We start from the raw sequence: 64,640 nt of genomic DNA, 5'->3' as shown, positions 1-64,640 counted from the left end.
ATTATACAAGCATGTGAATACATGTATTTGTCTAAACGGCATGCAGTTGAGTTTTAGCTCTGTTTTTCAACAGTGTCCATATATTTTTAACTTCATTTCACTCATACACTGAATTCCTAATATTTTCATAACTATTCATTTAATCAGTTTCCTATCTCCCTCTCAGTCTCTCCCCTTTGCCTTCCTCTTTCCCTCTACCAATGCCCTGAACACACACACACAAACACACACACACATGATCAAATACTTCACACTATTCTTTCTAGACTACCTATAAAATATGATTGATTTTAATATCTGATTTTTTGCTAAATCCAAGTTATATATGAAATTTAAAAAAATCTTGTAATACTATCCTCCCATTAAATATAATTTTATTTGTTTTACTTCCTTTTCATCAGTAGAGGGTATTTAGAAATGTAAACATTTCATTCTAAGTTACATTGCATAATCTCGTATTAAGATGATTGAGTTCTTTATTATATTGGGGCTTCCCATGAAGAACCACGGTTTCTCTCTGCATTTATTTAGATATGCTTTTAAGTTCTTCATTTTCTTTCACTATTTCTTCCACATTTAAAAAATGGTACAGTTTATTTGCATAATCAGGTCCAGCTGTCATAAAACATTTCCCTTCATATTCTCAAATATAGTATTTATAGGGACCAGCCCCATGGCCGAGTGGTTAATTTCACGCACTTGCTTCAGGTGGCCTGGGGTTTCACCAGTTCGAATCCTGGGCGCGGACACAGCCCCGCTAGTCAGGCCACGCTGAGGTGGCGTCCCACATGCCACAACTAGAAGGACTCACAACTAAAATATACAACTGTGTACTGGGGCGATTTGGGGAGAAAAATCAGGAAAAAAAAGAAGATTGGCAACAGTTGTTAGCTCAGGTGCCAATCTTAAAAAAATATATATAGTATTTATAGAGAGAAAATCTGTAAAGTGTTGATTTTTAAAATTTCCATTTGTGTATCTTCTAAACCCTTATTAATATAAATAAAAATTAATTTCATTGTAGAGTAGCATTTATGCAACTACATTACCTCAGAGTATCAACACTATGATTTCATGAATGCCCATAAATACATCTGGGATTATATTGTCATTTTGATTGACTATGCCAGAACTTTATTTGCTAAAATGGTGGTCTCCAACACTGTGGTTTGCTGTGGTTTCTGAACAATTTTAAAGTACAAAAGATTTAACAAAAACAAAAAAAGGAAAGAAAAGAAACAAAAACTAAAAGTCAGTAATTTCTTTAGGAAATATATGTTGCAAATTAGGTAGTATCCCCTTTATCTACTGCATCTTTACTCATTACTGAAATCAGAGAGTGAGAGAGCAGATGCTTCTCCTGAACTGTAGACATCTCTTGCTCGCCTGCATGTGGTTTCAACTATAATATTTGTAACTCTAAGTATGGGGGATATTTCAGACAACAATCCAGATCTGATGACCTGGTAACACAAGTGAAAAAATGGTCAGACGTTGGGAACAACAACTGCTTCGGTGGGTCTGACCTTCTCCAGATCACAGCGCTGCCTGCCGGGTGGACTGCACGCCTTTGACTTAGGTCTTCTGATAATGAATGCATTTCAATTGTTATCCTGTCTTAGGAAAGGAATGAGGAAGACAGTAATATTATGAGACTTCATTGTAATACTTTCTGAAATTGTCATGTTAAGTGTTACAAAATAAGATATTTTGTTAATTTAGAGATTAAAAGAATATTGTTGTAGAAGAGAACAAACTGTCAACATTTGGTAATTATTAATATAAGAACCTTTTTTAAAGTTATTATGGAATTTACCAAGCATCTGCAACATTGAAAAAGATAATATAATGAATCACGTGAACCCAGCACACAGCTTCAATAGCACCACCCCCAGCAAAAGTGATTTCATGTATAATCTTACCCAATTTCAACAGAAGTTCAACAACTTTTCTTGTTAAAATAAATCCCCTACACCAATCACTGCATCCCTAAATGCGTCAGTATCTTTGAAAGACAAGGATATTTTCACTTAGCTTTATGGTATATTCATCAAAGGTAAATGCAAACAATCATTCCTTAATAGTATAACATTTCTAAGAGTTTACTAAATATTTAGAGAGGTTTGCTTGTATCAGCATGACTTAGATTTACAATTTACGTAAGATTAAAGATACAAAAAGTAAAGATACGTAGGTAGGTTGGTGGGTGGATGGATGGATGGATGAATGGATGGATGGATAGATGATTACAGATACAGGAATAGATCAGTCCACAAGGGCGCTGAGATCCTTGGAGAATAGAAAGAGAGTCAGACTAGTATGTGAATGAGATCAACAAGGCCTTTAAAAAGTTTAAACGCTGGGTACATTCCAGGGTAATGTGTATTTTGCAACTATGAACAATCCTGATTACTCCTTTATTCCATAACCCCCCAAAAGGGGGATATATGATACTTTCATTGGTCTAAATGAAAGAAGTAGTTAACAGTTTTCTACCGATAATTGAAATTTATAAACACATTATTAAAAACTCCATTTAACACAACATGTCCCCAGCCCAAAACAAAACAAAAACACAACACTGTGCACACACACATCACTATCACATAAAGCCCAGGTGTCTACTCAGTGTGGGAGCTCACCTTCTCTATTTTAAAATTCACTGCATCCTGTGTGCTGAAGTCTTTAGAGGGTAGGCTGTGAGGGTGAGTGTGTTCAGTGAGGGGCAAGTGGGAGAATTTCAGAGTATAACTGAGAGGAGACAGAGATGATAGGCAGATCCCCGAAAGAGATGGACCAGGGTGACGATGTGCCTCTGGTTCCTTCAGCAAATGTCTTTCCTGTTTGTATGTGCTTATGTCTGTCTGTCTGTCTGTCTGTCTATCTATCTATGTCATCTGTGTACATCTACCTATCTATTAAGCATTTACATAAACCAGGAAGCCTCAGGATCTCGGCATTGCTGGAGTTATGGATCACTCCATCCTCTCAAGTCCTGCAGTGATTCACAGGCAATAATGACTCATAATTTCCCCTGATATAGAGGTCCTGTGGAAATACGGGAAGTAGCTCTGCTCTCAGAGAGTGGGGGTTGTATAGTCTATCTAAGGTTTTTGTGCTCTAACCTCAGAAAGCCAGTTTTTAAAAAGAATGGTTAATACTAGATTTCCTGATCCATGCTTTCTAAGAACCTGAAACTTACCTGAAAAGAAGAGCTCTTTACCAAGTTTGGCTGTGCTCCCAGGACAGGGACTGCTGTGGCAGCACCTGTGCAAGTGTCTAAACAGGACAGATGAACCTGAGATAAAGGTTTGGGTTCCATGATCTCACCTCCCTGCTGGGGAGTGATCATCATTTCACCTGTAAGTGCAGTGACAGTGTCTGCATGGGGACTGGGGATTATCTCTGAAAAACATTTGTGAATCGTGCAAACCGCTGAAAGCAAATTACTAAAAATGATTCACAAAGCTATCCAACTGGGGTGGGAGAACGATGTGGGAGAGTTTACTTTTGAAATAAACAAATAATCCCAGTGGAATGTGAGGAGAGGATCCCGAGATCTAATTAACGGAGAGGAGGAAGCTAAATCAAATGGCTTTCCAGGATTCTTAGTCAGTTCGAAGGCTTTGTTCCAAAATATAATTCCTTCCCCTTCATGAGAGCGCTGAGGGTAGTGAAATTGAAGGAAAAGACAGTGAATGAGTAGAGTTAGAATGTGTATCAAGAGTTGGGAAAAGGAACAGGAAAGCTGTGTTGTCATAATTGTATACATATTTATTGTGTACTTTATTTGTATTAGGCACGCTTCTAAGCACATGGAAATATCAGAGCACAAAACATAAAAGAAACTTGCCCTCATGAATGTACAGTGTAGTTGATGAAAAAAGACAATAAGCAACGCGTCTGAGGTGCATAGTATGATAGAAGATGATGGTCCCATGCAAATAAGAAAATAAGAACAGTGTCAAGTGATGAACAGTTCAGAGGTCTGTGATGGGTTAAAGCGGTAAATTGGGTTCCATGTTTGGACTCAGTTTAGACGACATTTGAGGCAACACCTTAGGTGGTGCAGGAGAGCAGCTTTGTGTCTTCATTTCGAATTATTATGTATTCATTATCTTGCCTTATTGCATGAAATAGGACCTCCAACATAATACTGAATAAGAGTGCAGAGAGTAGCTATCCTCCTTTATTTTTAATCGCATAGGTATATTAAAAATTTTTTATACAACAATTTATTGAGGTGAAATTCACATCACATAAAATCAACCATTTTAAAGTGAACAATTCAATGGCGTTTAGTAATTTCACACTTGTTCCAAAACATGTCCATCATTCCAAAGTAAAGCTCTGTACCCATCAAACAGTTTCTCCCCATTTCCCCCTCCCCCCAGGCCCTGGCAGCGACCGTTCTGCCTCCTGTCTCTGCAGGTTCATCTACTCGGAGCCATCAGACTAAAAAATAATTTTACTGAAGTACAACTGACAAATAAAATTGTATATATTAAAGTGGACAGCGTGATGATTTAATATACATATACATAGTGAAATAATTACCAAAATCAAATTAACACATCATAGACATATTTTAACAATGGATCATGAGGCATGGTCCTTGCGATAGGAGTTTTTTTTTTAAAGATTTTATTTTTTTTTCCCTTCTTCTCCCCAAAGCCCCCCAGTACATAGTTGTATATTCTTCGTCGTGGGTCCTTCTAGTTGTGGCATGTGGGACGCTGCCTCAGCGTGGTTTGATGAGCAGTGCCGTGTCCGCACCCAGGATTCGAACCAACGGAACACTGGGCCGCCTGCAGCGGAGCGCACGAACTTAACCACTAGGTCACGGGGCCCGCCCCGATAGGATTTTTTTAAAGTTATTTATAAGATTAAGGAAAATCCCTTCTATCCTTCATTTAATCTCTCAAAAAATATATATACTTTTTTGAACACCTTAAGTGTAAGTTGTGAACATTATATCCCTTGACGAGTGAATATGCTAGTATTTTCTAAATAAATGGACATCTTACATAATCTGACTACAACAATCAAAGTCAGGAAATTTAATAATGGTACAGTAAAAGTATGAAATTCACATACCATTTTCAGTTGTCCTATTAATGTACTCGATGACTAATTTTCCCAGTCCAAAACCAAATCCAATATCAAGAATTGCATTTGTTTTTCATTTGTCTTTATTTTCCATTGATTTGAAACAGTTTCTCACTCTTCCTTTGAGTACCATTTTCTTACTATTTTTTAAAAATGCTCGCTAATTGTTTTGTGACATTACCTTCAGTTGATGAGGAGTGGGTTTCCTCATGATTATTAAGTTTATGCATTTTGGTGGCATGGATACCACAGAAGTGTTTCTTCGTTCTTCTCAGTGCATCTTATCAGGGGGCACATGATGTCTGCGTCTCAATATTGGTGATGACAACTTGGTTCACTTTGCTACAGTGATTTCATCTGGTCTCTTTTCATAAAAGTTACCATTTTTTCCTTTATAATTATATATTAGAAGAGCCTCTGAAAGTATGAAAAAATAGTGTTCTTCATCAGTCTTTCACTAAATTCACGATTTTCTAACTCCATCAAACTGTGTACATTTTACTTAGCTTTCTACAGTAAAGTGTACATATTCCTTCTCCCTGCTTTATTAATTCATTCATTTATTTCTCTGTGGACAAATCATTTATGTCTTTAAACAGATTTAATGAGGTATAGTTTACACACAATAAAATTCACCATTTTAGGTGCACACTTTGATGAGTGTACAAATGTGTAGTATCATCATGTACCCAACATGACAATCATGATGGAAAAGACTTCCATCAGCCCATAAATTTCCTGTGCCCTTTGCAGTCCATCCCTTCCTCCCAGCTTCAACCTGAGCAACCACTGATATGCATTGGCAGTATATTTTGGCCATTTCAAGCTTTTCTTACGAATTGAATCATACCACATAGTCATCTGTCTCTGCTTTCACTTAGCAGAATGTTTTTAATAAGCAACCATGTTTTTGTTTGTGTCAGTAGTTTATTCTTTTATATTAATCAATCATATTCCATTTTATGAATCTACCACAAATTATTACCCATTCACAAGTAGACGAGCATTGATATTTCCTCCCCCTAAGGATCCTGGCCATTATGAAAAAAGCTGTTGTTGTTCCGAATATTTGTATAGAGGTATTTCTGCAACTCATGTTTTAATTTTTCTTAAAAATAAATCTACAAGCAAGGTGGTTGTGTCACATGACTTTTATTTTATTTTTTATTGTATATATATATTTGTATATGCTTATCAGTATTAGAAACTACAACATTTCAATTTCTCAAATAAGAAATTTTTGTGTCCACTGGCTGCATCAAAGAACTAGAATCGGCAATGGCACAGGAATCTGTGAAGAAGTGTAATTAGGGTTGTGTTGGCCAGGGCATCCTCCAAAGCTAAGATAACTGCCTGGAGTTAGGCCACTTGTGCTGACCCTTGGGTCTCAGCCTTTGTCAGGGATGGGGTCCTTTTCAGAGGAAGAAAGGCAGCAGCCGTCCAGAGAACTCCATCATTTGTACTCGCGGCATTACTGTCAAGAAAGTATGTTTTCTCCCTTTGCTGTTCACTTAGTTGATCCCAAGGGTATCCCCAGGTAGTTAAGGGTCCAGGAGAGGGCTACCCTCCTTCAGGACCGTGGCATCAGGAAAGAGATGGAGGCCAAGGGAGGCTACCTCTTCCTTCAGGTGGGATACATCAGAGTCCAGATTTGGCCCCCTCCTGTATCAAGGCCTTGGTGGTCATGCTGAGCTCATGGGGTGTTGCTTTCATGACCCAGGAAATAATGAGTACCTGGGTGCAGAGTGTCACAGATTCAGGTCCTGGGAGAGCCTCCATTTCCAAGAGGGCTCAGCCTGCAGCCATTGGTTGTTGATCTAAGGGCATGTAACGCGGAGTCAAAAAAGGCAGCTTTTTGCACCAGAAGCCCCTGGGTAACTTATTGCCATCGTGGGTGGTCCAGAGACTCTAGGAAGCATAGGAGGTGGTCATCAGAGTTTCCACCATGGAGTCGCCAGGAGGCACTAAAAGAAGTGCTTGTTGTATAGCCGTCTAAACTGAATCTAGGGCTTTCTGTTGTAGAGGTCCCAAAGTGGGCCAATTAGTGGCTGAGTGCATAAATAAGCCTTAGCAGTATTTGTAGCTGGAGAACATGTTGCCTCTAGAAGCCAAAAAGACCCAATAGGTTTGGCCTGCTTGAGATTGATTGAAGCTGACAAAACTGGAAATTGCCTTTTAACTATATCAGGAATAGAGTGGTCCTTAGGCACGCTAGGTGAACCTAAGAATTTCACTGAGGTGGCATGACCCTGAAGCTTAGGTGGGAAATAGCCCACCTGCTCTAAGTGCAATGATGAGTGTTTCCATGTCCTGTGTGAGTGTCTAGTGAATCCCCTCGCAGGAGGATGTCATCACTGTAGTGCCATATTTGGGTGCCTGGGGACAGCTGGATCCAACTAAGGTCTTGCCAGTAGAGGTTGTGTGTCATGGCTGAACTTTTGGGGTATCCCATGGACAACTGAGTGAAGGTGTATTGTGTTTCTTCGAAGGTGAATAACTGAATTCACCTTTGAAGGTGAAAATGATTGAGAGGCTGTTGAAATAGGCACTGAAGAGAGCATTTACAACAGCAAAGTATTTGCCAGTGAAGATTGAATGGCCTTGTTTATCTCAATGATGTGAGGTATGGGAGCCTTAATAGATGGCATCATGGTAGCAGTAATCTACCATGAGATGCTATGCCCCGTGGGATTCTTAAATATCTATTGTGGTGTCTCAGATGTAAATGAAATTGGCTGCTTCTCATTTCAAGTCAATGCATCTAGCTAACTTGTATGTTAAATCTATTTTTTGATACATCTTCAAAATTATTTCTGGCCCTTTTTCATTTTATTTTCTCTTAATTGTTTAAATTGTTATTTTGCCTACTAGGACTTCTGCCAAAAAATTCCTTTTGCTTTTATTTCATATTGAAATTTACTTGGAAATTTTCCTTCAAATACATATGAGGATAAATTTAACACCAACGCTTGCAACCCCTGCTGGATGCCTGCGGACAGCTGTGCAATTCAGCTGGTGAGATGTGCTCTTTGAGATCCAGCCCTGAATTTGTGGCAGGGAGACAGTCTGTGGCTATTTTCTGAATTATTGCCAATTTTACAGAATATCTTTTATGTTTTCAATGAAATTTCTGGTTGCAGGTGTATAAGTGTGTACCAAAACATCAAAATGTACATCTGAAATCTGTCCAGTTTATATGTTAAATCAGTTATACCTCCATTAAATAAATACTCAAAACTTGTCATTCATAATCCTTTTACTTTGTTTTATTATCATTTATGTTCTCAAGGTTATTTGCAGCTATAGAAGCAGTATGGTGGAAATAAAACTGTGTGCTTCTGGCAACTCTTCCCAACTCCATGTTCAGTAATATCATGTTGGCAGTTAGAAAACAGCCATGGTGGGAGTATTTACACCGGGGAAATTGGCAAACAATACAAACCAGGATTTAATTAATTCTATTCTTGAAAGTCTAGACTTTAGAATATGTGAATTTTTCAGATTAAACTTAAAAGTGTATGATATATGTGGTCATTACATTGTGCCTAGCACAAATAAAATTGAGAAACAAAAATGAGCTGTTTATTTGTTAAAAGGGAAAGAGCCACAATTCATATAAAAGAAAACAGGCAAAAGATATGAACACATATTTTACCAAAAAAGATGTACAGATGGCAAATAAACACATGAAAAAAATACTCAAATCATGAATCCTTATGGAAAGGCAATTAAAACTACTGCTTGCTTATTAAAAGGGTAAATTCAAATAACTGACCATAACAAGAATTACCAAGGATGTGGAAGAACTGGAACTCTCACACACTCCTCGTGGGTACGCAAAAGTGAAGAACCATTTTAGATCACAGTTCAGAAGTTTCTTAATAACCTGAACATTCACCTATCCTATGACTCAAGCATTGTACTTTGAGTTACTAACACAAGAGAGGTGAAACATACATACATACATACATACATAAAGAGTATCATACACAAATGTTCCAGCAGCTCCATTTTCAATAGCCAAAACTGGAAGTTATCCAAATGCCCATAGACATGCGATTGGATAAACAAATGGTATCTCTGTAGAAAAGATACTACTCAAAACAAAAAGAATGAACTAGTCATATAAACATCATTGAAGAATCTCAAAATACATAAAACCATGAGTGGAACCAGAAAAAAATAAATATTTTATGAATCAAATCACATAAAATTCTAGAAAACACAAACTAATCTATTACAAATGAAGGTAAATCAATGATTGCCTAGAGGTCTGCAGAGGAGAAGGACAGTTTATAAAATGGCATGAGGTTAAATTAGGGGTGATGGAAATGTTCATTATCATGATTAGGAAGAGGTTTCATGGGCTTATATATGTATGTCAAAATTAAACAAATTGTACACTTCAAATAGGTGCAGTATATTGCATGTCAACTATACCTGAAAAAAGCTTTATAAAATGGTTCAAAAGAAAAATCTAGATCTCATACTCTTTTCAGAAAATCAGGTTTGGCAATCCTATATTGACTCTCTTTCCTAATGCCTTGGAGGAGCAGCCTTGTCTTAGTGGTAGCAAATATTGATGAGCAATGAAGTTTGTTTCCACCTGGGTCAACAGGAATGCTGGCTAGGTCACAGAGCCACATCACTGGACTAAGGGATCTCACTTCAATCTATGGCCTGTGTAGCAATGGCCTTTTGGTGAATACCCCAGAAAGTCTAAGAGAATCCACAAAACCAATAGCTTTATTTTCTTTGACAATTATCTCAATTACAAAACATACATATGCTTGGAGGTCCTGAGAACTTCTGTGAACACTGTTCCTTCACAGTCACAGTCACTGGAGTATTTTTTGAACAACTTTAGGAGGGGCACATTCCATTTACTGCAGTCTCCTCCACTCCAGTGTTACTGTACCAATTATGGTTCCCCCAGGGCCCTGTAGTCTTACAGTGACCCTAGCCTAGCGAATTTGGAGCATCAGGACACATGGCTCCTTTGTAGGACCTGGGGTAGACAGTCCCCTCAACATTGCTGAGTATTATATAATACCCAGTGTGAACAAGAAAATAATTCATGTTGTTCCCAGAAGCACTGGAGGTTGTCACAACTTCCTGCTCTTCAGGTTGTTCTCTGAGCTCACAAAAAATCCTGACACCCAGTCCACAAATTAGGACCCCAAAACCCTACAGTTTTTCCTAGGAGATCTTGAGAAACAATGTAAATTAGGCCAAAATTGAAAAGAGAGATATATTCTTCCATCATACTGCTCTCTCTCAGACACACAAAGCATTGGAGCCCCACAAAAGCTGTTCACTCCTTAATGCTGGCGGAGCCCAACTGTTTCCAAATCACCTCATGCAGTGAACAGAACCCCAAGATCAAAGGTGGCTTAAACAATAATGCCTTTATTATTGCAAAAACCAAGCAACACAAGGCAGGCAGCTCCCAGGTTGTCCACTTGGGGGCTGGGAAAATCCAAGATAAGTGTCACATGAAACAGACATGTTGTCCTTGAAAATGTGGTCCTTATTGACAAGCAGCAGAATTCAAGATTTCCTCCAGCAAGTGGGGAGGAGATAGAGGTCAGCTTCCCTAAGCCCACTGGGGTGATAACCGATGCACACTGTGTGGACCCGGCAGGTGGCAAAAGTGCAATGAAGTCTTCCACAGAAACTGGCAGTGACATAAACCTGACAAGGGCCCTGGGCAGGTTAGAAAGTGTAACACAGCTCCTTAAAGATTCCCACATAACTGGAACTTAAGGAGAATCTCTCCACTGTGGATTGTTTAAGCATTGGCTTTAATTCAGGAAGATGGCTCCCTCACAAGTTCTCTCTTCCAGTGTAATTATATTAGGAAATTGTACATCCTCTGTACATGGAAGGCTTTTCTCCAGTGTGAAGTCTCTGGTGTTGAATGAGGTCAGATTTGCAGCTAAAGGATTTCCTACATTCACAGCACTGAATAGGTCTTTCTCCAGTGTGAACTCTCCAGTTCTGAGGTTAGAGCTATGGCTAAAGGATTTGCCACATTCTCCACACTCATAATGCCTTTCTCCTGTATGGACTTTCTGATGTGAACTGAAGCTAGAGCTCTGCTTAAAGGATTTCCCACGTTTACTGCACTCATAAGGTCTTTCTCCAGTATGTAGTCTCCTGTGGTGAATGAGGCTGGAGCTTTGACTAAAGGATTTCCCACATTCACTACACTCATAAGGCCTTTCCCCAGTGTGAATTCTCTGATGTATAATGAAGCTGGAGTAGTAAGTAAAGAATTTTCCACATTCACTGCACTCATACGGTCTTTCCCCACTGTGAACTTTCTGGTGCTGAATGAGGTTACATCTTCGGGTACAGGCTTTTCCACATTTGCCACACTCATAAAGCCCGTCTCCAGCAAGGACTCTCTGGTCCTGAACAAGTGTGTCCGTGCAGCTGAAGGCTGTCTTGCATTCTCCCCAGTTGTGATGACTTTTTCCACTGCGAAACACAGCCTCACACTCACTACTGTTTGGCTTCTCCCCAGTGTGAGTGAGATACTGACGGATAAATTCCATGCTGGCTAAAAAGTCCTTCCCAATCTCCTCACATGTAAGGGACTTCCCTGATGCAGGGACTGTGCAGTCCTTCATAAACGAGGCTCTGTCCACATAACTTCTGAAGGGTTTCTCTATAATGTGCTGCCCCTGTTGAAGGTTGGCAGTGAGATAGAATTGTTTCTGACATGTGTATGTTTCCTGCCCAAGATATGTTCCCTGGTGCTCAGCCAAGGGCAAAACTTCTCTGAAGATCAGGCCACCCATCTCAAAGGGTTGGGACTTCCGGGGAGATGAGCCTGCCCTAAGAGTCCCGACCTGTGACTCTCCTTGTACAGAAAGGCTCTGTTCAGAAGGTGCATCTCCATCTTCCACTACACAACAACCTGAAAGCAAAGAAGTGACAGTGAAGTACACATTGAATTTATTGGGAGGGGGCAAAACCATCACAAATGCACATGTGATACATTCAGGAACCAGTCCATGGGACTGCTTTCAGTAAAAGGGAGCTGGGGTCTGACTGAGGAAGCAGCTGTTATGCACTACTAGGGCCCCTAAGGTCACAGGACTGGACAGGCCTATCAGGCACAGGACACAAGGCAAGGGCAAGGCCCAGAGTGAAAGGCACATTATTCTTCTGTCAATGGCTTTTAGCAGCATTACGTGTACTGGTGTCATGTGATGCTGTGCAGAAGTCTATGTCCAGCCCCAGGAAAACCTGACTGGCACAAAGTAACTGGTGTTCAAGGATTATTAAAACACACGGGCACAATTCAGGACACAACACTGTTGGAAAGTACTGTGGAGGGAGCAGTGTGAGAGTGAGATAAGCAGTCCAGACAATGCGGATTACCCTGAGCTGGAGTCTGAATAAAAATGACTAGTAGAAAGGACAAGTTGGCACAGTGTCAAGAATGGAGAGGGAAGGTAGAAGTGAGATGTGGCCACTGGCAATGGCATCAAAACACAAGCAGGACAAGTTCGTGGGATGATGTGAACACAGCCCTGACATAACATCTTCCCCTAATTGCCATTCACCTGGGTCACGCCCCCTGTGAGCCCATCTTGTTGAGACTGGAGTCATGTCCATCCTGTGAAGCACAGAGGACTCTTCTCCTAGCCACAGCTGACCAGTACATTGCGCCTGGAAGGCCCAAATCATAAGGGAGGGACAGGACAGGTCAGTGGCCAGTACTGGACAAGAACAACTCAGCACACAACAGGTGACAGGAAAGATATTTAAATAGTATATGAAGTACCTCCAACCATAGACAGGATATTGAGGTAGGTAGATAGGGAAAATGGGCAGTGAGGAGGGGGTCCAGGCATGTTGGTCTTCAGCTGTGATGAGCTCAAGGTATCGCGTTGTTCCATTCTTTTCTAAGCTGTGATGGATATCTCCTAGGTGTGTTTCCCGCGTGTGGTCAGCCTGTTCCCAGAGAGAAACTCATAGAACAAAGTTTTAATTTATCAAGCTATCAGGGAGTAAATACATAAGCAGAGCCGATAAATCAGGAAAGCATGTGAATTTTTTCAGAGTACTTGCAGAGCACTGAGCAGTCACACAGAGGGAGGGGCTGGGGCCATGTAGCATTAACAAGGTGGCCTCGCTTATGTTCACTTACACAAGCTTTGTTGTTACAAATGAAATAGATTTGTGGTTCTGAAAGGGCTGTTCTTCATATTCATTTGTTACCCCTGTTCTTTGTTCCTAGTTTTTGTCTTCCATGCTTTTTCTACCTTTTGCGGTTTTAACTGAGCATTTTATATGATACCATTTTCTCTCCTTTCTTAGCATATCAGTTATACTTAATTTTTTTTTTTTTATTTCTTACTTTTTAAGTCATTGCACTGGAGTTTGCAATCAACATTGACAACTAATCCAAGTCCACTTTCAAATAACACTACACCACTTCCCAGGTACTGTGAGTACCTTCTACTAACAAAACAAGCCCACTTTTTCCCTCCAGTCCTTTCTATCATTGAGGTCATTGGTTCCACTTATATAGAAGCATAATAAGCATATATATATACACACATACAAATAAGATACGCAGATAGAATACATTGTTGGTATTACTATTTTGAACAAATGGTTCTCTGTCAATCAATTCAGAATAAGAAAAAAAAAACACTTTTTATTTTACCTTCGCTTATTCCTTCTTCGACACTCTTCTTTCTCTATATGGATCCGAGTATCTGACCAAGATCATTCTCCTTGTCTCTAAAGAAGTGCTGTTACATTTCTTGGAAGGCAGGCGCTATGGTCTGAACGTTTGTGTCCCCACAAATTCATGTTGAAATCCTAACCCCTGAAGATGATAGTGTTGGAGCCGGGCCCTTGGGAGGTGCTCAGGGCACCAGGTTGGGGCCCGCGTGAACGGGACCAGTGCCCTTAGGAAGAGCCTCAGAGACCCCCAGCTCCTCCCCCTACGTGAGGACGCAGCAAGAAGGGGTGACTCCGCACCGGGAGGAGGGTCCTCACCGCAGAACTCGCCCAGGCTGGCGCCTTGACCCGGGCTGCCCAGCCTCCAGCGCTGGGAGAAACAAACGCTGACTCTCACACGCCACCCGGCCTGGGGCATTTCGGCACAGCGCCCCGAACGGACCGAGCTGGCAGGTTTACGGGCCACCAAGCCCTCACTTTTTGCTTGGCTGACGGAGGCTCCGTCTCCCTGCACCGATGGAGGGTAATTTTGTGGGCACGCAGCTCTAGGAAGGTCAGTTTGCTCTCAACACTGCCCGGGCTTCGTTCCTCTCCTCGCTCGCGGCGTCTGAGGAGACGGCGGCGGTCGCTCTCGGTCCCCTAGAGAGGAGGGGTTTCCCCTCGGGCTTCTTTCACGAAGGTCCCCTGACTTCGATCTCCCGTCGTTTGCAAACGACATGCTACCCGGGGGTCTCGGCATCTTCCCTGCTGAGCGGTCTCTGGGCGTCTGCGTCTGGGGCTCGCCGGCTGACGGCCGTCTCTCCCTCGACGACAGACCTCGGACGCCGAGTCGCCGAGTCGAGCGCCGACGTCCCCGCGCCGCCAGGGGGCGCCCGAGCGGCGGGACCGGAGGCTCCGCGCGTCCCGGGCCGCGGGGCGGAGGGCGGGGCGCTGCCGGGCGGGCGGGAGCGGGGTCGGCGCCGGGCCGCGGCCTCAGGGGCCTCCCGGGCAGCAGCGCAGGGAGCCGTGGGCGGGCGTCCCCTCGGGTCCCACGCGGCCCGGGTCTCGAAGCGGTGGCGCCGCGGAGGAAAGGCCTGCCCAGGGTCCCGGGGGCGCGGGGGCCGCCGCCCCAGCGGGAAGGCGGGAGTCCTCCCGGAGTCGGGGCGACGGGAGAAGCGGCCCACAGCGCGGGGAACGCCCGGCAGGGGACCCCGCTGGGAGACCACCAGGCAGTGAGGACGGAGGGAAGGGGGCCAATGGCGAGACGGACAGCGGTCCGAGGGGACCCGTTCACAAGGTCCCGGGTGGGGTCGGAGGCGCCACCGGAACCGCAGGTGTCAGCTCTGACCCCTCATTGTTAAGGCGAGGCCACTCGGGTCTCCGAGACCCCCGACGTTCGGGGAGGACCCTCGCCGCTGACCCGCGTGTGAGGCCTCTGCAGCCTCCCGCCTTCCCGCAGCCCCGCAGCTGCTGCCCGGCCTGGGGGAGTGTCCCGCACACGCCAAGGCTGGTTTCCCGCCAAAGCCCGCGGACCCGAGTGGAATCTTGCGCTCCTTCTCTGAGCACATCCCGCTTCCACGTGGGAGCACTGACACTTGGGGAATTGGCAAACACTACGCACCGGGGCTAGATTTCCTGTATTACTGAATGCCGGGACTCAAGCGATGGACGTTAAGGTCACAATGCAGACGAAACTTAGCCATGTAGGGTGTTTCTGGCCATGACACTGTGTGTAACAGAAATCTCTGTGAAGAACAATGAGGAAATATCCTTCCAGTATTTACAATGACTCCATTCAGAAAAAATGTCACTCACACCGTTTAACAGAGTAAAACTCCAACATGTCTTTGTGTTTCAGACTCTCATTTGAAAATGAAGAGGGAAATAGCCATAACTCAATTGTAAGAAACTAGGCAATTGGAAGGAACAGAAATCGTACAAAAAATAAACAATTGGGAAATAATGAAAAATGCTCAAAATCACGAATTCTTTGGGCAATGCAATTAAAACGACACTGAGATAGCACTACACACTTATTAAAAGGCTGACACTGAAGACCCTATCATGTACTGAAAGGGATCTGGAGGAAGTCGACCTCACACACTCCTGATGCGAGTGCAAAGGGAGCAATCATGGTAGATCACAGTCTGGCAGTTTCTTCTAGAGTTAAACATTCATCTACCCTGTGGTTCAGACATTGCCCTCTTACTTACTGACAAATGATAAAAGAAACATATAAAGAACTGACACGAATGTTTGTAACAGCTTTATTTTCAATAGTAAAAATCTAGCAATATTCTAAAACCCCATAAGCAGATGAATGGGTATATCAGGGGTATATCCAAAGATAAGGATATTACTCAGCAAAAGATGAGCTACTCATATATCATCATTGCTGGGTCTCTAATTATGAAACATAAAGGAAATCAGAAAAAACAATAAACAGTTTATGATTCCAATCATATAAATTCAAGGAAATGCAAAGGTATCTACTGTAGGAAAGTAAATGATACGGTAGCTGGAGAGGTGGGAAGGTCGAGCAGAGATCACGATAGGATGTGATGTAAATATACCGAGACACCTAAGGTCATTCTCAGGACTGTGATGATGGTTTCAGAGGTTCATACCTATGTCAAAACTTATCAAAATTGTACACTTTAGATACATGCAGTTTAGTACATGTGAACTATACCATTAGCCTTACAAACTGGCTCAAGACTGCGGCCGGCTTGGTGGTACAGGAGTTAAGTTTGCAGGCTGTCCTTTGGCAGCCAGGGGTTCCCTGGTGAGGACCTAGCACCATTCCTCATGCCACACTCGGCAGCATCCCACATAAAACAGAGGAAGATTGGGAACAGATGTTAGCTCAGGGTCAATCTTCCTTACAAAAAAAAAAAAAGGCTCAAGAGGAAAGAAAATCTGTATGTCCCACTCTTTTTGGAAAAGTTTACAACCCTACACTGTGGTGGTCTAGCAGTTAAGATTCAGAGCTCTCACTGCTGGGGTGGGTTGATAATCGGTCAGGGAACCCCACAAGGAAAAACTCTCTGCTGCTCTCAAATGCACTTGAAGTTCTCACACCAACCCTCTTGTCAGGATCATCACTGAGCCTCCTGAATCACAGCATCCAGGCCTCAAATGAGGACCAGAAAGCCCTGCAGTCTTTCCTGGGAGGCTGTGAGCAGCAATGGAAATTCTGTCAAAAGTGGCAAGTTATTTTCTGTCATCACACTGTCTCTCAGGCAAAGTATGAGACACCTAAAAAGTCTTTCACCCCTTCATGCTTGTAGAGCTAAAATCTGTTTATGAACTACCCCACACAGTAAATAAACACCTTAGATGAAGGAGGATTTAAACTGTAAGGCCTTCATTATTGTATCAGACAAAGCAAGGTGCAGCACGCAGTTCAAGTTCATGACTTTGAAGCTGGAAAAGTTCATCCCAAGTATCATGTGACACCACACGTCCTGAAAAAGTCAGTCATTCTCTGCAAGCTGCCAGCCCAACTCATGGTATTCTCTGGGCCAACAGTGACTCAGGTCCATGTGCAAGGTAGTCAAGGCAGAGGGAAAGCTGACCCCCGAGGGCTCAGGTGACTGCTAACTTGCTCTAATACATGGGAGAACAGAGGTCAGCTTCTCTGAACACACTGGGGTGGTGACTGACACACACTGTGTGGACCTGCCAGGTGGTAAAGACGAAATGGTTTAGCCACAGAAACTAGGAGTGACATAAATCTAGAAAGAGCCTTGGACAGTTTAGAAAGGACAACATACTTACACAACTTTCCCTCATGACTTAATCTTATAGAAAATCTCCCCACTGCATGTTCAGATGTATGAGTATCAATTCCAACAGATGGCTCCTCAGTTTCCTCTGGTGTCAGTCCACTAAATAGGAAACTGTACATTCCCCTGCCCATCTAAGGCCATTCTCTAGTGTGAACTCTCTGATGTTGAGAGAGGGTAGATAATCTCATAAAAAACTTCCCACGTTCACTGCAATCATAAACCTTTTCTCCTGTGTGAATTCTGATGGTAACGGAGATGGGGCCTAGAGATAAAAGACTTCCCACACTCACTGCACTCATAAGGTTTCTCTCCAGTGTGAACTCTCTGATGACAACGGAGTTTGGAGCTAGAGATAAAAGATTTTCCACATTCACGGCACTCATAAGGCCTTTCTCCTGTGTGAACTCTCTGATGATAACGGAGGGTGGAGTTAACGGTAAAAGATTTTCCACATTCACTGCACTCATAAGGCCTTTCTCCTGTGTGAACTCTCAGATGATATGTGAGGGTGCCACTACTGGTAAAAGATTTCCCACATTCAATGCACACATAAGGCTTTTCTCCTGTGTGAATTCTCTGATGATGATGAAGGTGGGAACTAGAGATAAAAGATTTCCCACATTCACCACATTCATAAGGCCTTTTTCCTGAGTGAACTCTCTGATGATAACTAAGGCCAGAGGTAGAGGTAAAAGATTTGCCACATTCTCTGCACTCATAAGACCTTTCTCTATTATGAATTTTCTGATGTATTGAGAGGTTAGATTTTTGGCTAAAAGATTTCCCACATTCATTACACTCATAAGGCCTTTCTCCAGTGTGAGCTCTCTGGTGTTTACTGAATTGTGATCTATCCTTAAAGGTTTTTCCACATTCGCTGCACTCATAAGGTCTTTCTCCAGTGTGAACTCTGTGATGATAACGGAGGCTTGAGCTAGAGGTAAAAGATTTCCCACATTCACTGCACTCATAAGGCCTTTCTCCTGTGTGAACTCTCTGATGATAACGAAGGGCAGAACTAGAAGTAAAAGATTTCCCACATTCACCACATGTGTAAGGCCTTTTTCCTGTATGAACTCTCTGATGATAATAGAGGGTAGAACTACAGGAAAAAGATTTCCCACATTCACTGCACACATAAGGATTTTCTTCTGTGTGAATTCTCCGGTGCTGAATGAGTGTGCACCTATTTTTAAAAGATTTCTCACACTCATGGCACTCATAACGCCTTTCTCCCATGTGAACTCTCTGGTGTTGACGAAGGTTAATGCTGGAAGTAAAAGTTTTCCCACATTCAGTACATTCATAAGGCCTTTCTCCTGAGTGAACTCTTAGGTGTGTAATGAGGAGATATCTTTGGGTAAAGGACTTCCCACATTCACTACACTCAAAAGGCCTTTCTCCAGTGTGAACTCTGTGATGATAACGGAGAGCAGTACGAGTGATAAAACATTTGCCACATTCACTGCACTTGTGAGGCCTTTCTCCAGAATGAACTCTCTCATGATAACGAAGGTCAGATCTGGAGATAAAAGACTTTCCACAATCACTGCACTCATAAGGCCTTTCTCCTGTGTGAGATCTCTGATGGTAACTGAGGGCAGAGCTAGAGGTAAAAGATTTCCCACAGTCACTACATTTATAAGGCCTCTCTCCAACTTCAACTCTCCTGTGCTGAATGAACACAGAGCTATGGCTAAAAGGTTTTGCACATTCACTGCACACAAAGCTGGTCTCTCCACTGTGCCCTCTCTGGGGATCAATGAGGACAGATTGGTGGCTTAAGGATTTCCCACATTTGCTGCACTTCCACAGCCTTTTCCCAGAATGAATTCTTCGATGTTGAACAAGGGCCGACCTTCGCCTAAAAGATTTGCCACATTCTCTACACACATGAAGCCCTCTTTCAGGGTGGACTCTCTGGTGCATAACAAATGAGGATTTGTACCTGAATGTTTTCCCACACTCACGGCACACAAAACACTGTTGTCCAGTGTGGACATCTTGGTCCTGAATAAGTGTGCCTTTGGGGCTGAGGGCTTTCTTGAATTCTCCCCAGGTGTAATGACTTCTGTTTGGTGAAGTGGCCTCACACTGGATGATTTTGTTTGGCTTCTCCCTGGTATGAGTGGTCTGTTGCTGTCGATGTCCCAAGCTGGCCAGGAAGTCCTTCCTAACCTCCCCTGACGGAAAGGGCTTCCCCGAAACATGGAATCTGCAGCTTTTCACAAATGAGGCCATTTCCACACTGCTTCTGAAGGGTTTCTCCCCCATGTGCTGTTCCTGGTGCCGTTGAAACTTTGCACTGAACTCAAACTGTTTCGCACAAGCCCCACACCTCAACAGTTTCAGGCTGTGTTGTGTTCCCTGCTGCTCAGCCAAGTGGAAAATCTCTCTCAAGACTGGACCACACATCTCACAGGGGTGGGTCTTCTGGGAAGATGGGGCTGCCTTGGGAGCCCTGGCAGCTGAAACTTCTACAGAAACGCTCCGTTCAAAGGGAGCCTCCAGACCCTCTGCTCCACAGCAGCAACCTGAAGGCAAAGAAATCCTGGTGAAGTACATGTTGACCACAGGGAGGGGCAACCCCAGCACAAACGAGCATCTGTCTCATCTCACAGTGAATCTATGGGATGCTTTTCAAGATAAGGGAGTTGGAATCCAGTTGAAGGGGAAGCTGGCTTTTGTGTATTACTGGGCCCCTAAGGTCACAGACTGGTGGAGACCTCGCCAGGAGAAGGATACAAAGACAGCGTGTGACACAAGGAGGAGAAGCAGCATCTACACTTTGTTCTCTGCCCACAGCTTCCTGCAGGACCTTTTCTGCTGCTGATGTGAGGCTCAGCAGAAGGTGCAGCCAAGCCCATGAAAATCTAATCACATCAGATTTGCTGCTGCTCAAGGTCAATTTAAGGATGTGTTCACAGTTCACAGCCCAACACAAGAGGGCCACTGGTGGAGAACACTGCAGAAGGAGTGGTGAGAAAAATGAGTCATACGTGGAGTCCAGAGAGGTGGAGATTATCCCTGGACTTGAAGTCACACAGGAAATGACATGTAGAACTGACAACTTACCAAAGTGTCAATATGGAGAAGGCAAGGTAGAAATGGAGGGTGGCCACAGGCAATGGAACCAAACTTGGATGAACAAGGGAGGCTCCTGCTACGATCTGAACACGGGCCTGAAGCACACTGTCCCCAGCTGCCACTCAGCAGACCCAGGTCCCCGAGCCCAGCCTGCCATGGCTGTAGTCATGTCTATCCTGCGACACACAAAGAACTCTTCCTCCTAAGCCTTAGCTGGGCAACTGCATGGGACACGGAGGCTACAAGTCCTAAGGGAATGACAGGAGAAGTGAATGGCCTGCACTATCCCAGAGCAACTCAGCCCACAACAGACCACAGAAAAGAGATCCAGGTGAGTGATCTCAGTGGGCTGGAGGAGGAAACCAGCCTTTGCCACCAACAAGAAACAATTAGACAGCTATCTATGATCAAAATTGGCCCTTGGAGGGCTCAACAGCCCAATGAAAACACCACAGCAACACAGTGGAACATAAAACAGAGAATAACCACACAGAAAAGATCACTGAGGACAGTGACTTAGTGAAGACACCTGGAAACGACCAGGAAATAAGAAGGGTAAGGCTGTGTGTATCAGCCAAAGGACAGATGCCATCATGGTCCCCAATGGCCTGCCCTGCAGAGGACCCTAGCAGCCTCTGCTGCAGAGAACCTCCACAGCCCCCCGACACCCGTGGCCAGCAGCAGTATGCACAGCAGAGGAGGCCAAGTGTTTATAGACATGGACCCCCCATCTCCCTGCTCTTCAGAGACACTGGCAGTTTTCACACTAAGGTAACTAACAGCTATCACCACGGGAAACTTGCCAGAGAGTAATTTGCTAAGCTGCGCCCCTGCGAGAGCAGAAGCTATTGCTTCATTCCATGAGCAGAAGCCATCCCTTCAACCCTGCACACACCCCAGACACCAGAGCCACAACTGCTCCAGGGTTGCCCATACTCCACAACCTTACTCCAAGACTATCACCCAAGCGCCTGTACCTCAGGCACCAGAACCATGGCTGCTGTGGGCTAGCCAGCTGCTCAGACCCCAGAGACACTGCCTGTGTTCAGTCCTAGTCAGAGGCTTCATCACTGCTCAGTGTATGACTGCATCTTACAACGTGAACTCAATGCCGCTGCAGGCTATTCAGCATCTGGGACCCTAGAACTACTACTACTCCACATCTGTTCACACCTTAGAACCCAGATCCATACCTGCACCAGAGACACCAATGCCGCCACCACCGCCATGAAGGCACCCAAGAACCAGACTTGGCATTAAGAGGGAATCACAGACAAAATATTTCCCGTGGGAGAAAGAGATCAGGAGGTCCCCAGTGGTATTCCCCACTGTTGTGAACACCTACACCCTTACCTGTTGAAGACCCCTGCAATCTCGCTGATGCTGACCTCAGGTGACATAGCTGCACAGACACTAAGCTGCTGGGCTTTCCTGTAGTAGGAACTGTCAGACCCCACAGAGATGGTACAGCTACACCCTCACATAGGTGAAGAGCTTCCTCACCAAAACCTTTCAGTCAAATCTAGAAGAAGTGACTGCTCCATGTGTTGTATATAGACACCAGCACAAGGCTGCAAGAAATACAAAAATACAGAAAACATGACACCCCTAAAAGAACACAATCAGCCATCAGTAACACCAAAAAAATGTATATCTATGAACCATCAAAGACTTCAAAGTAATTGTTTTAAGGAAGCTCTGCAAGCTACAAGAAAACAGAAATAAACAACTCAACAAAATATGGAAAACAACATGCAAACAAAACAAGATTTTCAACAGAAAGATAGAAAATACAAAAAAGAACCTAACAGAAATAACAGTGCTGAAGACTATAATGAATGAAAAAATGCAATAGAGAGCATCAATAGCCAACTTGATCAATCCAAAGAATGAAGATGAAACTGAAGGTAGGTCCTTTGAAATCATCCACTCAAAGAAAAAAGACAAAAGAACTACAGAGTGAAGAAAGCCTACCTGAATTATGGGACATCATGAAACAAAACAGTATTCCCATTATGGGAGCCCAAGAAGGAGAAGAGAGAGGGGAAGGGGTAGAAAGCTTATTGAAAGAAATAATGGGGGCCGGCCCGGTGGCACAGCGGCTAAGTTCACATATTCCGCTTCTCAGCGGCCCGGGTTCGCCGGTTCAGATCCCGGGTGCAGACATGGCACTGCTTGGCAGCCATGCTGTGGTAGGCATCCCACACATAAAAAAAAAAAGTAGAGGAAGTTGGGCACAGATGTTAGCTTAGGGCCAGGCTTCCTCAGCAAAAAAGAGGAGGACCGGCAGTAGTTAGCTCAGGGCTAGTCTTCCTCAAAAAAAAAAAAGAAATAATGGATGGAAACATCTCAAATCTGGGGGAGAAGTGGACATCCAGGCACATGATGCTCATAAGTCCCCAAACAAGTTCAATCCAAATAGGACTTCACCAAGACATATAATAAAATAAAGAAGTAATGAAAAAGAGAATGCTGAAAACTGCAAGAGAAAAGAAACTCATCTTATACAAGGGAACCATCATAAGGATAAGAGCAGTTTTCTTTGCTGAAACACTGCATAGCAGGGGAGAGTGGGATGATGTTCTAAATGCTGAAAGAAAAAAACTACAAACGAATACTTTACCAGCAAAGCTGCCCTTGAGAAATACAAGAGACGGGGCCGGCCCTGTGGCCGAGTGGTTAAAGTTCCACGCGCTCCACTACAGTGGCCCAGGGGTCACGGGCTTGGATCCCGGGTGCAGACCTACTCCACTCACTAGCCATGCCATGGCAGCGTCCCACATACAAAGTGGAGGAAGACTGGTACAGATGTTAGCTTAGGGCTAGTCTTCCTCAGCAAAAAATTAAAAACAAAATAAAAATTAAAAATAAAGAAATGAAGGAGAGAAAAAGACTCCCAGACCAACGGAAGCTGAGGGAATCATCACCACCTGACCCACCCTCCAAGAAATGCTAAAGTTCTTCAAGCTGAATTGAAAGTACAGTAATTAGTAACACAAAAACATAAAACACACTGGTAAAGGTAAGTATACAGTCAAATTCAGAATACTCTAATACTGTAATGGTGCATTAAACACTCAACTCTAGTATAAAGGAGAAAAGATAAAGAGTATGAAAAATAACTATACCTGTAATAATTTGTTAATGGTTACACAATATAAAAGATGTAAACTGTGACATTAAAAACATAAAATGTATATGGGGGGAGTAAAAGGCTAGAGTTTTTGTACGTGATCCAAGTTAAATTATCAGCTTAAAATACAAGGCTGTAACTATAAGATGTTTCATATAAGCCTCATGGTAATGACAAAGCAAAAAACTATAGTAGATACACAAAAGAGAAACAGAAAGGAATGAAAGCATATCATCACGGAAAATCAGAGGAGGACAGCAAGAGAGGAAGAAAGGAACCAAGGAACTACAAAACACCAGACAATACTTAACAAAATGGCAATAGTAGGTCCTAATAAAATTCTCCAATGAAAACACATACAGTGGCTGAACAGAAGAAAATACCAAGATCCAACTATGCTGCCTACAATAGAGTAACTTTAGCTTTCAGGACACACACAGGCTGCAAGTGAAGGGATTAAAAAAGATACTCCATGCACATGGAAACCTAGGGCACAAGGGTAGCAATACATATACGACATAAAAGGGACTTTTAGTCAAAAGCTGTCGGAAGAGACAGAGAAGGTCATTATATAATGACAAAGGAGTCGATCCATCAGGAGAACGTAACGACTGCATGTATATATGCACCATACATCAAACCATCTAAATTAAGTATTAAGCAAATACAAACAGATCTGAAGGCAGAAAAAACAGCAAGAGAACATTAAGAGGGAACTTCAATATCCCCCTTTCAATCATGGGTAGATACCCAGACAGAAAATTAATAAGGATATATTTGAACTGAACAACACTTTAGTCGAAATGGATGTAACAGACATATAAACAACATTCTATGCTACTTTAGCAGAATACATTCTTCCCAATGCATATGGAATATTCTCTAGGACAGATCGTCTTATGTCAAGTCTTAACAAATTTCAGAAGACTAAAATCATATCAAGTACCTCCTCCTAACACAATGGATCAAACTAGAAATCAGTAACAGAATGAAAGCTGAAAAATTCAAATACGTGGACATTAAACAACACACCCCTAACCAATCAAGAGGTCAAAGGAAAACAAAGAAATATCTTGAGCCAAAAGAAAATGAAAACAAAACATATGGAATGGGCAAAAGCAGTTCTAAGAGGAAAGTTTAAGAGTGATAAATGCCAGAATTAAGAAAAAAGAAAGATCACAAATAAACAACCCAACTTTACATTCTGAGGAACTAGAAAAACAACAAACTAAGACAAAAGTTAGTGGAACAAAGAATAGCAAAGATCAGAGCAGAAATAAATAAAGAAGAAGCTATAAAAATAATAAAAAGGGACCAGCCTGGTGGTGCAGCGGTTAAGTTCGCCTATGCCGCTTCAGCAGCCTGGGGTTTGCCAGTTCGGATCCCTGGTGCAGACCTACACACCACTAGTCAAGCTATGCTGTGGCAGGCATCCCACATATAAACTAGAGGAAGATGGGCACGGATGTTAGCTCAGGGCCAGTCTTCCTCAGCAAAAAGAGGAGGGTTGGTGGCAGATGTTAGCTCAGGGCTAATCTTCCTAAAAAACATAAATTAATAAGATCCACAATGCTAAGAGCTAGTTTTCTGAAAAGATAAACAAAATGGACAAACCTGTAGCCAGACTAACTTATAATAGAAAATTCAAATGAATTAACTCACAAATAAAAGAGGAGGAATTATAACCAATAGCACAGAAACACAAAGGATCATATGACTACTATGAACTGCTATACGCCAACAAATTAGATAACCTAGAACACACAGATAAATTCCTAGAAACATACTACCTACCAAAACTGATTCATGAAGAAACAGAAAATCTGAATAGATGAATAGCACGTAAAGAACTGAATTGGTAATCAAAAATCTCCCAAGAAAAGGCCACAGACAGATTCACTGATGAATTCTATCAACATTTTAACAAGGATTAACATCAGTTTTTCCCAGAGTCTTCCAAAAATTAGATGAAGGAACACTTCCAAACTCATTTCAGGAGGCCAACTCAACCTGATACCAAAGCCAGACAAGGACACTACAAGCAAATTACAGGCCAACATCCCTGATGAACAGATGTTAAAAAACTCAACAAAATCCTAGGCAACCCAATTCAACAGCACATGAAAAGAATCATACACTGTGACCAAGTGGCATTTATCCTTGGGATGCAAGTAGTTCATCATAAGGAAGTCAATAAATGTGGTAGACCACATGAACAGAAAGAAGCAAAACACAATTTGATCATCTCAATAGATGCAGAAAAGCATTCGAGAAAATTCAGACTCCTTTCATGATAAAACCTCTCAAAAGATTAGGCACAGAAGGAATGTACCTCAATATCACAAAGGTCATATATGATAAGCCCACAGGGACCAGATAAAAGCTCTTCCTCTAAGATTAGGAACAAGTAAAGGATACCTACCCCCATCACTGCTGTTTGAAACAGTACTACAAGTCCTAGCCAGCACAATAAGGCAAGGAAAACAAATGAAAGTTCTCCAAACAAACAAAAAAAGAAGTAAAACTGAATTTGCAGATGACACGATCTTATATAAAGAAAACAATAAAACCTCCACTAAAAAACTGTCAGAACAAATAAATGAACTCAGTAAATTTGCAGAATACAAAAATCAAGACACAAAAATCAGCTGCATCTACACACTCATCATAAAATATCTCAATAAACATTAAGAAATCAGGGGTTAGCCCCATGGCCTTAACAGTTAAATTTGGCATGCTCCACCTTGGCAGCCGGGTTTGGTTCCTGGGCGCAAATGTACACCATTCATCAGGGGCCATGCCGTGAGGGGGACCCACATACAAAACACAGGAAGATTGGCACAGATGTTAGCTCAGGGAGAATCTTCCTCAGGGAAAAAAAAAAAAAAGAAAAGAAAGAAATTAAGACATCAATCCCATTTATAACAGCATGAAAAACAACAAAAGACTGATAAATAAATTTAACCAAGCAGGGAAAAGATCTGTACACTGAAAACTATAAGACTCCAATGAAAGAGACTGAAGACACAAATACATGCAAACACATTCCATGTTCCTGGATTGGAAGAATTATGATTGATAAAATATCTCTATTACCTAAAGCAACCTACAGATTCAATGCAACCTCTACCAAAATTCCAACAGTATTTTTACCAGAAATAGAGAAAGAATGCTAAAATTTGAATCACAAATGACCTCAAATCTTGATCAAAAAGATAAAAGTTAGAGGCATCACACTTCATGATTCAAAATATATTATAAAACAACGGTAATCAAAACAGGACAGTACTGAAAAAAAAAGACACACAGACCTATGAAACAGAACATGGAACTTAGAAATAAACCCACACTTACACAATCAACTACTTGCCAAGTGTGCCAAGAACACACAATGAGGAAAGGATAGTCTCTTGAATAAATAGGAAAACAGGATAAGCACACACAAAAAAATGAAACCAGAACCCTATCTTAAACCACTCACAAAAATTAACTTCAATTAGGTTAAAGGTTTAAATGTAAGACATGAATATATACAACTCTTTGAACAAAACAGAAAAAGCTCCTTGACATTGATTTTGGTAACGATTTTTTGGATATGACACCAAAAGCACAGGCAACAAAGGCAAAAATAAACAAGTCGGGCTATATGAAACTAAAAGGCTTCTGCATAGCAAAGGAAGCAATCAAAATGAAAAGGGAGAAAATATTTGCAAATGTTGCATCTCATAAAGGATCAATATCTAAAATATATAAAGTACTCACACAACTCAATAGCAACAGAATGATCCAGTTAAAAATGGGCAAAGGACATGAACAGATGTTCTATGAAAGAAGATCTACAAACGGCCAACAGGTATATGAAAAAATGCTCCTCTTCACTAACCATCAGGAGAATACAAATCAAAAGCACAGAGAGATATCACCTCACACCTGATAAAATGGCTACCATCAGAAAGAGCAGAGATAACAAGTCTGGGGGAGGGTGCAGATGTAAGGGAACTCTGGTTCACTGCGGTTGGCGTGTAAAAAATAAATAAATAAAAATCACAGAAACAGTAGAATGCCAGGAGCTGGGGCATGGGGGAAACACGGTAACATTCGTCAAAAGGTACAAACGTGCAGTTATGAGTAAGTTTTGAGAATGTAACATACAGCATGGTGACTGTAGTTCATACTCTACTGTACACCTGAAATGTACCGAGAATAGATGTAAAGCATTCATAACAACAACAAAATAATAATAAGGTAACTTTACGAGGTGATGGATGTTTAGTTAACTTCATTGTGGCAACTATTTCACAATGCATATATATATATATATCAAATCATCACGTTATACATTTTACTATACAGTTGACGTCCATATCCATGGGTTCCACATCCGTGGATTCAATGAACCATGGATCAAAAATATTTGAAAAAAGAAAATTCCAGAAAAGTTTCAAAAAGCAAACCTTAAATTTGCCAGGCACTGAGAACGATAGTAAATACACGTGAATGAAGACAAGTGTAGTCAACTATTTACATGGCATTTACATTGTATTAGGTATTATGATTAATCTAGAAATGATTTAAAGTATACAGGAGAATGTAGGTGGGTTATATGCAAAGAGCAAATAAGGGACTTGAGAGTTTTTGGATTTTGGTATCCATGGGGCGGATGGAACCAACACTCCATGAACACCAAGGGACGAATGTATATAATTTTCTATCTAGACACGACTGAAAACAAGGGAAAGGAAACTGATCTAAACACTACAAACCATGCAGGAAGGCAATGAAAAACATCCCATGGTTCAGGTAAGTAGTGACCATGACAATGCCTACATGCCTGGCACAAGTGGCCATAAGGAAACGTCAGGGAAAAGAAGGAACAAAGCCTGGGATACAGAAGTGATATGGATCTGGAAACAATGACCCAGAGAGGGCAAGCTCGGTGGAATCCGTGAAGCTCACTGCAATACCCCCAGCCTGGATGCCTTTCCTAAGAGGGCTCCGTACAGCAGGTACTGGGGCTGCAGGGGAGAGAACAGGGCGGTGCACATACCCAGCCCTAGCAACACGGCACCACCCAGAAAGCTGGGGGAGCAAGTGGTGTCCACGGTCCATGAGAAAAACGACTGAGAAGGGCTGTGGGGAGGGAATACAGCTTAGTCCAGCTCACTGGCGAGGCTGTGAGAGTCTTACCCAGAGAGGATAAAAGCGCAAAGTTCTCCAGCATCACATCCAGGTACAGGCGTCTCTGAGCCTCATCCAGGAGCCTCCATTCCCCCCGGGAGAAGTACACAGCAACATCGTGAAATGTCACACTGTCCTGTAATGACGGGGACAGATGAAACCATCAACACTCTCTTTGAGATCCCACAATCCATCTCACCACACACTCATCCTCCCCCACGGCTCCCCACCTCAGAGGAATTCCAGGCCAGGTGCCACTGAGGCCCACCCTATCCTCAGGGTCCCTTTATTCACTGTGTTCAGCCGTCAGAAACATCAGGCAGGGGGACACAGAGACCTCATCCAAGCTCTGGTCCTGTACTGTAGGGTCTCATCCACCCTGTCAGTCAATTCCCCTGGAGACTCTAGACTTGGACTCCAAGAAACAGCCAAACATGGGCTCGTGCTTCACCCTTCAGTCTCCAATACCAGGGCCCGAGGGCCATCGGCTCACGCTTCCTGTCAATGTGTACGTCATGCTGTAGACTGTACCTCTCACGTCTTCAGTGCCCACAGTTGCACTCCCAGCTCTGCATTTAAGGAAATCCCAAAGTGCTGCTCTGAAGGCCTCCTCTACACCTTTGATCCTTCTCAACATCAGCCCCTCAGGAGCACCAGCTCTGCGCCCTCGGACCAGGACTCCGCTCCCTGAGCCTCCCCGGCCTCCTCACCCCTTCCCGTCTGTTCTCTCCGAGCAGCTCCTGGAGAACTTTTGAAACCCCAACACGCACCGCGTCCCTCTCTGTTCACAGCCCTCCGGGCTCCGGGCCCTCGGACTGAAGGAGCAGCCCCTCCCCTGCCGGTCCAGGCTGGAACCCCCCTCACACTGTTCCCTAGAATACAACGCGGACCCGGGTCCCCTCTGCCCGGCCCCGCGGCCCGGGACCCCGCCCGCAGCCACAGGCCCCACGAGCGCCTCCCCGGCCCGGCCCCGGGGCCTGGGCTGCAGGCCCGGGAGCAGCGCCCGCCCGAGGGCTGGAGCTCGGGCTGCGCTGCGGGCGGGGCGGGCCGGAGCCGAGCGCTCACCTGAGCCGGCTCCCTCCGCGCGGCCGCCGCCATCGGCCTCGGGGGCGGCGCGGGGCCGGGAGCGGCAGGAGACGAGGCGCCGGGCTGCGTCGCCGAGTCTCAAAGCCGCCTGGGCCACGGGGCGACGCCTCTTCGTCTGTCCCCTCAGCCTTGACAGGCGGTCCGGAGCCTCCAACCTGCGGGAACACCGCAGCACACTGAACGACGCCCACCATGCGGTTATTGCAAGTCCCGCCTGACGGCACCGCCTCCCGCGGAAACGCGGCTTCTCTGCCTTGATTGGCTGACGGGCGATGACCCCACTCGCACAGCCTTCTGGGTAATTCATTTCCCACTGACCTGCCGGGAGCCACCGGGAGTTTGTAGGGAGCATTCAGGAGTAAGAGGGAAGCCACGCCGCAAGGGGCACTGGGAAACGGCAGCTCTCTTCCAGAGGCTGCGGAGGGGCTCCTTGGTCAAGGGGCCGTCCTCAGATGTTGGAGAACTGTCTGCAACTGATCGTCCAACGGTTTGGAGACATTATTTCAGACTAATGCTCACCATGTTCCCAGCGTCTACAAATATCTTCCAGATGCCGTCACAGCCATCAATGTACATACTACTGCATGGAGTGATGCAGACACACAACAGAGTCACTGGAAACTACATCCGATAAACATTATCGTATTGTCAGTCTGAGTATGCTTGCTCAGGACAGAAGAAATACTCCAAACAAGGCAGGCACAGGAAGGATGCTGGCCCCCTTGATGCAGGAGCACACAGATGGATCTCTGATAGTGCTTCCCACAGAACGCTGGTCTCCTGCCTGTAGTTAAATATTGTCTCCAATTCATGGAGCAACACTTTTACCTACTTAATACGCCTTACTCCACATTCTGACAAATATTCGATTCCTTTCGGAATCTGACATCCACTTCAAAAAGAGAATAACCAAATAAACGCTGTTTTGGTATAGGACAGTGCCTGCGTGTTTTTGCAATCTTCCATCATTATTCATCTCTTCACAGTAGGCCTTGTTTCATCTACCCCATGCACATCAGTATATTATTTCACTTATAATCATAGACATCATGTATTTTTAATGCATAATCTCTTCACAATGTATTACTCAAATCTAAGTTTTTTCATAACTCCAATAACTTTATCACACATCTTAATATTTAAAATTACGATAAATGTGCAATCAGTTCTGAATTGTCTCAGTTGTAGTATTTGTTGTTTAGGGCAGACTGATTGCAATCTGCATAGAAAATATGTCTTTAGGCAATTATTAAGTGTGTCATGTTTCTCTGTATGCATCGACCCCGCATGGCTGGACCAGAGCCAAGTAGGCGTGAGGCACTGCAGTCTGCAGACAGTTAAGGGCCCCCCTGCTTCTGCCAGTCAGAGGTAGTTTGTTGTTGTGACCTCCCTAGAGATCTGGGTGGCTATGGAGCCCCGTGGCCTGTGGTCCCTCTGCCCTTCTGCCCCAATCCACTCTTCACTGTACCAGGGGAGGAGTGGTTTGCTTCAGGTAGGAGTCAGGCTCTGAGATCTAACTGCTGAGGCTTATCACCTGGGTTTGTCCCCAGCAGCCTTGTGACCCTGGAAGAGTTGTATGGTCTCTGTACCTCGAGATATAAGTCAACCTAAGTTAAACATAGCTGTTTTCACAAATGTACAATATCTCAGTGGCTAGCACAGGATGAGGTTTTTTCCTCCTTAGGTATGTCCGCATGCGTCAGCAAGAAGCTCTGCACCTCACGGTGATTCAGGGCCCAAGGCACCTTCTATTGTCAACAAGTGGCTTTAATGCTTCTCTGGCATCAGCTGAACAAGAGGAAACCAGAGCGAAGTGGAAGAGTCACATCACTTCCACACAGGTGACTTCCAATCACCTTCTGTTGACAAGGACTAGTCATTTGGACACCCTTGTGTGCAGGGGGCTGGGAAATGAGGTTGAGCTGTGTCGTCAAGAGAAGGGCAAACATATTGCATTCACATGTATTCACTGTATTAACCTTCCCCACTGGGGCCCTCTGCAAAGGCGAGGGGCACTGTCAGAAAGGTTGCACCTGCTTTCCCTACGCCCACCAACTGCACTACCTAGTCCCAGTCCTTGTGAAACTTGGAAGAATTAAGAAACTACTTTCTAATTTTTATTCTATACTAACCTTTGGGATGAATCACCTTTATAAATAAATATCCTCCCGTGTCGATATTCATTGATTTTCGATCTTGTACTCCAACCTGAAATATAGCAACGAAGCAAATCACTGCCTTTTCCCCTGTATTGCTTTCCTTTTTTTTTGAGGAAGATTAGCCCTGAGTGAACATCCGTGTCCATCTTCCTCTACTTTCTACACTCTATACTTTTTGCCAAGCAGTGCCATGTCCGCATCCGGGATCGGAACTGGCAAACCCCGGGTCGCCCAAGTGGAACGTGCGCCCCTAACCACTGATGCACAGGGCTGGGCCCCTCCCCTGTATTTCTTGAAAAGAAACTGCTATGTTGGAAGTTAGAAAATGGCACAAATTACAGCCCCCCTCCACTCAGATATCTCAATGATTTCTAAACACAGCAGAGAAGCACAGAGAATACAGCCTATACAGAGAGGCAGAAATAGAGAGTGAGAATTGGGAATATGTTAAAAATAAGCAATTAGTGTGTGAAAAATGGTAGAATCAGAAACTGACAAAGGCATTCTGGATTCAAAGCCATCCTTTATAAAGCCTATATTCCTGTGAAAGCTGACACTTTGTCTCACTGCCTTGGTTGTCCAACCTAAAATTAACAGGAATTTACTAGCATTTTAATTTGCTTAAAAGGGACAATTTATGGTACTGCACTAATGAAAAACAATAGGAATGCTAACAAAAGACTCTTAATATAAATAAATGCTCCTTGGGCTCACAAAGATTTAGACCTCCAGCGTTTATGGAGGGTCTGTGAAATCACATGGTCATTTCTTGGATATTGGAAAATGCTGTTCCCGGAAACCAGCTTCTGTGCTCTCCACTTCCTCCAACACTTATGTTCCTATCTGGTCTGTGAATTTCAGCTGTAGACAAAAAGTGATTTTTCCATCTAATTGACAGCTTTTCTTAGTCAAAAACCAGTAACAGATTTTCCTTAAGTGGACTTAAGAAGGTAATTTGGCATTTAAAATACCTCTTTGAATTGTTATGATGGTAAACATCTACACCTTAGAGTAGACGCCATGACAGATCCAGACAGATAGTAAGTGGAGATGGGAAAATGAATGGTCCTTTTGAAACGGATGCTGAAGATCCCTCAACTTCCTTTTCATCTGGGATCTTGGAATACAGTGGCCCTACAACATCCTAAAATGTCTTCACATTTCCTGCAAGGATCGTTTCTACAGATTTTTCTTGCCTAATTCACCTCAACTGGAAACATACCTTTTGAAAGTTTTTACCGCCAGCCTCCAGGGCTCTTTCCCTTCCTCCAGTAAGAGGACCCCATGTGCCTTAGTCCTACAAAGCTATAGCACTCAGGGAAGAGAGGCCGCCACAGAAAGATTAGAGAAAAAATTGAAGGATGCTACTGAAATGGGACGATAAGCTCCAGAAATAGCACAGTGAAGCTGCTCATTTCCTTGGGAACATGGAACAGAAATTCAGACATTCACTTAGGAGGCTCCCTGGAAACTGAGAGTGGCAGAAGATTAGAAGTAACAGGTGCTCAAAGTCTTGCACAACCACATGCATGTATAAATCTCTGTGAGCCGAATCTAGCCATTGACCCTCTTTATAAGAGAAGTCTATGGCCATGTCACAAAATGTCACCTGAGATGACTGAGGCCTGTTCTGTCTCTGGACAAATGGTAATATTGTCCTGGTTGTCAGAGGCAAAAGGTTTCAACACTTACTATCTGTCCGTATCTGTCATGGCATCAGCCCTAAGATGTAGGTGTTTACCATCATAACAATTCAACTACCAGGAACAATCATGGTGCTTCTATGCAATAATGATGAAATAGGAACAGAAGACCTTTCCTTCAGGAGATAATTGGACCAAAGAGTTCACATTCAACATTCCGGGCGTTGTGTCGCATATACTCAAGTGCTGAGTTGTGTCTGTAATAGCACCAGTGATAGGAACATAACTAAACCCGAGGCTACAACACCTGTCTCCGAAAGGAAATGGTCAAGATGATACACTAAGGTTCAGCTCATGAAAAAATGATGCTCTGGATTCTGAAAAAAATAGACATCTTTATATTTAAGACAGACAAACATGCTAAGTAATTTATAAATAAAAAAGAAAAATATACTTATGATGTATATTTAAATGATTGTTGACAGTCATTTGATGATTAAAATAATGAGACTCCTGGGTGAGAACAGTGATAGTATCATGTCACAGGTATTCCTTGACTAGGACTTTACATAAGGGCAAAGAATGAAAAAAATCACTAGGAAAATATTCTTAGATATACTCAGATATCCTTTCCTCAGTATGCATCCACAGTGTTATCTAAAGTACCAAACTTTTAGAAAAATTGTAAATGATGAAGAATAGCTTACTGGTTAGTCAAATTACTAGATGTGCATAAAAACAAGACATTTGAACCAGCATTTTCAGGTTTGGCAGCTCATCTTCCCTCTCAGAGTGGTTGGTTGGCTCAATATGCGATGACCTCATTTGCAAGTGTTGCCATAGGTCAAGAGCCACACTGGTATTTGACTGTAAAGAGGGGATTTTAAATTTCTCAGGTATTCAAAGCTGTCAGGTAGCCTCATTATAGAAACTGAAAAATATGCCACCCTTGCCTATTTTCCACAAGGGTTCAAAATGAAAGACTTTTACAAATCTCACCTGATAAATCATGGAGTATAAAGCACTGTGTTTTATTCCAGCAATATACGGACTTTTCTTTCATATTTTAAACATTGAAAGCGTATTAATGAGTGTCACCATATTAATAGTTTCAAGAACAAAAATCACACAATCTTTTTTTTGTGGAGGAAGATTCACCCTGAGCTAACATTCGCTGTCAATCTTCCTCTTTTTGTATGTGAGCTGCCACAGCATAGCATGGCCACTGACAGACGAGTAGTGTAAGTCAGCACCAGGAACTGAACCCGGGCTGAAGAGGAGTGTGCCGAACTTAACCACTAGGCCACCAGGGAAGACCCTCACATATCCTGTGAATAGATATTCTTTGCTTTTTCTTTAGATCAGCAAATGTAAGCCTCAGGCCTAGTGACATTTTGGACAAAATAATTTTGTGTGTTTGGGTGTCCTGTACAGTTTAGAATGTTTGCCCCATCCCTGCCCTTACCCTCAAGAGGACAGGAGCCAACTCCCGCTATGCCCGAGATTACAACACCAAAACTGTCTCTAGACATGGTCCAATGTCCCCTAGGGCAGGTGTGCAAAATTGCTGCCAGGGAGAACCACTTTTTAGAAAATTATTGCAGTCGCTGGAAAGACTCTTTAGGCCTCTCCGACTATGCTCCAGGTGTTCTCTCAGTTCGGGATGACCTCCACACTTCCACCTCTGGCTCCCTGGTCCTGTAGGGCAACCAGAACCTGGCTCCAGCATTCCTTCCCAGGGCAGCTTCAACACAGTCAGTCCTTTTCACTGTCTGGACAGCCTGCAGATTTACTCACCTCTGTCCCCAAAGCACACAGAACACATATCTGTGTGAACATGGTTCTTATCTTTTAATGCTTTTCTTCTTTTCCATTAGCCCCACACTATTCACTATGGCAGCTCCCAGGCACATGGAACTATATAAGTGTAAATTCATTAAAATTAAACAAAAGGAAAGATTCAGTTCCTCATTCTAGTCCCTATTCAAGCGCTCAGTAGCCACAGGTGGCTGGTGGAACATCGTGCTGTACATCCCACATAGAGAACATTTCCACCAGTGTAGACGGTTCCACTGAACAGCTGCATTGAATCATGAAGTCCCGCCTCCTCACGTGAACCTAGCAGTAAGGACGAGGCTTCCTAATTAACTTCCCAAATGTTTAGAAGATGAATCAATGAACAATTGTGCCAACTAGCTTTCTTTCACTTATAGTTTTTGGGAAAAATCTGTTTCTTCATTTTCTTTGTCTAATTTTCCAGAGAAATCAGACTGCTCAACATGCATACATGCCATGGGCTCTTCTTGTGGGTAACCTGCAGCATAATTCAGGGGAAGAGGGATTATATGTCTGCTTCACCATTCACTCATCATTTATTCACTCAATAATTATTTATTAAGCATGCTACATACCAATCTCCTAGTATTCAAAATATAAGGGTCAGTAAAAAGAAAAAAACCCTGTCCAATAGGAGGAGATGAACAATGCCCACATGCATAGGCTAAACACACTGGGGACCAGCTACACAGCAGTAAGTGCTGTGGAAAGCCAGGAGGCAGCAATGGAGGACTGCAAGTGATGGGGAAAGGAAGATTAATGCAAATCTAAACGGGTTTTCTAGAAGGCTTTACTCTGAAGTGACAGTTGTGGAGGCAAATAATCCACAGTCAATCTATTAATCAAAACTGGGGAGTTTATTATGAGCCAAGCCTAAAGACCCTATAGCCCGGGAGGGTACCTTCATGAAGTAAGGAAGCACTCCAAAGTGGGATGTACGGAGGGGTTATATACTGACTTGGAACAAAAAGCATACATCACATACGACAGGAATATCGCTTTACAATAGTCATGAGATTGCTTTGCTGACACAGTGGGTCAGTGGTCACAAGGTGAACTTAGCAGGTTGGTGGTCAGCGGTTGATAATGACTCCTCAGTTCCTGGGAAGAGATGCCTACCCTTGAAGAACTGCCAATACGGGGGGAAGCCACATCCCTATCTTTAAGAGCATCATTCTTGGCTTTGGCACATTGTAAACCTTAAAGCAGATGCACAATGCATGTTCAACAGATCACGTCAGGCCTTTTTGGAAATACAAGGTGAGGCCGAATTAGTTTTAAACCAAATGGCTTCCTCATCTACTCCAATAAATCCTATTGCTAGTCACTTACTCATCACCACTGAAGGAAGCCAAGAAGGAAGTGAGTACACGCTTGTGCATACCAGGGGAACACAGTTCTAGGACCAAATTCCAGTGCTTGGGGAGAGGGTTCCCTATCCCAAAACTCTGACAAGGGTTGGGTGTCCTAGGATTCAACTCAATTCTGACACGATCTACCTGGAAGTAGCGTCAGATCCCACAGGTTAAGGGCTCAGTCCCATGAGACTGCCTCCTCTTCAGATGCCAAGCACAAGGAGTGGGTCCCCCAGTCACCCACAACTTTTGTCCAACTTGGCTCCAAATTGGAGGTTCCCATGACCTCCTCCCCCTTAAATCTGATTATTCGCTACAGTGGCTCACAGAACTCAGGCAAACACTTATGTTTACCACTTGATTAAAGTAGGTGGTTAAGGATACAGATGAAGAGAGGCATCAGGCAGAGTCTGCGTGAGGGGCAACCAGCTTCCATGCCCTGCGAGTGTGCCACTTGCCCTGAATATGCATGTTCGCCAACACGTGTCCTTTTGGGTTTTTCAGGCAGCTTCATTGCACAGCACAACTGGTCATATCATTTACCATTGGTGACTAAACTCACTCTTCAAGCCCTCTCCCCTCCTGGAATTGAGGGGGTGGTGGGACTGAAAGTTCAAACCCTCTCATCACAGTTGGCTCCACTGCCAACCAGCCCCTATCCTTAGGTGCTTTCCAAAAGTCACCTCATGAACACAACAAAAGACACCTTTAAGGCTCTCACCAAGAGAAATGCCAAGGGTTTTAGGAGTTCTGTGCCAGAAATGGGACAAAGAGCAAACATACTTACTGCAAATAAAAGTACCACAGAGGTACTCACAGGATTTTTGCCTTAAGTCCCACTATATGCTCCACAGATCTGTGTCACAGAGAATTTCTTTCTACCAACACTCCCACTTCTATTCCACACTGTGTGGGCTCCGGCAATCTTACTGGGTCCCATCTAGCACGTCCAACTAACATTCCTGAAGGGCGGATTTGCCTGCCTTCTGTTTACAATACTAGGAAGGGGATGCATCCCCCAGTCAGATACAATTTCCGTCCTCTTAATACAATCAGATGCAAACATTTCACATGAAGCCTGTTCACACATACCAATTCTCCCACAAACTTTAACCTTAATTCCATCAACCCGTACATTCCTAACTGTAGCCTCAATTAGGAGGTCATCCACAGGGTTTTGTTTCACAGCACTAGGTAGGGGAAGTCTTTCCCAGGCAGACAATATCCATTCCCAGCAAACACTCAGGTAAAGGTGAGGCAACTTCTTTATATCCTGGAAAACTCTTCTCCACCTCCCCTGCCCCCGACCATTCACCCAGTTTGGGTCCCAAGCGAGGAGTGGAGCTGAGGCACCCTGGCCTTTTGTCAATCTTTAACTTAACAAAAGTTAAAATCTGTCTAATCACTGCCCCAAGGGATTGCTGGTCAGGTTTCTCACAGTAATCTCTTCTTCAGTTTCTCCAAACTGAGATAGAGCGGACTTACTTGGGGCTATTTAATGTTGGGGCCAGCAGGGGTCCCCTGGGCCCACCCAACCTTTGGTGGAACTGTATTAAAACCCTTGTTTCAACCCCATCAATGTCTGCTGTATCCACCTAAAAACCATCTAAAGATTTCCGCCTGCTTGGCACAAGGACTTTCCATTTCTATTGCTTCTTTGTTTTGATCCCATCAACATTTCCTCTGTTCACTTCATTTCTTAATACCCTTTTAACAATTTCCACCTTCATTGGAAGAGTCCCTTTGGCTTTTCCCCATCCTCTTGTTAACTAACCTAATGTTTTTATTAGCATTTGTACGACCCTTGATGGGGAGCTGACACAACATTTCATTTGGTTTCCCAAATTGATTTTTGGTTTTGCAAAAACAAGGTTATATGGGGTGCCCATGTGAAAGGGGCCCCCTTAACCACAGCATTTACCACGACCTGGGCAACAGGCACATTCGGCAAGTGGATATCCCAGTCATCCTGAAGCCAGTCCCCCATGGCTTGCGGACGAAGCCTATCAGCTGCTTCATCTGGAAGCTCCACTCAGCATCCAGGCATTCACAGGCAGAGACAGACAGTCTTCCTTTTCAGGGTAAACAGACCTTTTATGGTGGCCTTTATCCAGTCCACCAGGCTGCCTGTTCCCTCGAGAATAACGACCTGTGTGTCCGGATCACATATAGCCATCTGTGATTGCTCCACAGTGAGCTGTGGATCCTCCATCAACCCACGTAAGATCTTCCACTCGGCAACTTCAAAACCAGAGACATGGCCGCCAAATGAGTCACTCTCAAGGCATCTCAGTAAGGCTTCCTCAGGAAGCGATGGTACCAAGCCACAAAATGAAACAACTCCTCCACACTACACCCCTGGTTTCAACAGTTTCTTGGTTTTGCCTCCATGTTTACTACCTTCTTAGTGACCAGAGGTCTTAGAGATACTTTCTCTTGTCCAGGCAGTTTTTCCTTTGGGGAGCAGGTTTGAGGCCAGTGGCCAAAGCTGAGAGTCACTGAAATGTGAGTTTGCTCCACCATCAAGGTGCGACCCAGTGCTCTCTTCTTTTAGTGTAACTGTTACAGAAACAGTACCCAAGGGATTGAACATTTTGCCTTTTTCTTATGAGTCTGCACTTCCTTGTGCATCCAGTGAACCAGCTCCCAGGAGCTGGATCGTCTCTGAATTCCACTGGTAACATTTATTTTTAGTAACTGATTGCAGACCAGCCACTACTCCAAACCATGGGTGATCCCTGGCCCCCCAGGAACTGACGGTTCCGTATCTCCTGCGCTTTCATCCTTTCTCTTCCCACCCAAGTTTCCACGAGCCAGGGTTGTTCTAGCCAATCCCACTTCACTGACACTAATTACATTCTGCACCCAACAATTCCAACACGGCGAGGGTTCCCACACCAACAAGCAAGTCTCTGTCACCAGCTGGGTGTCCTACAACTCAACTCCATTCTGACACTATCTACCTGGAGATGACATCAGATCCCACAGGTTCAGAGTTGGTCCCTCAAAACTGCTCCCCCCAACTTCACACACCAGTCGCAAGCCCAAGTTTATTACCTGAGCTTCTGATCAAATGGCTATAAAGCACAGGTTCCAAAAGACCCCCTCTTTGGGTTCAATTAATTTGCTAGCGCTGCTGAGAACTCAGAGAAACATTTCACTTACCAGACCAGTTTATTATAAAAGGACAGAACTTGGAAACAGCCAGATGGAAGCTGCGCACAGGGTGAGGCAAGGGGAAAAGGTGCAGAGCTTACACATCCTCCAGGGGCTCCCCACTCTCACCAAAGCTCCATGTATTCACCAACCGAGAAGCTCCCTGAACCCGGTCCTTTGGGTTTTATGCAGGCTTCGCTGCATAGGAAGGAATGATAAATCACTGGCCATTGGCGAAGGACCAGCCCTGCTCCCGCCCCCCTAGGTCTGGGTAGGGGTGGGTGGGACTAACCATTCCAACCCTCTAATCACAGTGTTGGTTCTCCTAGCAACCAGCCCCACCCTTGTTGGGGCCCAAAGTCACCTCATTAGCATAACAAAAGAGGCCTTCATCACTCTTATCACAGGAAATTCCAAGAATTCTGGGAGCTCTGTGCCAGAACCGGATAGGAGACCAAATATTTATTTCTCATTAAAAATCACAGTATCCCAAAGGGGAAGAGCAGTCCAAGCAGACAGTCCAGCAATTTTCACAGCCCAGAGTCAGTGGCCAGTATGTCTGGCGCAGACAGGGAACAAGAGTGCTCATGTCACTCAGTGTTGTTAGAAAGGCTAACGCCGTGAGCAGAGCAGTGATGGCAAGCTGGTTGTACACAGCCTTGCAGGTCATCGCAGAACTGTGGCTTCCACTCTGAGTGAGACCCGCTAGAGAGTTTTCAGCAAAGGCCTGGCACCATCTTATATATGAACATGACCCTTCTGACAGCTTTACTGATCAAAGGCTGAATAGGGCAGATATGGAAACCGGCTGGGAGCCCACTGACTAGGGGGCATGTGTGGACGGAGACAGGTTAATCAGTGGTCCACTTCAGCATAGATCTTGAAGGTAGAGTCAACTGGAGTGACAGGATGCATTTATAAAACAATGAGAGAAATCAAGGATGACTCGAGAGACCTTCTGACCTGGCAACTGGAAGGACAGATACACCATCTGTGGGGACCACACAAGGCAGCTTTGACAAGTATAAGGCAAACAACCTAACTTCCAAACCTGCATGTGAACAATTTGAGTTGTTTTCAATGTTTATGTTTTCTGGGGGGAGGAGAGTGGGGATTCAATGCTCTACAGAAGCTCCTGGCGGGAATCTAAGAAAATGCTTCTGATGAGGATTATTTTAGGCTGGTTACTTTTAATAAAAGCAACTCTGAGGAGCTTGCCCTCAGTGCTTGCTTGCCCTTTGTTGGGAAACATTTACATTTGTAAGGGAAACCTCCATCTGTAAAGATGCCACCCTCTCTGCACCAGGAGGAAGGCAGGATGGCCTTATCTCTGGAAACTCTCAATGGGGAAGGCAAGGACTTAAGTTGGTTACAGTCTGGCAACCTCATGTAACTGACCCCCCCCCCAACATCCTCCTTTGTTTTTAGCTGAAGATAGTATTTAGGGTGGTGGCTTCTGGCCTTTACTTAATCCGATTTGATTCTTATCTAAAAGTTATGGCACCACCCAATAGCCAGACCCCACCTGCACTGATACCATTTTAACTTTTTTTCATCTTCTTTCCTTTGTCTTGTAAAGAGATAACTCACATACCTATGCCTTAAAATTAGTCCTACCCTCAGCTCATTTTTGCAGCAGCAGCAGCTCTGACTGCCCATGGGTCCTGTCCCCATGCTATTCCACACTATTCTCTAAATAAAAGAGCACTACTGCCAGATCTTGAGAGTCCAAGAAATCTTTCTTTCGACTCCTCGGCTCACCGACCCCGCATCACTTCTATCTGTGGTAGCACTGGGAGAGGAAGGTACCACTCTGAAGTCCAGCGGTCTCAATCCTTTGCTGAACTGAAAGGAACTGCAGATCCAGACCCTAAAGGACTGTTAGTTAGGTGGGAACTGACACAAACAAGATCAACACTCAGGGGCTGGCACCGTGGCCGAGTGGTTAAGTTCGCACGCTCCGCTGCAGGCGGCCTAGTCTTTCGTTGGTTCGAATCTTGGGTGCGGACATGGCACTGCTCGTCAAACCATGCTGAGGCAGCGTCCCACATGCCACAACTAGAAGGACCCACAACAAAGAATATACAACTATGTAATGGGGGGCTTTGGGGAGAAAAAGAAAAAAATCTAAATAAATAAATAAATAAATAAATAGAGTTGAAGAAAAGTAACATTTAAAAAAAAAAAAGATCGACACTCAGGTCCTGCTAAGACAGTGTTTCAGGAAGATTTGGGAAACGCTCACTCAGCTGGGAAATGACTTTGTATCGCCAACAGCCAACACAGTCCTGCTTCCAGGCTCTTCCTTGGAGAAAGGCAGTGTCCTGAGGAAGCAGATCTCCAGCAGATAAAAGCAGGAATGAGAAACCAGGCTTCCCTCCCAACTGTGTGACACACCAGAATGAAAGAGCGACCCAGAATTGCTCTCTGGGGCTCTCGTCCTTCCTTTTTTATTTTTTTCCTAAAGATTTTATTTTTTCCTTTTTCTCCCCAAAGACTCCGGTCAGAGTTGTATATTTTTAGTTGTGTGTCCTTCCAGTTGTGGCATGTGGGATGCCGCCTCAGCATGGCCTGATGAGCAGTGCCATGTCCGTGCCCAGGATCTGAACCGGCGAAACCCTGGGCCACTGAAGCAGAGCACGCGAACTTAACCACTCAGCCATGGGGCTGGGGCTGGCCCTTGCCCCTCATCTTTCCTTGAACTAACAGGCACTTCTTGGGCACAAAGAACCACTTCCCTGGTGCTCTCCTCACGTAAACGAGCCATTTTGTACAGAAGAGACAGATTTCTAAACCAGTATCAAGAACGTCAATTATTAGCTCGTTCAATCCTCACCACACTGCAGGTGAGCATTCCTCTATTTCCAAATTTGTGTTTTTCTTTCTTTAATGATGAGAAAACTGGAGGTCAGGGATATTGAAACCATTCACCTCAAGTTACATATCTGGTAAAGTGTCAGCACCACAGCTGACTAACAAAAACAGCTGGAGATGCCATTCATTTTGAGTGCTGTTAATGAACAAAAAGTCCATCGAGTAAATTTAGAGATCTAATTGGTCTTACTGAATGATTCACGAATCGGGCAGCATCCCAAGCAGTAAGCAGAAAAGCACTCTGAGGGGCCAGCCCAGTGGCCAAGTGGTTAAGTTCAAGCGCTCCACTTCGGCAGCCCAGGGTTTCGCTAGCCAGGATCCCAGGCGTGAAACTACAGACCACTTACCAAGGCATGCTGTGGCAGGCGTCCCACATATAAAGTAGAGGAAGATGGGCACCGATGTTAGCTAAGGGTCAATCTGCCTCAGCAAAAAGAGGAGGATTGTTGGCTAATCTTCCTAAGAAAGAAAAAACGATTGTTTCAGGCAAGGTCACCTTTCTTTGGGGGAAGGGTGCTGGGGTCTAATCAAGCAGATCACCTCAACCTCTGCAGTGATCAGTTTAAAATCAAATTCCTGGGAGGGGCTGAAACTTAGTTTCCTGTCCTGGAGGCAAATGACTCCACCTTGGGCAACAGTTTTTTAACAGTGCAAACTAGGTGCAAAACACTTCACACACTGGTCTATTTTATCTCCTGACCGCTCTGGGAGGTCAGCATCATCCTTACTCCCATTCACAGAGCTGGACAAGGTAACATGAGAAGCCAGGCCCTGCCTAATATCAGACTGTCATACCAGTGGACTTGACCTAGTCTGAAAGCTCTGGGGAAATTCCTCGAGAATATATTTTTTTACGTCTGGAACGAATATTCTTCAGTGATTTACTAAGTGTCAAGTGCTGGGAAGAGCATTCCAAAGAGAGAGAAGTGCGTGAGAAGGGCTGGTACCGCGAAGGGGGTGAGCGGTCAGGAAGCTGAGATAAAGGGCGGAGACACAATGGAGGATACCTTGTGTCAAGACGCTGAACTGAGCGGATACAGTCATTTGGAGAAATATTAACTAACCCATAAACCCAATGTAATAAATTTATAAATTTGATTTCTTTAGAAATTAAATGTTAGTCTTATATAAACTACAATACTGCGGCAACATTATTTTCCACGGTGGTAAAATCAGCAAGAAGACGTATTTCCATTTTAAAATTTAAAAATTTAACTTATAAACATCATATACATAAGTCAACTGTTTAAAGACACTTGAAAGTATGCAAAGGCTCTGAGGGTCTCCTGTTTCATGTGTTTTTTTTTTTTTCAAAGATTGACACGTGAGCTAGTATCTGTTGCCAACCTTCTTTTTTTTCCTCCCCTTCTTCTTCTCCCCAAAGCCCCCCAATACAGAGTTGTATGTTCTAGCTATAGGCCCTTCTGACTCTGCTACTTGAGACACCACCTCAACATGGCCTGATGAGTAGTGCTAGGTCCATGCCCAGGATGTGAACCAGCAAAACCCTGGGCGGCCAAAGCAAAACATTTGAACCTAACCACTCAGCCAAGGGGCCAGCCCTAAGGGTCTCCTGTTTCTTATCTGGTAACCTAGAAATCAAGGACACTATTAAAAATTACACTTTTTCAACTTTTCCTTGAAAACCAGTTTTGAGCAAGATTGTATTTAGCAATGTAAAGAGCCTACCACTTCTAAAGCATTACAAATCTAATATTTAATCTTTCCTTTCAGCTAGGTTAGGACAATTAATCTCTTACATTTTCAAGTGTCTTTTCCAAAGATTTTTGTTATTGTTTTGTTTTTAACCCTTAAAGTCTGTAAAGTTTCATTAATCTTCAAATCCTTTTCAGGATAGGTCTACCAGATTTTTCCACCCATGTTTTTGCATCTCTTGGCTCAATCAAAAGATGGAGTGACTGATCCCTGGACTGTGTGTGCACAAAAGAGGAATGAATGCTTTCACAAACTTTTCTTTTCCCACCTGGGATTTGGGAAGTCTTTGACAATGCCAGAGACTTGAACACAACCAAGCTGAACGTCCATTTTCCAGCAAAGGGTCTCCTCCATGTGGAAGGTGCAAACTCAAGGGGCCCTGAGGTATTTCAGCTAGCTCAGGAGAATACTGAAGGGGGAAGGAAAAGAAAGACGGGATTTAAGTAGGACAAAAAGGAGCAAGATTTATGCAGGTTCACCAACGAGGAAGGTTTAAGTTTCTCAGAACTTCACCTAAGCCAGATGTCCCTAAGTGCACCCTCCAGTACTATTTACTTACAGGGAAAAGAAATAAAGTTCTGATCAACCAATGCTCCTCTTTCTGTCCATGCTCTCACAAGGCTTCCAAATGCAACTGAGACTCTAATAATGCCTCCCTGAAAGATGTGTTAGTGGAGGTATGGTATCTTCACAGGTAAACCCATCAGGTGCTAGAATGTCAATAACCTAAGATGGAAAGCGAAGGGCAACAACTAAATGCTACACCAAATAAATACTTGGACAATCACACAGTCAAAATTATTTCAAATCAATTTACCACACAGTACTTTGCCTCCAATTACTTTGTGAAAGGTGTCCTAAGACCTGTGGAAATGAAGCCCAACCAAATGAGGATGCTCAAAGCCTATATTATTCAGAGCTTGTTATGGCCAGGGAGTCAGCCACCATGGATTGCATTTCGGCAGAGCCTCACAGGCATGCTGAGGAGTGGGAAAGCTTTACAGTGAAAACAGTGAAGGCTTCAAATGGCTCTGAGTGGGACGCCAGACGTGAGCTAACTGGAAGCAGAGCGTCCTACATGACTGCTTAGAGGGACATACCTGGATCTCTCTGGTTGGTACTAAGTTGCAAGAAAGGATGAAAATTAGAAAAGCTGAGCATTATGGGACAAGTCCATTTGGCTATTTGGAGCCAGTTGTGACAGGGGATCTTATTTGGCACCGTGGACTGCTGCTAGAGCAAGCGCTCTGAGTGCCTATACATCTGACCTATAGATGGCTGCCTTCTTGAGCTGCTAACTGCAGAGCATAAGTTGGTTTCCTGGGCCAGCTGCCGCAGACTGTAGGTCCAACTTCCATCTTTACATATAGTCTGGTCATTGTCTATTTCTTTATTCTGTCTGTCACCCCTGTTGGTCATTCTCTCTCTTGTCAGAGGCTGATCAATCAGAGAACACTAGAGATTCGGCTCTTGACTGGTCAGAGATTGTCCAGTCATCTGCAAATGTAATGCAAGGTCATCTTGACCTTTTCATTGTTGTATCATCATGGCTCTCATCGGATGAGAGAGCCAGTTTAAGCATTTCAGGCTGGGGCTACAAGGCAACTGACCAGCATCATGACTGCTCTGCCAAACACAAAAACTATTAACAGTCCCTATAAAGTATTTCAAAACCAAAAACTCCAACTGCCCAACCCAGGCCAGGAGAACAGATCCCATAGACCATGAGCATCAACGTTAGAGCTCCTCAAGGTGATAGAGAGCCTGTTCTCCCTTGCCTGTTTCATTGATTCTGGTACAAGAAGTTTTAGGAATGGTACAGATGCCCCTAGGACTAGCCAACAAGAAATCTAGAAAAATGAGATTGCCCATCACAACTTCTGCCAGTAAGTTGAGACTGATCTGTACCCCAACTAGGACAGAGGTGGTATCATTAATAACTTCTGCTTTAAAAAACTCAATAATAAACTAAAAAGTTAGTGATTAGTTTCTTAGAATCTTTTCTATCTGTATGAGTTCCTCTGATGGGAAGACTTCTCAAACTGTTTGCATAAACAGTGAGTCAGTTCTCCCTGGTAGTGTGTCTCACTATGGAGCACACATCTAAGTCAGAAATTTCTCCAACCTTGGTGATTTATAGAATTAGGATCCCTGTGTACAGGCAACCTTCGAATACTATTCCCAGTTTGCATAAGGTGTTAACAGGAGGCCTGTCCTCCTGACCACAAAGGAAGTACTATCAAGTAAGGGCACACAGATGTCTGGGAACAAAGGAGTTGTTCATCACATGCAGTGGGACACAAGGCTGTATATTAGCTGGATTACATCTCAATTTACACTTCTGGATGTGCGGTTCATTTAGAGTCAATTATACCTCCACTAAACTGTTTTAAAATACACATATAAAACCGTCTCACTTTCTAACCATTTCAATACGTTTTACCACTTTCTATGTTCTAGATGTCACTGGCAGCTGATGTACCAGTAGGCAAGGAATGGAAGATCGTGGTGTACCACTGGCAACTCTTTCCAACTCCATGTGCAATGACATCTTGTAGGCAGCTTTTTTTTATGTTCTATTTTTTTCAAAGATTTTATTTTTCCTTCTCTCCCCCAGTACAGAGCTGTGTATTTTTAGTTGTGGGTCCTTCATAGTTGTGGCATGTGGGATGCCGCCTCAGAATGGCTTGATGAGCAATGCCATGTCTGCACCCAGGAAGCGAACCGGCAAAACCCTGGGCCGCCGAAGTGGAGTGCATGAACTTAACCACTGGGCCACGGGGCTGGCCCCTCGTGGGCAGTTTTACACTGGCCACGGCGGGAGTGTTTACCCCAGGGAGATTGGAAAACACTACAAATCATGCCTTGATTTATTGTTTTGTTGAATATCTAGACTTAAGAAGGTGATGGAGAATCCATTCATCACGCAGATTAGCCTTTACAATGTATACTGTGCGTGATCACTACACTGTGTACAGCACAAAAACACTCAGGAAATACTCCGAAGTGAAAAACAGTTACTTCTTACAGTATAGACATCATCAATGAAGGAGGAATGAAAGACACAAGTCTTTGTTGCTTCACATACTTATTTGTCAGAAAAACAGGAAATAGCCAAAATTAATTTTTTTCCCCCTTCTTTTCCCCAAAGCCCCCCAGTACATAGTTGTATATTCTGGTTGTAGCTCCTTCTGGTTGTGCTATATGGGACACTACCTCAGTGTGGCCTGACAAACGGTGCCACGTCGCGCCCAAGATCCGAACTGGGGAAACCCTGGGCCAATGAAGTGGAGCGCGTGAACTCAACCACTCAACCACGGGCCCGGCCCCGCCAAAATTCATTTAAAAAAGCAAACAATATATACATGAACAGACGTTTTACCAAAAAAGACATATAAGGTGCAAATAAATAAATGAAAAAATGTTCACCCTCATGAAACATCAGGTAAATGCAACTAAAACCACAGTGTGATATGGTTACAACTTTATTAAAAGCGTCAAAATTTCTTAAACCAACTATACCCACTACTTGCAAGGAGATGGAAGAACTGCAAGTGTCATTCACTGCTGGCAAGAAGACAAAAGGGAACAACCATTTTAGGTCACAGTTTGGCAATTCTTAAAAAGGTATGTACTTACCTATCCTGTGACTCAGGCATCGCACTCCCAAGAAATTAACAATAAAACATATGGATATGAGGAAGTGTTTTCAAATATCTTAGTGGTTTTATTTGCAACACTCAAAAACTGGAAACAACTCAAATATACACACACAGACAAAAGAATAAACAAATGCATGTATATCCATGGAAATTCATACTTCCCGGCGATAAAAAGAACTACTCGGGGCTGCCCCTGTGGCTGAGTGGTTAAGTACCTGCGCTCTGCTTCGGTGGCCCAGGGTTTCGCTGGTTCGGATCCTGGGCGCAGACATAGCATCACTCATCAAGCCATGCTGTGGCAGCGTCCCATATAGCACAACCAGAGGCACTCACAACTAGAATATACAACTATGTACTGGGGGCTTTGGGGAGAAGAGGGGGAAAAGAAAAAGAAGATTGGCAACAGTTGTTAGCTCAGGTGCCAATCTTTGGAAAAAAAAGCTACTCACATGAGCACTGTTGATGAATCGCAAAATAAAGAAGCTACGTGAGGCTACTGGGGGAAAAATAAGAGGAAACACTTTATGAGAAGAATCTCATAAGATTCTAGAAAATGCAAACTAATTTTTTGTAAAGGAGAGTACATCAATGGTTAACTGGTGGGCAGGGAGAGGAGATGTGAAAGGGCCCAGGATAAATAAGAGGATGATGGATAAAGCCACCGTGATAGTGGTTTTATGGGCTGACATGAGTGTCAAAACTAACCACATTGTACAGTTTAAATATAAGCAGCAATTTACTGCATGTCATTTACACCTTATTAGAGCTCTAAAAACATGGTTAAAATAAGAATCTGGATTTCCTACAATTTTGGAATGTCGGTCTGGCAAACCTATCTGTACTGACTCCACCACCTCTTTCCTCATGCCCTGGGAGGGACACCCTGCCTCAGTGGAGCAAATACTGGAGAGCTATGAGGCCGGTTCCATCGGATTCAACGGCAGTGCAGTCTGAGGCACAAAGGCCACAGAGCTGGCCTCTCCGGTCTCAATTTCCTCCACAGCAACAGCCTTGAGGTGAACAGCCCAGAGAGACTGTGGGAATCCACAAAGCATTTACATGCTTTCCTCTCACCATGACCTCAGCTACACAAGATATTCACTTCTAGAAGCCATGAGAATTTTTGAGCCTGCTCATCCTTCACAGCCATAGTGACTGGAACCTTCTGGATACCCCTTTAAAAGTGGCACATCCCAACCAGTTTGGGGCAGTCTCTTCCCCTCCCCATAAACTCAGTGTTTCTGTAACAAGTATGATTCCCCTGCCCACACAATCCCATAACCCGTGATGCCCCTCTGGGGAATTCATGACATCAGAGCACATGGCTCCGCTGCAGGACCTGGGAACAGACTGCCCTCAGCAGCGCTGAGCACAATGCAACATCTGCTGTGAACAGAACAATTTCACGTTGCTCTCACAAGCACCGAAGGTTATCTCAGTTACCCCTCCACAGACTGACCTCTGAACCACAAAATACCATGGCATCCAGGCTACAATTAGGTCCACAAATCCCTGCACTCTTTCCTTGGAGGTCTTGCGCAGCAAGGCAAACTCGGGCTGAACTGCAAAGTGAGGTACATTCTGCCATCATACTGTCCCCTCTGAGACGCACAAAGATTGGGATCCCAACCAAAGCTGTTCACCCCTTCCTGTTAGCAGAACCTAGCTGTTTTCAAACCACCCCACACAGTGAATAGAACCCCCAGATTAAAGGTAACTTTAACAATAAGGCCTTCATTTTCACATGAAGCAGAGCAATGGGAGGCAGGCTACTCCTGGGCTGGAGACTTGAAGGACAGAAAAATTCTATCATGTGAGACCAACGATATCCTTGAAAAAGGCAGTCCACATTTTCAAGTCACCGGCAGAGTCCTCTGGGCGCCAAATCAGGCTAATCCCTCCTGTAAAGGAGAGACCATCAATGTTTGCTTCCCTGGACACATGAGGGTGGGTCAAAGTGATGCACACTGTGAGAAAATGATAGAGGTGAAGTGGCTTTTGCTATGGAACTGGCAGTGACATAAATCTGGTAAGGGTCCTGGGCAAATCAGAAAGTGCAATGTGGTTCCCACACACCTGGAATTTACATGGTTTATCAGGGGTGTGAAGTTCAATACTGGCAGATGGCACCCTAAAGAGGGATCTCCCCAGTGTTGTTATACCGAAGAAGAAATGACACATTCCCTGCACACCTATTGTTTTTCTCAAGTGGACTCTGTGGTATCCAATAAGAAAAATGTGAAGCCTTTCTCACAGTCACTGTACTCATAAGGCCTTTCTCCAGCGTGAACTCTCCAGTGTGTAATAAGGCTAGAGTTTTTGCTAAAGGGTTTCCTGATTTGAGACTCATAAGCCCATTATCCAGTGTGAACATTCTCATGTGTTAGGAGGCTGGAGTTGTACATGATAAAGACTTCCTTCAGTGTGAAGGGTTCTGTGTTTAACAAGCCTGGAGATTTTAGCAAAGCATTTCCCACATTCACTCCACTCACAGAGCCTTGAATCACTGGGAATTCTCCAACGTTGAAGGAGCACAGATGTTTGGCTAAATGATTTTCCACATTCGCTGTATTCTCATGCCTCTGCCTAGTGTGAACTCTCCAATGCTTAACGAGACGGGGCTTTTGCCTAAAGGATTTCCCACACTCCCCACACTCATAAGGCTGTTCTCCAGTGTGAATTCTGATGGGGCAGTGAAGAACTTTGGGGAGATGCTTTTCCACTTTGAGGGCATTCACAAGGCCATTCTCCAATGTGAACTATCTTGTGACTAATGAAGGCAGTTAGCAGCAAAAGATTTCTCGCATTCACTGCACTCATAAGATGTTTCTCCAGCATGAATTCTTGGATGTTTAAGCTTGGAGATATGCCTAATTGACTTCCCATATTTGTTGCGTTCATATGGCCTTTCTCTAGTGTGAGCTCTCCTATGTGTAATGAGGTTGGAGCTTTGGGTAAATGATTTCCCACACTCCATACACTCAAGATGCCTATCTCTGCTGTTACCTCTCTGATGTTCAATGAGGTGGGAATTGTTGTTAAATATCCCAAGATTCAAAAGTTCTTTCTCCAGTGTGAACTTTCTGATGCTGAGCCTGCAGCTTCTGCTAAAAACTTTCCCATGTTCATTGCACATAAAACATCTTTCTCTAGTGAGGATTCGCTGGTGCTGAGCAAGCGTGTGGTTGCAGCTGAAGGCGTTCACGCATTCTCCCAGTTACAACGAGTTTTTCCCCTCTGAAAGGCTGCCTTACTCTCAGTTCCACTGTTTGACATCTCTCTGGTGGGAGCGGCCCATTGCTGGAGAAATTCAGAGCTAGCCAAGTTCTTCCCAATCACCCTAAAGATAAATGGCTTCCCTGACACATGGCATTTGCAGTTCTTCACAAATGAGGGTCTGTCCACATCGTTTCTGAAGGGCTTCTCCCCAAAACACTGCCTCTGGTGCTGAGGAAGGTTTGTGCTGACATACCATTGTTTGCCACAAGCCCCACACCTGTGCAGTTTCTGCTTCTCACGTGTTCGCTGGTGCTTATCCAAGTGCAAAATGTCTCTCAATAGCAGGGCACACATTTCACAGGGGTGTGCCTTCTTGGGAGACAGGTCTGCACTGGGAGTCCTGACTTGTGACACTTTGTACAGAAATGCTCTGCTCAAAAGGAGCCTCCTCATTCTCTGCTTCATGACAACCTGAAAGAGTGAAATGTTGGTAAAGAGCATACTGACTTTGGCATGAGGGGGGGCAGCCCACACACAAGTGTGTGTCTGACAAAGCCAGGAAGGAGCCTGTGTGATTAGTGACAGGAACAAGGAGTTGGGTTCAGGTTGAGGAGGAGGCTCTTCAACAGTACTGGGCTATAAAGACCAGAGGATGGAGTGGGGGGGGGGGCCATGAGGTGAAAGACACAACCATGTAGTGTGTCACAAGGACAGATAGGGTGTACAAGTCCTTCCTCTACAAACAACTGTCAGCAGGACCTTGTCTGCAGGTGAATCGTGACAGAAACGTAGATGGGCATCTCCAAACCCAAGAACATAAAACGGCAGCAGAACAGCTGTTGGTCAGCAAGGTTTTAAGAATAGGCACACACCTCATAATACAAAATACAGGCCAATGCTGGAGACCGCTGCAGATGAGCAGTGAGAAAAATGGGTGAGACAGGGACTCCAGAGATGCGAGGATGAGCCACAGGACAGATTAGGATCAGAAGTGACACAGTGAAGAACCGACTAGTGGCAATGTCAAGAATGAGGAAGAAAAAGCAGAAATAGAATGTGGCCACTGGCATTAGCACCAAAATACCAGCCAAACAGAACAGGTTTCTGGTATCATTTGAGCACAGGACTGACGCCATGCCCTCCCCAAACATGTTCCTATTCAGGGTCAGGCTCCCTTTGGGTCCATTTTATTGACTCTGGATTCATATCCATCCTGTGCACAACTGAGGACTCTCTACCCACTCCCTAGATGAGCAAGAATGTGGGACCTGACAATGCAAATACCAAGGCAGAGACACAACATCTGGGCAGCCGGTGCTGACCCAAAATAACTTGGCACATCATAATCCAGAGGAAAGAAATTAAACATTATAGAGAGAACTCTGGAGGGGAATCTTGAAAGAACAGCTCATGGTTCACATCAGAGAATCACTTCATAGCACAGGCAGTTGTGAGGAAACGTCAGCTAGAAGAAGGAAGTAGACCTGGGGCACAGAGCTCCTATGGATCTGACCAAAGCCACCCAGCCAGGAAGAGGGCAAGTGAGGTGGGATACATTAGGCTGAATGCAAGCCTCCTGACTCTTGATCCTTCCATGAGAGGCTGCAGGGAAGCAGGTGTGGGACCTGCTCAAGGAGAGAGGGCAGGGCATGTAACTCAGTCCTCCCAACCACAGCACCTACCTAGGGAACAGGGGAAGGAAGCAGTGCTCATGGTCTTGAGTGAGGAGGACAGAGCTATCTCTGGGGAAAAGCAAAGCTCAGAGACTACCTCAGGGCATGGCGACTGGGTTTGGGACTTATACCACAACTTGGTAGACAGCATCCACAGTACGCTTAGCAAATTCAAACAGGACCCAATAAGACCAGACGTCTCATGGTTCCCAACAGCAGTGTCACCTCAAATTATGCTATGAAGGCCTCACTGAGTGGCTCTGTTCCTTGCCTCAGACTTAGACAAACAGAACCATGTGTAGATCCCAGAGGCCCCTGCTACTTCTCTGATGCACTTGCTGTCACCTTAGCACATACAAATTCTCTGTCCCCTTGACCTTCATTCAAAGCCCAGCTCCATTAATCCCCCTTCCCAGGGCAAGTGATTCTCACAGATGGCCAAATTTACCCCTGACCATATTTACCAGGCTGAATGAAACTCCCCAGACCCCACCAAAGTCCTCACAAAATCTTGGTGAGTCCACAGAGTGGTGAATCAACACCAGCTCTCGCCTGAATGTCATCTTGCCTCATTACCCCTCGTCTCCATATCCATCTCAAGTCACTCTTCCCTTGGAAGCCTTGGTCAGCTGCCAGACTATGCTGTGTGATACACCAAACCTTCACAGCCACTTACGCACATTTATGAAGCCCAATACCATCACCCAGGTCCCAGGAAAGTGATCCAGTCCCCAGCCCCCACCCTCTACACCTCACCCCAATAGCTTTGCCACCACAACCTGAAATTTGCCTCTCCTAAACGTGACCCACAGCTCAATCATCATCTCATCTTGGTCCACACTGTAGCTACCACATTTTGATGTCTCTAACCAGAATCTCTCCCCAGATTTCCTGACTTGTATGTTAGCTGCTCACGTGATGCTTCCATTCAGTGATGTCTGAAACATCTCAGACTCACAACATGATCAAAACAAAGCTCCTGATATCCCCAGTGAATATTACACCAACTGCCAAGGTGCTCATCTCAACTGATACAGCTTCCATCCCTACAGCTTCTAAGACCAAAAGCCCTGGGATCATCGCTGATTCCTCTGTTTCACTCCCTCACCAACCACATTAGAAAATCTGGATGCCCCTTTCAAAAACATGCAACCAGAAGACAACCACATTTCCTAAGCCACAACCCTGTCCATGAATCTTCTCTTGGACTATGGTAGTAGTGCAAGTGAGCATAAGCAAGACCACCTTCTAACACTAAATGGTCCCAGCCCCCTCCCGTCTATGACTTCTAGCTGCTGTCCACGTACTCTAAAAAATTCACATGCTCTGCTGATTTAAAGCCTCCACTTAACGTATGTACTCCTCGATAGCTTGACAAATCAAAACTGTGTTCTATGAGTTTCTCTGCAGGAAGAGGCTGAGCACAGGCAGGAATCACACATACAAGGTGTCCGTCACAGATGACAGAATGGAACAATGTGACGCCTGGAGCCCAACATCCCTGGACCCCCTCCTCACTGCTCATTTTCCCTATATAACTGCCTCAAGCTTCTGTCATTTTTGAAGATGGTTTTTTTTTTTTTATTTTTTATTTTTTTAAAGATTTTTTTTTTTATTTTTTCCTTTTTCTCCCCAAAGCCCCCCGGTACATAGTTGTGTATTCTTTGTTGTGGATTCTTCTAGTTGTGGCATGTGGGACGCTGCCTCAGCGTGGTCTGATGAGCAGTGCCATGTCCGCGCCCAGGATTCGAACTAACGAAACACTGGGCCGCCTGCAGCGGAGCGCGCGAACTTAACCACTCGGCCACGGGGCCAGCCCCTGAAGATGGTTTTTTGAGACGTTACTCTGCCATCCTCCCGATTGTGCTGGCTAAGTGAATTAAAGCTTCCTTTCCTCAATCCCTAACTTGTTGTGATTGACTGGCTCAGATGGTGGCGAGCAGAACAAGCCCATCGCTTGGTATCAATTCTGGCACCCAAAATGGGACCATAGCCCCTGCCCGTGGCTAGTCGACTTGGAGGAGGCCATTTTGGGATTTTCCCAGCAGCTGCCAGGTTTTTTCTTCTTTTCTTCTTTTCCACCTGGGGAATTCCCCTGTGGCTTCCCTGCTTGTCGACTTCAGTGATCGGGAACAAAAGACTGGATCATGAGCTGATGAACTTGCGTCTGCAGCCAGGTGAGTCGTCTGGAGGGCACTCCCAGGTACTATATTCCTTTTTCCTTGCCTAGGGGCCTTGGTCAAGCCAAGGTCCATCTAGTTGTGTGCCGTTGTTTAGGGACAAAGGAAAGTACAGACTGCCTAGTATATTATAGGGAAGACTAGTCTCTGGTTTTTCTGTGGTGCACACGCCTGTATTTCTGTTCTTCTGAGTGTGTGTGTTGTTCCACTAGTCTGTGTGCCAGGTTTTCTCTGTGTCAGAATCCCACAGCATACTTCCAGTGCTGTTACACCATTTGTGGCGACGTGATTTGCGACCTTTTGTCAAGTGTCAAGGTGGAATTGTATGCCTCAATGGGGGCACTGCTGTCTGTGTGTTAACCCTTGAGAGGAAGCCATGAGAGTGAGGCCTGACCATCTTTCCAGCCCTCCAGCTTTGTCTGTCTTGTTCGGCACCTTCTTTGCTGTCATTGTGTGGAAGTTAGGTTTGGGCTTAAACTAAGCCGGACTTGAACTGTCCGCAAAATAGAAGATCTAAAAAGTTTCTGCCAGGCACTGGACCTCCTGCACTGGTGTTGGGAAATTAGATCTTTACTCTGCCTTAAACCATGACCTCTTGCCTCTTTGGCTTGTTTAGCACTGGTGGGAGAACTGTGTGCTCAGGTGGACTGGGATTTTGCTGTGTGCCAGATGTTATCCATGGGCACCACTCCATCCTCCCCCCTACCCACCAAAAACCCTGCTAGGGTGCATGCTGGCCAATTAGGCTGATTTCAGTTATGAGTTCATGACAAAAAAAAGGATGCTGTTTTGCTATAATGCAGCCTGGCCCCAATATACATTACGTTCAGGAGAAAAGCCCCCAAACACGGCGCTTAATTACGATACCATCTCAGAGCTAGAACTGTTCTGCAAGAATGAAGAAAAGGAAGATAAAACCCCCTATGTTCAAGCCTTTATGCTGCTATATCTAGATCAGAGAAGGGGGGACAATGGACAGAGTCCTCTAGCTCCTCCTCCTCCCGCTTTTCCCAGGCCCACGGCTCGCCCAAGGGAAAATGCCTGAGGCATTACCAGGTTTAAGAGAAGGACTTTCTCCTCCTCAACACAGCAAAGGACACAACTCAGTCAGGGGGTTCTTCCCAGAGTGGGGCAATTTCCACCGTGACAACATCCCATAGGCATAAGTGGACAAGGGCAACTGGCTGGCTTTGTTTAGACGCACTCTCCTTTCTCTACCTCGGATCTCTTTAATTGGAAAAATTTTATATGCCTGAATGCCCTGTTCTCGCGGGATGGAAGCTTCTATGTAAACTGAATGCTCAAGTGACTTTTGCTCCAGGCCAGCTAGAGATACAAGTGTCACCGGGACAAGCATCCTTACGGTTCCAGATGGCCCTCCTAGGTGTTCAAACAACACCACCGGACCCACTGCCACTGGAGATTCTCAAGGAGGTAAGACCAGACATGTAGGCAGATGGGAAGCCTGGGAAAGCAAAGACTGTCTAGCCAATACACATAGCCTGAAACAATATCTGCTAAAACAGGAGGCTCAGAAGGGCATTCAGCCAGTGCTACAGAAATTCCTGGCAGCAGGATTAATCAGACTTTGCCAGTTGCCATCTAAGACCCCTATTCTCCTGCTCAAAAAAACCAATTCAGAGACACAGCAGTTTGTTCAGGACCTTTGTGCCATACATGAGGCAGTTCAGGACCTGTACCCTGTGGTCCCCAGCCCTTATACCTTGCTAAAGCAAGCGAATATGGCTGGTTTTCAGTTTTGGACTTAAAGGATGCATTCTTCTGCATACTGCTCGCTGAAGAATCTCAACAATTCTTTGGCTTTGAATGGCATGACCCAGTCACTCAGGCCACTCAATAATATTGTTGGACGGTGCTTCCTTTGGGCTCCAAAAACTCCCCTACGGTATTTGGGGACGCCCTAGCTAAAGACCTGAGCCACTTACAATTAAGAAGGGTTGCTGGGGGCTGGCCCAGTGGTGTAGTGGTTAAGTTCACGTGCTCTGCTTCAGTGGCCTGGGGGTCACAGGTTCGGATCCCAGGCATGGACCTAGTGCCCCTTGTCAAGCCACACTGTGGCAGCATCCCACATAAAACAGAGGAAGATTGGCTCAGCTGTTAGCTCAGCGGCAATCTTCCTCAAGCAAAAAGAAGAAGACTGGCAACAGATCTTACCTCAGGGCCCATCTTCCTCTCACACACACACACAAAAGAATTAAAAAATAAAGAGGAAAAAAAAACAGAATTACTGTTACAGTATGTGGATGACTTGCTGACAACGAGCCCCACTAGGAGCAGTGTCTGGCCAACACAATAAAGACCTTGAATCATTTGGCTGAATGTGGTTACAAGGCCTCACAAAAGAAAGCACAAAAAGTTACATACTTATGGTTTACATTATCAAAAGGCCAGAGGGAACTGCTGCCAAACCAAAAAAAGGCTTTAACATGCCTGAGCCCTGCCACTACTGGGCAAGAGCTCCGAGGCTTCTTGGCCATGGCTGGTTTCTGTCAGATCTGGATTCCTTACTACGGACTCACAGGAAATCCCTTTATGAAGCTCTAAAAGGGCTAGGCTGGGAGGCACTAGAATGGACAAAGGAGTGTCAGGTGGCCTTCAATACCATCAGGACAAAGTTAATTTCAGTCCCAGCCTTGGGGCTTCCTAACTTGGACAAACCTTTCAGCCCATATGTACATGAACGGCAGGAAATAAGCTTGGGGGTTTTAACTCAAAACTGGGAATGACCCCCTAGCCAGAGGCTTATTTTTCGAAGCAACTGGATCAGACTGTCAAGGGCTGGCCCCCCTGCATCAGGACAATGGCTACTACCTGCAACATCCTGCAGAAAGCTAAAAACATACCCTGGGCCAACCCACCACAGTGTATGTGTCACATCAAGTACTCACATTATTAGAACAAAAAGGAGATATTGGCTTACATCAGGTAGGATGGGCAAATACCAGGCCATCCTTTTGGACAATCCAAATGCACAGATGCAAGTATCATCCTCCCTAAACCCAGCCACCTTGCTCCCTAAAAGACATCAGAAGCCTTAGAACATGACTGCTTACAAGTTATTGAGAGTGTATTCTAGCTGAACTGATTTGTTGAACTGTCTGTTGGAAGAACCAGACTTGGAACTCTTCATAGACGGCAGCAGCTTCATGGATCAAGGTAAGGGAGGAGCAGGATACGTGGTCATAACTTTACAAGAGACTTTAGAGGCTAAAGCCCTACTCCCAGGGACATCTGCTCAAAGGCAGAAATCATCGCCCTCACTGGGGCTTTACATCTAGCTCAAGGCAAGAGAGTAAACATATAGAGATTCCCGTTATGCCTTTGCCGTAGTTCATGCTCATGGAACAATCTGGAAAGAAAGGGGACTGTTAATAGCAGGAAAAACGGAAATCAGACATGGCCCTAAAATCTTAAAACTGCTTGGTGCTATTTTTTACCCATCCTCTTTTTTTTTAAAGTATGCTTTTTTTTGATGAGGAAGATTGGCTCTGAGCTAACATCTGTTGCCAATCTTCCTCATTTTGTTTTTTCTCTCCAAAGCCCCAGTACATAATTGTATATCCTAGTCGTAGGTCATTCTAGTTCTTCTACGTGGGATGCCGCCAAAGCATGGCCTGATAAGTGGTGTGTAGGTCCATGCCCAGGATCTGAACCAATGAACCCCGGGCCGCCAAAGCAGAGCACATGAACTTAACCACTAGGCCACGGGGCAGGCTCCTGCTTGGTGCAGTTAATGAACCTGTTAAGGTAGCTATCATGCCTTGCCCTGGCCACCAGAGGGAAAATTCAGTGGGTCCAGAAGTACATCATAGGGCCCCACCTACAAAAGACTATACAACAGGTGACTACAAACTGCATGATCTGTGCAAAGAACAACCCCAAGACTGCTTCTGGTCTCACACATGTGGGCACCCAACCTAAAAAAACTGGCATACTGAAGACTGGCAAACAGACTTCACCCAGATGCCCTGGGCAGCTGGGAATTTTCAGTTTTTGTTAGTGTTTGTGAGCACCTTCAGTGGGTGAGTAGAAGCCTTTCCCACTGGGACTGAGAAAGCACCAGAAGTCACTTGCATGTTGCCACAAGAAATCATCCCTAGGTTTGGTCTGCCTAAAACCTTACAGAATGATAACAGATCACCTTTTGTCTTCCAAATAACCCAACAAGTGTTCCAAAGCTTAAACATCTGATGGATACTACACTCAGCTTGGGGACCTCAATCAACTGGAAAGATGGAGAAAACAAACCACACCTTAAAGAAGACCACTGCCAAAATCTGTCAGGAAACACAACTAAGTTGTGATAAGGCGCTGCCCCTTACCCTGCTATGGGTTAGAGCAGCTCCCCGAAGAGGACTTAAATTGAGTCCTTTCGAAATTCTATATAAGAGACCCTTTCAAGCATCGTCCCATGGGACTGAATCTCTGGACGTTTTAAGGAATGTCATGATTGCTAATTATGTTAAGTCATTAAGTTCTATATTAACTTCCGTCATTGAGTTTGCTTCTCATAGGCTTACATATCCATCTGACATCCCTCTACACGCCTTCCTACCTGGTGATCACACTTTGCTAAAAACTCGGAGAGACCAGGGACCTAAAAAGCAGTTGTCACCCAAACGGATGGGCCCTTTTGAGATTCTTTTCACCACTCGCTCATCCACAAAACTTACAGGTGTGAGATCCTGCATACATTACTACCAGACCAAGGCAACCCCAAAATCACAGTAAAGAATCCCACCTGTATCGAGGGGAAAGTGCATGACAGAACCCCCTGGAGAGCTAAAATATGTCTTTAAAAGAAAACTTTTACTTCTTCTATCTAACTCTTCTTCTAACAGTTCTGTTTATTGGGTTATTAATCTTTCTCCTTCTTAAGTTGGGTATTAAATGCCTATCTGCCATAAGCTCCTAACTGATCAAGTCAACATGACAGCTCCCTTTAAGAGACCCCTCCAACGAATCCAAAAGGAAAGCAACTCTTTTCCATGCTCTGGTCCACCTGTGACGTCCTGACTCAGCAGCAAGTAGCTAGAGAAATTATGACTCCCTGTCTCCCCCTTGATTGTAAGATTATGGTTACTACTCACAGGGGGGAAACTGCAAGTGAGCATAAGTGAGGCCATCTTGTTACGCTAAATGGCCCAGCCCCTCCTGTGTACTACTAGCTACTCTGCAGGTACTCCAAAACACTCACATGCTCTCCTGATTTATAGCCTCCATTTACGCATGTACTCCCTGACAGCTTAATAAATTCTGTGAGTTTCTCTCCAGGAACAGGCTGATCACAAGCAGGAAACAAACCTACAAGGTATCCATCACAGCGGACAGAAGAATGGAACAATGAAAGACACTGAGGTCGGTCAGCCTGAAGGAAACTCCCTCCTCACTGCCCATTTTCCCTATATAACTGCCTCAAGATTCTATAGTCCTTGAAGATGTTTTTTTGAGACATTAGTCTGCCATCTTCCTGATTATGCCGGCTAATCGAATTAAAATGTCCTTTCTCGGGGCCGGGCCAGTGGCATAGTAGTTAACTTTGAGTGCTCTGCTTCAGCAGCCTGGGGTTCACAGGTTCATATCCCAGGTGGAGACCTACACACCACTCATCAAGCCACGCTGTGGCAGCATCCCACAAAAAATGGAGGAAGACTGGCACAGATCTTAGCTCAGCAATAACCTTCCTCAAGCAAAAAGAGGAGGATTGGCAACAGACGTTAGCTCAGGGCCAATCTTCCTCACCAACCAACAAAACAAAACTTCCTTTCTTGACCCCTAACTCCCTGAGATTAATTGGCTCAGATTGCGGCGAGCAGAGTGAGCCCATTGCTGGGTATCAGGAGCCTCCATATTGATCATCCTTCTTCCTCTCACAAGCCCACACTCTTGATTGCCACTCTGAAGTCAGATGAACCCAGTTAACACCTGGGTAACACCACTTCCCTCCTGTGATCCAAACCTCTAGTTACCTCCAGAATACATAACACTGGCTCAACACAAGATTGACATAAGGGAAGCCATACTGTAGAAGAGACCATACTGTAACTCTGAATGACCTCTGACTGATTAACTTGGCTGGACACGCACCTCCAGGAGATCCACCTGCTCTGCAGATTTTATGACCCCTGCTTGTGCATGTACCGCCCAGCTGCAATAAGACGATAACTTTGTTCTTTTGAGTTCCTTAGGAATGTGATGACCCCAGAACAGAGAGTCTATGCTGATAGCCATCATCAATGAAAACTGAAGGATCTGGTGTGGAGACTCCTGGGTCAACATTCCTACCCCCTCTCCTATAACCCACTGGCCTATATAACTGCTTCAAGATTCTGTGTTCCCTTATGATGGTTCTTTCAAACAGTCAGCCATCTTCCCTCTTGCTAGCAAGCTGTAATAAAATCCCCTCTCTCTGCCACCATCTTGTCTCACAGGGAGCAGGTCGTGCCCTTTGTGCAGTAACATACACACCCAACATAAACACCCAACCCAGTCATTCCTCTCCTGATTCCTATCCACCTATTTCTTTGCAGCTGAAAGAAAGGAGACCTTTGGCTCCAGAACGTTCCTGAGCTCAGTTGTACTTTTGGGCATTTGCACATCCTGTTACCAGCTCTTAGGTTAACTTCCACAGGTGTTTACAATGGCGGCTACATGAGAGAATAGCTGCATATAACCCCAGGCATGGACTTGGGGCCATAGCTCAAGGATTCTTCAGAGTCCCTAGACTCAAGGATGGGGGACAAGGTATGAAGAGTCTCAGAACACCATAATCCAGGGAACATGGGAGTGGGGATCGGGGCCACTGGAACACCCTCCAGGTCCCTGTGTGGGTTCCATAGGCACTTCCGCAGCCAAGGGAAGCTGCGAGGAGGAGCAGGCCCGAGAGGAACGGGAGCCACAGGGGCTCAGGCCTCCCTGTACCCTTCCCTGGTCCTGGGGCCAGGTGACCTCAGGCTGGCTGTCTAACCTCCGGGCCTCAGTCCTCAGAGCTGCCTCGGACCAGCTCTGCGCCCTCGGACCAGGACTCCGCTCCCTGCGCCTCCCCGGCCTCCTCACCCCTTCCCGTCTGTTCTCTCCGAGCAGCTCCTGGAGAACTTTTGAAACCCCAACACGCACCGCGTCCCTCTCTGTTCACAGCCCTCCCGGCTGAAGCCCCTCGGACTGAAGGAGCAGCTCCTCCCCTGCCGGTCCAGGCGGGACCACTCCTCACACCGTTCCCTGCGGACACAACGCGGACCCAGGACCCCCGCCCGCAGCCACAGGCCCCACGAGCGCCTCCCCGGCCCGGCCCCGGGGCCTGGGCTGCAGGCCCGGGAGCAGCGCCCGCCCGAGGGCTGGAGCTCGGGCTGCGCTGCGGGCGGGGCGGGCCGGAGCCGAGCGCTCACCTGAGCCGGCTCCCTCCGCGCGGCCGCCGCCATCGGCCTCGGGGGCGGAGCGGGGCCGGGAGCGGCGGGAGACGAGGCGCCGGGCGCGGCGCTCCCTGGCCCGGGCCTGGCGCGGGGCCCCGGGCGGCGTCGCCGAGCCTCAGAGCCGCCTGGGCCGCGGGGACGGCGCCACCTCCCGCGCCTCCTCGCCCGTCCCCACAGCACCAACCCGGCGCCCCAGAACCGGAACACAACGTTAACTACCAAAATGACCGCCTTGAGGAGGAAGTCGGAAGTCCCGCCCCCACCCTCGTGTCAATAGGAAACGTCTTTTCTTCTGAGCCTTCATTGGCTCAAGAAGCCGTCTGTCGTCGCAGAGCATCTGGGTAATGTAGTTCCCACATTCCAAACTGGCGATGAGAAGGTTCCCCAAGAGGGCTCCAGGAGGAAGGGGCCAGATCCACAGCTAGGGGCCTTGGGAAATGAGGATTCTCTTTCCAGGGCAGAGGAGGGGCTCACCCCTTCTTAAAGGGGCCGTATGCGCATTTCTGGGGACTGCTGTCTGTAACTGATCACCCAGGCATTGTGGCCGTGAATTAGGATGAACAATCTTTCCCAAGATTCCATGGGCAGCAATGCAGATTTGTCCAAAACTCACGCGCCATTTTCTGCTCTCAGAGGCACACAAAGTTTGGGACTCCACAAAAGTCGTCATGCCTGCAGAGCCCAAATCTGTTTATAAACCACCCCACGCAGTGAACAGAACCCCTAAGAAAAACAGGACTTAGTAAAAACTTTCTTATCCTACCACCTAGATCAGCGTGTGGTAGGCAGTTCTCGGGTTGGTGACTTGGGAGGTGGGAAAGCTCATCACAAGTATCACACGAGACCAACATGTCCCTGAAAAGGTAGTCCTTCTTGGCAAGGGGACAGTACAACTCATTAGGTATCCTCTAGGTCAGAACTGAGGGATGTCCATGCCCTAGTTAGTCAGAGGGAAGGGAATGCGGACCCCCTAAGAGCTCAGGCTACTCCTAATTTGCTCCAATACCTGCGAGAACAGAGGTTGGCTTCCCTGAGCACATTGGGGTGGTGACTGATGCACACTGTGTGGACCTGCCTGGTGGGAGGGGTGCAACAGCTTCAACAACAGAAACTGGTAATGACATAAATCTGGGAAGGGCCCTGGGCAGGGCAGAAAGTGCAACACAGCCACACATGCTTCTCACATAAATTAGAGTTACGGAATCTCCCCTGGATGTGTGGAAGTTTGATGCATGAGATTCAAAGACTGATGGCTAGTCATAGAGGCTTTGCTCCACTTTGGTTATATTGAAGAAAGTAATTGCACATTCCCTATACAACTAAGATCTTTCTCCAGTGTGATGTCTCCAACAATATTTCAGGATGAAGCTATAGCTAAAAGACTTCCCACTGTGGAAATTAATAAAAGAAACCTTAACAAAATTGGAGCCAGGAAGTCCCGTAGGGGGAGATCTCAGACTCTGTCACCCATGGTCAATTACACCAAGCTGGAAGAGACACGCTCTTGCATCTTTGACTGGAAGTAAAACTACTTTACTGCTGAAGGAAGATTCTCTTCACACCCAGAAACAGCCCAGCCAATGAGAAATAATGCAGCTCAGTGAAGCCCTTGCTGCTCTGAACTATGACTTTCTTCCCATGCACTATCCTTTAGCCCTGCCCCTCCCT

The 64,640-nt window shown here is 44.9% G+C and overlaps 2 protein-coding genes across 6 annotated transcripts; both read right to left on the bottom strand.

The window, feature by feature from the left end:
- Nucleotides 1-9,290: 9,290 nt before the first annotated feature.
- Nucleotides 9,291-14,359, bottom strand: LOC124249669 (zinc finger protein 211-like). 3 transcript variants are annotated; one of them, XM_046680870.1, is made up of 3 exons: nucleotides 12,908-14,359; nucleotides 12,687-12,792; nucleotides 9,291-12,034 (listed from the first exon to the last, which is right to left on the bottom strand). In XM_046680870.1, the coding sequence occupies exons 2-3, from the start codon at nucleotides 12,736-12,738 to the stop codon at nucleotides 10,914-10,916; spliced, it is 1,173 nt and encodes a 390-aa protein (XP_046536826.1). In that variant the 5' UTR covers nucleotides 12,739-12,792; nucleotides 12,908-14,359; the 3' UTR covers nucleotides 9,291-10,913. The 3 variants fall into 3 exon arrangements, with proteins under 3 accessions (XP_046536826.1, XP_046536823.1, XP_046536824.1); XM_046680867.1 differs by having other exon boundaries at nucleotides 12,687-14,359; XM_046680868.1 differs by lacking the exon at nucleotides 12,687-12,792.
- A 1,688-nt stretch (nucleotides 14,360-16,047) lies between these two features.
- LOC124249662 (zinc finger protein 814-like) lies at nucleotides 16,048-63,176 on the bottom strand. 3 transcript variants are annotated; one of them, XM_046680854.1, is made up of 5 exons: nucleotides 62,949-63,176; nucleotides 32,202-32,277; nucleotides 30,049-30,224; nucleotides 28,993-29,119; nucleotides 16,048-20,119 (listed from the first exon to the last, which is right to left on the bottom strand). In XM_046680854.1, exons 3-5 carry the CDS (start codon nucleotides 30,079-30,081, stop codon nucleotides 17,799-17,801), a joined length of 2,481 nt encoding a protein of 826 aa, XP_046536810.1. In that variant the 5' UTR covers nucleotides 30,082-30,224; nucleotides 32,202-32,277; nucleotides 62,949-63,176; the 3' UTR covers nucleotides 16,048-17,798. The 3 variants fall into 3 exon arrangements, with proteins under 3 accessions (XP_046536810.1, XP_046536811.1, XP_046536813.1); XM_046680855.1 differs by lacking the exon at nucleotides 32,202-32,277; XM_046680857.1 differs by lacking the exons at nucleotides 30,049-30,224; nucleotides 32,202-32,277.
- Nucleotides 63,177-64,640: the final 1,464 nt, after the last annotated feature.

Source organism: Equus quagga, chromosome 13 (genome assembly GCF_021613505.1).
Source record: "Equus quagga isolate Etosha38 chromosome 13, UCLA_HA_Equagga_1.0, whole genome shotgun sequence".
NCBI lineage: Eukaryota > Metazoa > Chordata > Mammalia > Perissodactyla > Equidae > Equus > Equus quagga.
This window is presented reverse-complemented; position numbering and strand designations above follow the sequence as displayed.

Excerpts from the sequence above, each read along its gene's own strand:
- LOC124249669 (XM_046680867.1), bottom strand. The coding sequence starts at position 12,810 with ATGATTTGGGCCTTCCAGGCGCAATGTACTGGTCAGCTGTGGCTAGGA. Across the intron at positions 12,035-12,686 it reads TCACAGGGGGCGTGACCCAG|GTTGTTGTGTAGTGGAAGAT; the intron begins GTGAATGGCAAT and ends CTTTGCTTTCAG.
- LOC124249662 (XM_046680854.1), bottom strand. The coding sequence starts at position 30,081 with ATGGCGGCGGCCGCGCGGAGGGAGCCGGCTCAG. Across the intron at positions 29,120-30,048 it reads CGCGGAGGGAGCCGGCTCAG|GACAGTGTGACATTTCACGA; the intron begins GTGAGCGCTCGG and ends CCGTCATTACAG. Across the intron at positions 20,120-28,992 it reads TGCGCTTTTATCCTCTCTGG|GTTGCTGCTGTGGAGCAGAG; the intron begins GTAAGACTCTCA and ends CTTTGCCTTCAG.